We start from the raw sequence: 71,849 nt of genomic DNA, 5'->3' as shown, positions 1-71,849 counted from the left end.
CCTCCTGGCTTCTATCCATATTGTACTAAGGGTTTCAACGAGCTAAAAGCTCCTTCTAATATCCATAAAGTTTCATTATTCTGACTATAACAGCCTCTCGTTTGACCTCTTCTAACAATGAAAGATAGGTCATTGTATTTTATAATGATATTTCTGAGAAAGTAAATGCCTCACGCTTTTTCGTGGTTAACGTCGCGTAGTCTCCTTCCACTAAGATCTCGGCAAGCCTCTCGATTCGTTGTCTTTTCAATTTGAGCACCAAGTGCTCGGAGCATAGATCCAAAACCTGAAAGTTACCAGAAGTCAGCTACAAAGCTGTGATAGAGAGATCTACAGGATCAGGACCATTACAGTTTTTAAAAATAGCTATTCCCCTTCCTCCCCACACCCCAGTAATAAAGATCAAGGTAATGAGACATAATATACCAGAGAAAAAAATCTTGTTAGTCCCACCATTGGTGAAGAAAGAGATACTGAAAGTTTAGTGACTTGCTTTCTCTCAGAATAACTGAGGCCAAAGATGAGCTGTAAATATTTAACGGATACAATGTGATAAATTATATTATTGAGCTGAATGTCTCAAACATCAAGTCAAAGAGAGGCATTCCAGGTATAACTAAGTTTAAACTATCTTTTAATTTTAGCTCTCCTCAAGTCATGCCAACTGGATTCCTGAGCTACTGATATCCCTAGAATATGTATTCCTGATACTACAGGCTACTGGAGTCCTCTAGCACATTGGTTCTCAATCTTTTCCATATCACGAATACTTGAGCCTCCCCTCCCCTCTATCCAGGATCTCCCAATGGGACCATTATCATGACCCCCATATACTGAGGACACCTGCACAGGGGCTGGGAAATGATTTTTGTAGACTATTGCCTGGATTTTGCAGAGTGCCAACAAAAAATAATTGCCCAAGAGAGGTAGTCACATAAAGCAATGTGGTCTGGTGGAGACCCAGTAATGTTAGAGTTCTACTTACACCTCTGCCACTGACTTGCTCTTGTCATGTCACTTAACTTCTGTCTCAATCCCACCCCCTCACCAGTTACGGATAATACTTACCTAACTACCGTGAAGAAACACAGTGAGGATTAATGTCAGTGCAGAGCTTTAAAGTACTACGTAAGTGCCATTTATTACACTATTCTTTAACTATAAGTTGAACAAAACTGTACTAGAATCCTTGAAGATCCTTTAAAGTAGCCTTGAAAAAAATGCCATGGAAATTTACCAGGCCAGGCATCTACCCATACAATAAGAGAGTCACCTATTCACTCCCCTATTAAAACAAACTATTGCCATAGGTAAATAGAATTTTGCAAAGCTGATTCCAAGCAGACACTTGTGAGGAAGTTGCTTATTACAGGTTTCGTTGGATTTTATATTCTTAAAAAAAAAAAAAAGCTATTTTCTAAACCTAGGCCCAATTCTGCTCCTATTTGAAGTCAATGGCTCCCAAGCCCTATCATAAACTTTTCAGTTTCTCTGTGACTGTCTGATTTTGAGCCCAAAGGGACCATTAAGCAGGTCTTCAGAGGCTGAGTGCCTTGTTTTACCCCACATTTTCATTTTAAAACTCAAACAACAGAAGTACTTGACAAGGCCAACGGTATGATTTTGAAAAATACTATTTAGTTGACTAGGCCCAGCAGGGCTCCAATGGCAACTGTGACATCACAGAATGATGCATGCTGGATTGTCACAGTAGAGTAGATGCTGGCAGGCATGACAGTGGGTATTTGGAAGTTATAAACAGATACCAGCAGCCAGTCACAGAAGCACTATTTACTTTCATTCTGCCTAATTCTATAAACAAGGTGTAGCAAGCTGGACTGGAATTCTAAAGGAAGCCCCCTTGATTTCTGTGGCCTGCAGATAGGAAATGCTGGGGAACTTTACTGAACCTTTTACAATGAATGCATTTATCTATCAAATATGAAAATATAATTAGTCCAGTAACCTGCTTAACTTTGTTATTAAATTCAGTTTTATAATGCGCCTACATTTCAGTGTTTCAGAGCGGTGCATATCTTTGTAGTGATGATACAGAATATATTTAATGCAGTTATTGAGAGGGAAATGGGTTGTTCGGGCAGCTGAGTCTTTTGAAACTTAACTGGGTGGGAGGCAATTTGAGTTTGTGCGATAAACACATTATAGTTGAATCTTTCACTGATAATTACTTTAACAGAAACAGTTTATTTTGACATTTAAATGGTCAAGTTTAGGTTTCACAGGTACAATTTCAGATTGTTTGCACTGCAGACCCAGGAAACGAACACTGCATCAGTTACACTCACTTCACATTTTTATGTTCATAAAGGTTAGAATTTTTTTTTAAATGAAAGCTTGAATTCTGGAGCAGGACTGCAGGGCAAGTAGTAGATTCTGTGATGAGCTTTATGGCCATGAAATCTTAGAATGAAGGAGTTCTGGCTTTCAAGGATTTTTCTGACTCACAAGTTTATTGTAGACTAAAATAAGCTAAGAACCTCCATAGGTCAGGGTTTAGGGTGAACTTTTCAAAAACATCAAAGTGACTGAGGAGCCTAACTCCTGTTGATTTTCATTGAAATTTAGTTTCTGAAAATCCCTTAGCTTTTGAAATTTTACCCCTAGATTCCTAATACATTAAAAATTTGACAGTCCCCCATCCAGCATCAGCAACTAACCTCCTTTTCCACCACAAAGTCTTGGCTCCAGACTATAAACAACCCCATCCTGTAGCAAGTCTTCAGTATTAACCAGACGTCCATTACATTTCACATAGAAACTGTCCTCAGGAATGCCCTAGAAACAAAAACATTGTCTATAAAAACGGATTTTAATCAGTCTGAGTAATCCATTTTAAAACAATAAAAGGAGAATAGACTTTTTACCTCCTTTTTAATAAGAAATTAAAAACAAAGAAGAAGCTTTCTAAGACTCCCAATCATTCACTGAATATGTATAATCTTAAAAATTACAAATACATTTTTAAATCAAGTTATGGGTAACTCACTTGATGAACTGGAATTAAAGTACAAAGTGCAAGTTATTAGTGAAGGTTATTGTTTTGTACATATTCAATTCAAGTTATTAGTGAAGGTTAAAGGTGCTTATAGAGTAGTTTACATTCACCTACAAATGGATTCTACTGTTAAAATGCACTTTATATCACTTACTAGAGGTGCTTAAGCTTTGTATTAGCCAAAAAATAAAATAAGCACCTCCTCTTCCTCCACTCATCTAGGGCAATTAGAGGAAAGAAAGAAGATACCCACAACCCCAGGATGTCGAAGTTTGTCTAGTGCAGTGTTAACTCCTCCAGTAATAGTAGGAAGAAAAGATCAGAGATTCCTGGCTCCCTGTATGGCAAGTGGGCAGAGCATGTCTGATGCAGTTGGCCAGAAAGAGTGAAAGATTTCACTGCTGTCACCTGCAGATGTTGGGAGTGCGAGCCTGGCTGTTCTCCCTAAGGCTGTGAAGGTGGAAGAGGATACAAAACTGGATTTTTTTAAGAAGGTAGCCTTTGGCTATAGCAGACCATCATTTGTAATTGAGAGAAATAATGTTCTTATGTTTATGACACCAGATGTGAACTCAGGAAATCTGGGCTCAGTTCTTTACTCTGCCACAGATTTCCTGTGTGACTTTAAGCACATTACATAATATCTCTTGTGTCTCAGTTCCTCATCTTTCCCTCATCTCTCTTGCTATTTAGATTGCATGCTCTTAAGAGAAAGAAGATTGCTCTTATTATGCATTTGTACAATATCTGGCACAAAGGGGCATCAATCTCAGCTGGGGCCTCTAAATGCTACTGCATTTATTGTTTTGTACATATTAACAAGTTATTGTTTTGTACATATTAAGAAAAACATAATAATCAACAGGACCCTACTAGATTTTTTAAAGAATCAGGTAATTTATTTGCTAAGACCCCAAACCAGGGTCTCCTCTATTATAGTTTAAGTGTCAGTGAGATCCTGAAACAGCCCAAGAAGCTGCAAGTATGGGGACTATTGATATTTCAGTGACCGCCTCAATTACTGAAGATTTAGAGGGGGAGGGACAGGTCTTCAAGCTCACGTCTTTGCTGGTAAAGAGATTTTCTAGTTTGTCAAACAAAAGCAAACTCTCCAGTAGCAGGACACTAGAACCTAGTCCCCACAGACACACACGGGCAGGTTTTGTAGCGAAGAGAAAGATCCATGAGCAGGCCCAAGACACGGGCAGGGACAGCGCCCAGGTTCTGAGGACAACAGTCCTTAGGGACCAACTCAACATCACCTTCCTCCGCGCCCCCTCCCGCGGGGCAGCCCCTGCCTGCCCCCAAAGCGCCGGGGGGACTCCCCCAGCTGCCTCCCCACCCCCAGTGGGCGGGTGGCACCTGGCCCCCAGAGCAGGGACACCCCCAATAGGGGCAGGGCCGCCCCCAGCTCCCCTCCCGCTCCTACCTGTGCCCGGCAGCGAATGCGGAGCCAGTCCCGCACCGACCCGCCCCCGGGGGGCAGCGGCACTAGCTGCGCTCGAGAAGCGTCCGGGTCCCGCACCAGCAGCGCCATCTTCCCCCGCTCAGCAGCTCCGGCCTAGCCGAGACAGGAAGCGCCGCAGGGCAGGCAGCGGGCACAGCGCACGCTGATGACGCAGGAAGCCAACCCGGAAGCTGGGCACCCGTCACGTGGCTGGAAGGGGCGCTGCTCGTGGGTCGCAGCGGGAGGGGCAGGTCTGGAGAAGACCGATAAAGAAGGGCGGGTCCGCCGGGGCGGAGCTGTGGGGTAGCCACAAGAGGCCGCCCGCGGGTCGCGTCCTCCTGGGCCCGGGCAGCAGAGAAGGGTACAGCAGCTGCTGCTTTTGCTTTGCTCCCTCTGCAGCCTTTGCGCCCTCGGAGCTACAAGGCAGCCGCCTGTGTCGGACTGAAATCTTCCACCCAGTCGGTATTGGTGAACCGGGAGCTTTTTCTTCTTGCGGCTGATGTAGTGTTGAGGCCCCACGGGATATTTACCTACAAAGCGATCGGTACACCAGCAGAAATTCAGTGCAACCGTCACACGATCTGTAATCTCCAGTGTGTCCTTGCTTTACTATCTAGGTGCTTAGGCCAACTTTTTCAGGCTTTGAATCCTAAAATTAGGCATTGAAACTAAAAATTTGCAACATAAATACCTGCTTAAAACTCCCAGTGACTATTGTAGGCACCTAAATATGGATTTAGGAGGAGACTTTCAAAAGACTCTCCAGGGTTAAGGAGCAAAAATGCCAATGGGATTTGTGCTCCTAGGTCCCTCAAGTGTTTTTGAAAATGTCCCCTTTAATTATTTGAGTTTAGGCACACACAGTTGAAAATTTTGGCCTATTTACACCAAAACAAAGATATATGTGGGTAACAGAGAATACAGTGCATTTTCCAGGCAGTGTTCCTGGAAACTTCACTTTTTAAAACCAGTGCAAGTTTTATTAGGGCCCTGGTATTTGGGAGATAGATACTATTTTTATTTGTGTATTGCAGAAGCAACCCCCAATATGTAAGTTATTATTCAAACCTTTTTATGAGACAGTTCCTTCCCTAAAGAGCCCACAATCAAAAAAATCAACACCTAGCACGGCAGCTCTCTCTTAACTGCTTCTACATGAGGAAAATTAGGCCACATAATTCTCCACCAGTGTAAACTCCATTAGTTGTAGTCATGGTGAAGACTGGAGTGAAGAAAGGACTCTGCTGCCAACTCTCATCTTCCTCGTGAGTCTTGCAATATTGAGTATTGTACTTGAAGTCTCAGATTCTAGAATTGTGATTGTGTAAGATTCTCAGCTTTCACAAAAAAAGGAAGTTTCTACTACACCTTATGGTTGAAGAGAGTTTAAAAACACATACACTAAAGGGTCAACAATCAAAAAGCAAATAAAAAGAACCCCCCAAATCATTACTTTTTAAAATCCCATGGGTTTTTTTGCACTTGATTCACAATTTTTGAACACTTGAAATTGGCAATACCAAGGCATTTTTAACCACCATGTTGGTAGTGGCAAAAATGTCCACCTCTTGGATTGGTGAAGAATTGCAGATCCCAATATTCTTTGTGTAGTGCAGGAATTTATACTTGGTGTGAGATCATGTTAACCATGAAAACATGTTAAATGTAGCTTCCTGGGGTGGTAAGCCTAACCCCATCAGACAAGGTGCCAGAGCATAATTTGTAGAATGGTTTGGAGTATGCTGGCTAGAGAAACTACTTAAGGTGTTACCTTCTAACACCTTTCTTGCACAAACAATATTAAAAATGGTTTAACATGGTTTCTTTAAGCACCAGTTCAGTTCCTTTGGAGGTAGCAATGGTAGTAGAGCTACTGAGAGCTAGCTGCTGACATTTTTACCTCGGTCATCCAATCCTGCTCAAAGCAGGCCTAGATCATAAGGTAATTAAAATGCCACTGGCTAGTCCACGATGCAATGGTGGCCAGTCCACACTAGTAGTCCCACTGTTGTTGTGTCACTGGTGGGGGTTTGCACTGGCGGTAGGGCAGTGGTTCGAACCTCAATATTGAAAGGCACTCAGATACTGTAGTGATGGGAGCAATAAGAACCTATATGGAACAGAATAGGGGGAAATTTAGCAAGGAAGCTCACTGTAGTCAAAGATTAATGGAATACTGAAGTTCCCTTGTAAGCATAACTTGGCAAAGTATCAAACCACATTTCCAGCATTCTCGGAATGTCCCAACTGTGATGTTTAAAGGACCAGTCTCACACTTCATTCTGATTGTAACTTCAGTGGGTGCTCCAGGAATTCATGAGTGAGCCAGAAGTCAGGCTTCTATCACTGTTTTTGTGATTTAAAGTTTACACATTTGCTTTATTAATTGGACACAACACTCCAGATTAATGGCTGGCGGGCTTCAAGGAGATACTTTATTCTTTTCAGTAAGTGATCTGCATTTAAAAACAATTGTAAATGATGTCTTTATCTGAGGTGGACTGGAATGATTCTTTTAGCCAACTGGATAAGTAATATTCACATTAAATATGTATACATTAGAAGAGGCCTCAACTGACTGTGTGGCAATAACACCATTCGGATCATAACAGACTAGATGATCATAATGGTCCCTTCTGACCTTAAAGTCTATGAGTCTATAACATTTACCTGAGATATGTGCCTTGCTTTGTAATCTTCATTTAGCCCGCTCCTCCCCCCATCTAAATTATGGTAATAACAGCTGTATTTACAGTACTTGTAAAGTGAATTCAATGGTAGTAAAAGGTTCCAAATTAATATTTCTGGGGACTGGCCTCTAAGTCTAAGTAGATGTAGGATAGGAAACAGCAGTACACATTGCTCTGCCCATGGGCTTCTTTTCCACCTGAGGTATTGTTCAGAGTGCAGTTCAGTCTCCATAACCTATTCAATTCTTGGCTTTGTTGCTGCAGCAGCGCCCAAGAAGGGGACCAGTTAGTGCCAAATTAGATGGTGGCTTTTGTAATGTGTTCACCAGGAATGGTATTAAGACCCTCCAACTCATTTTATGAAGGCTACTGCATAGATTTCAGATGCAGTCACAACAGCTGATCTGAATGAACTGCCACTGTAGAAATGAAAATATCTGCAGCCCAGTGTCAGTCCCTTCAGTCATCCAGTTCCCCTCTTTTTTTAAAGGAAATCAAATAATGTTGAAATTATGACACAAACCTATAAACCAGGAAACCCAAAGGATCAAATCCATGCAAAATTGTCCTCAGTGGCTGTTGGCCCATCTGATAGTCCTGAGATCTACAGTTGCAGCCCTCTGTAGTACTGCAGCAACAGCCAAACACCAGCTTAGCCAGCCGTTTGTACAAGACTCCACCCAGCCAGAGAGCCATATATGGCATGGCAACTGGCCTTAGGAGTGACGTCAGAGTCTCACTATGCTTTACTGGGGCGGGGAAGCAGATTTTCCCCTGGCTGATTGACAGCCAGAGAGATGGTTACAGGAGCTCCTGACAGCTTCTTTCCAGAGGTCAGTCAAGGGGAGGCAACAAGGTCCCCTGCAGCCTGAAGAGATATGGTCACAGAGAGCTCAGACGCAGGCACCCAGTCTCACAATCCTTGACAAGTGGGAGGAAGGAGGCTCCTCTGCACAGGCAGTTGTTGGTGACTGGAGGTGGGAGACCCCTAATCACAGATTTCTAGTTACCAGGGAGTAAGGGAAGCCTTCATTCAGGGGTGCCTGAACAAGAGGTGCTGGGGGTGTGGCACAGCAGCCCCCCCGGCTTGAAGTGATTTCCATCATATATAGGGTTTACAGTTTTGTTCACTGGCTTTCAGCACCCCACTATAAAAATTGTTCCAATGCCACTGCCCTCATTCAGTAATTATTTTATTTTTGTTCTTAACCCACGCTTTTACTACAGCACCAGTAACTCTTGTGAGTGTATGAGACAGATGGCCCCAAATACTGGGGAGTGCAGGAGCAGAGAGCCTCTAGGGCAATGATTCTCAAACTTTTTTTTTCCACGGACCACTTGAAAATTGCTGAGGGTCTCGGCAGAGCACTTAATCTTTCCAAATGTTGTTTGTACCGTTAGCTAACTATTGTAAAGCACTTTGGATAAAAGCGCTATATAAAAAACCCCTTAATAATAAAGGTTTTTTTGTTCTACAAATAAAAGCACACAATTCATATTTTAATATCAGTAGTCTTACCTTTCTAATGTGATGGATGTGCCCTCTCTCCCCCGCCACAGAAGCCCCCGAGCTGGGTTCTGGGAAGGAGAGGGGGTCTCTCTCCTGCCGTGGCAGCCCCCGAGATGGGGCTGGGAAGGAGGGGGGGTCTCTTCCCGGCAGCCCCAGCCCTGGAGCTGGGGAAAGTCGCCTCTATCTCTGGCCGCTATAGCCCTGCATGTCTCAAATTCCCCCCACCCCCTCTTCTCACCCCACTTCTGCCTCCCACCTACCCCGTATTCCCCCCAAGGCCACCAGCTCACCTTACATGTGCATCTTCTCCAGGGTCTAGGCACCTAATAATGGAGCCATGCCTGCGCAGCATGCACCTTAGAGGGAACTATCCGCGGACAACCTGAATGGGGACCACACTTTGAGAACCTCTGCTCTAGGGCACAGCCCTGCAAAACTCTTATTCATGTGTGTCCCACTGGGAGAGGAATAACAGTCTTGTTTTTAACACACTGGTCTGAGACTCAGGACATCTGGATTCATTTCCTAGTTCTGCCACAGACGTCCTATGTAGCTTGGACAAGTCACTTAGTCTCTCTGTACTTCATTTCCCTATTTGTAAAGCAGGGCTACTACTAATACTTTTCTTCCACCTTTTGTCATTTTAGATTAAGAACATAAGAACGATCGTACTGGGTCAGACCAAAGGTCCATCTAGCCCAGTATCCTGTCTACCGACAGTGGCCAATGCCAGGTGCCCCAGAGGGAGTGGACCAACAGGCAATGATCAAGTGATCTCTCTCCTGCCATCCATCTCCACCCTCTGACAAACAGAGGCTAGGGACACCATTCCTTACCCATCCTGGCTAACAGCCATTAATGGACTTAACCACCATGAATTTATCCAGTTCTCTTTTAAACGCTGTTATAGTCCTAGCCTTCACAACCTCCTCAGGTAAGGAGTTCCACAAGTTGACTGTGCGCTGCGTGAAGAAGAACTTCCTTGTATTTGTTTTAAACCTGCTGCCTATTAATTTCATTTGATGACCCCTAGTTCTTGTATTATGGGAATAAGTAAATAACTTTTCCTTATCCACTTTCTCCACAGCACTCATGATTTTATATACCTCTATCATATCCCCCATTAGTCTCCTCTTTTCCAAGCTGAAGAGTCCTAGCCTCTTTAATCTCTCCTCATATGGGACCCATTCCAAACCCCTAATCATTTTAGTTGCCCTTTTCTGAACCTTTTCTAGTGCCAGTATATCTTTTTTTAGATGAGGAGATCACATCTGTACGCAGTATTCGAGATGTGGGTGTACCATCGATTTATATAAGGGCAATAATATATTCTCAGGCTTATTCTCTATCCCCTTTTTAATGATCCCTAACATCCTGTTTGCTTTTTTGACCGCCTCTGCACACGGCACGGACATCTTCAGATTATAAGCTCTTCAGGGCAGGGACAGTTTCTTACCACGTGTGGGTAAAACTGTCAGATGCACCTAAGTCACTTAGGAGTCTGTCTCATTTTTAAAAGTGACTTAGGGTTTGTCTAAGGGTTTGACATGGACTAGCCTACCTGAGCAAGCTCGAATCCAGCTAGCCTGGGTAGCAATAGCAGAGAAGACAGGGCAGCACAGGCTTCAGCGTGGGCTAATGAGTCACATATATACCCAGGTTCTGTGTTGGGTTTGTACCACCTGTGCTGCGCTGTCTTCACTACTATCATTATCTGCACTAGCTCAGGCAGGCTAGCCCATGCACAACTTTTGCTTTGTACACATACCCGCAGGCATATAGTCAGGGCCCGCTCCAGGGTTTTGGCCGCCCCAAGCAGCCAAAAAAAAAAAAAAAAAGCTGTGATCGCGATCTGCAGCGGCAATTCGGCAGGAGGTCCTTCGCTCCAAGTGGGAGTGAGGGACCGTCCGCCGAATTACCACCGAATAGCTGGACGTGCCGCCCCTCTCCGGAGCGGCCGCCCCAAGCACCTGCTTGCCAGGCTGGTGTCTGGAGCCGGCCTTGCATATAGTAGCCTATGTCTCATTACGAGTCAGTAAGACTTAGACTACTACATGCTTAAATTGCTTTTGAAAATGGGACTTAGTTTTACCTTGTATGTACAATGCTTGCAAATATTATTAGTATTTGTAGTAGCATCTGGAGACCCCAACCAAAACCAAGGCCCGATTGTGTTAAGCACTGTATGAATACATAGTAGAGACAGACCCTGCTCCAAAGAGTTTATCATCTAAATAGACAAAGAATGAGAGGGGAAACAGGGGCATAGAGAAGTGACATGACTTATAGTAGTGCTTAAAGCCTCTAAATGTAATACAAATTAACGATAACTGAAGGCAACAGGTTCCTTCCAGGGTTCACCTCCACCAGCTAACACATATTAAAATACAACCTTCCCTGTCTATTGTACATTAGAGGTTTAAAACATGTTAGCTAACACATTTAAAAAAAAGCATACACTTTTTATCCAAGCCTAGACAAGCCCTTAGCATCTTAGCTTCCAAAAGCAAGCTGATACATCTCAAGCATAGGCCATCCTACTACAGAGCTAACATCCAAAACCTTCTGAGGTCTTCATAACCTGGTAAGCTGTGGTTTGTTTGTACTGGATCAGGTCCAAAGTTCAGGCTAACATTTTCTCCTGAATTCAACTGGTAGTGGCCTTTTCATTCAGAACCATGTGACTCACCTTTGGAATGTCACTTTTAATTCGGAATTCCCTGTTTTTTTCTGAGTATTTTTAATCATAACCAGAATATTGTTTAAATGTAATATTACATATTTGCAATATTTAAGAGGTATACACATAACTTTAGATCTTAGGAATTTCAATTGCTCTCTGAATGTATGATTTACTTCCTACGCGGGAACCCAGGCTGCTGGCAGTGAGGGTCTGGAGTTCACCAAACAGCCCTATGACTATGTGGTTTTGTCCAGGGACGAGGAGAACCAGGAAACCCATGAGATGAACTGATTCAGTACATCTCCTAGGCAATCTTTACTGGTGGGGCTTGTATTGAGCTCTGGCTAGAGCCATAACTCCCCATCTCCCCTGAGACTGAACACCTTAGCTAATACAGTTGCTGCCCCAGCCATAGCAGGAACAAATTACATCTCCCTCTGCACCCACCATCATTTAGAACTTTTTTAGGGCCAAATACTATCCTCAACTACATTAGGTGCTTTATGGACACATACACCAGTGTAAATTAGAATTGAATGCAATGGAGTCACAGTAATGTAAAATCTACGTAAGTGAGAGGAGAGTCCGTTCCTATACCTATAATATATAATCATGTAAGGGGTATTGGTGCATTACTATCAAGTATTTTCTTATGTATAATGCTTTATTTCGGGGCATCCAAAGCTTCCAACCACATGTCCCGGGTTGCAGATGGGGACATGTTCACATGTGGACAGCTCTGAATAATGAATAAGGAGCCATGGACCTAAGGTTGTGCACAGGGCTGTTAACCCCACCACAAAGAAACAAACTTACTACAGAAAACCAGTAGCTATATCAGTGTTCAGCATACTAGAACAATGTATCAGCTTCCTGTGAAGAATATGACGGGCATTGGTCAAACTCATAAAGTCCCTTGCTCAAAGCCAGATCAATAATGAAAATCAGGTTTTGGATTGCAAGATTGCAATTAGTATGAAGCTACTAAAACTGTTACAATAATTAAAGAAATGGACAGATACCATTTTGATTTCTCTTGGAATCAGTGAGTGTAGATGCACAGGTTCGAACAAACTACACTTTAGAGAAATAAATGAGACCATCATCTATTCTGGGAATGTGGATGGTAAACATGAAACATGTAGTAATCCTAATGTCCAATGAACAAGAGCAGGCACTGAGTGTGAATTAGTCAATGAAAGAATTATTAGAACTCGCTTTCAGACTAGATTCTTCAAATTAAGAGTTATACAATGCTATACACCAACCCAAAAAAAAAAAAAAGTCAGATGAGGAAAAACATGCTTTTTAGTATTTGTTACAGGACATGTTAACGAAGATCTCAAAACATGATATCAAAGTCACCATGGGCGATTTTAATGCAAAGGTTGAAAGTAACAATGATGGATTGGATAAAATTATGGACAAAGTGTGGCAGGTGTTTGAACATGAACCAGAATGGTGAACAATTAGTAGAAATGTGCAGTGTCAACTACCTAGTGATAGGTAGGACAATATTTCCTCATAAAGAAATCCATAAAGTAACATGGAACTCCCCAGATAGAATACTTCTGCATTTCAAGAAGGTTTCACAGCTCATTGGCAGATGTACATGTGTACAGGGAAGCAGATGTAAGCAGTGACCATAACTTTTGTACTGCTAAACTGATGATGAAGTTAAAGGGGATGAAGGAGTTTAAAAGAAGACTGTGCATCAACAGCACGCAATTAAAAGACCCAAACACAAAAAGTGCTTTTCAGCTTGAACTGAAGAACAGGTTCAGTGTTCTAATAGACTTAACTGAAGAAAACCAGGACACTGATTCTCTGATGTTTTCCCACAGAGTGTGTTATCTAAAAAAATGCAAACACAGTTCTAATAACAATGAAAACTGAAAGGAAAGAATGGATTAGTGATGCTACTTGGACAGCAGTGGAAAAAAGAAGAAAGCAAAAAATCATGAATGCTGACACGTGAAGAGGCAAGCAAGTGACAGGAAAAATATAGAGATAGAGATAAAAAGAGTGCTGTAAGAGATAAAAAGGCATATATTGATAGAAAATGTCAAGAGGCCGAAAATGCTAGCCAAACAGCCTTGTATAAAACAATCAAACAGCTAAAGAGGAAACTTAAGCAGTAGTGGAAGCCCTATTAAAGATGCAATGGATAGACTCTTAGTGCAGAAAAAGAACAAAGAAAAAGATGGGCAGAAACATTTTCAGGCTGTTTAAAATAGACAAGCCCAAGCAAACTACCAGAAATATGTGATGAAGATCTACAACTAGAGCTTGATATTGATTTTGGAGATGTTACAATGAAAGAAGTTAGAAAAGCCATCAGTAAACTCAAAAATGGAGAAGCGGCTGGAAAGGATAACGTTTCTGGAGTTATGCAAAAAGCAAGTGATGAAACAACTCTCCGGACTTTTCTTGTGTTTTTTGACAGAATATAGAATGAAGAAAAGAACCCAACCTAGTCAAAGAGAGGCCTTATAGTACCTTTATTGTAAAATGTATAGTAAAATTGCCAAAGATTTGCCAATTGCAATAACTGGAGAGGAATCACACTGCTGTCAGTTCCTGGGAATATCATGTGCTACATCATTATCCTGGAACATACCAAGAAACAAATAGACCTTCAACTTAGAGAGGAACAAGCAAGTTTTTGATCACTGAGCTCGTTTGCAAGCCATATGGTTGTCCGTAGACATATTATACAACAAAATGTTGAGTGGCAAGCACCTTTAGTGATAAAATTTATAGATTTCCAGAGGCTTTTGACAGTGTACACAAAGATGTTCTTTGGAAAATTATGGCACATTACAGAATACCAGCAAAAATAATTACAATAAGAAAGGATCTCTATGATAACACAGAACGTGCAGTCAGAAATAGTGACAACATCAGGCAATGATTTGTAGTGACAACTGGAGTAAGGCAAGGATATATTATGTCTCCACAATTGTTTACACTGGTCATGGCTATGTCATAAGGAAAATAACTGCAGAAGGCAACCAATGAATTTTATGGACAAATGATAAAGCACAATTGAATGACTTTGTTTTTTCTGATGACATTGTCCTGTCCAGTTCAACACATCATTTAATGGAAGAAAAGACCCAGCTTTTTCCAGATGCAGCAAAACAAATTGGTTTGTTCATCAACAAGGGCAAGACAAAATATATAGCTATCAATGTCCCCAAAGTAACCATTAAAGAGGATGAAGAAACTCTAGGTAAAATCATTTACTTTTTCTATCTAGGGAGTGAGATGTGCAATGAGGGTGACACCATGATAGATGTCAAGCAATGAATATCAAAAGCAGCAAACAACTGTCATAAACTTGAAAAGATTTGGAAAAGTAGCATGATTGGCGTGGACACAAAAATACAAATTATTAACACCAGCATTATGTCTGTCCTCCTTTATGAAGCAGAGTCATGGAAATCTACAACAGAAATTGATAAGAAGATCAGCTTATTCCAGAGTAAATCCCTGTGGAAGATCTCCAGAGTTGATTGGAAAGAGTTTCTTGGAACATTGGAAATTCTATGTAGAGCAAACCAATCTAAGGCTTGGTCTTGTCTTCATTGTTTTCTCCCAAAGGAAAACCAAAACTTTCAGCTAGGTCTTCTTACCCCGCCCCAACTCCCTTCTTTGGGGACCACTTCCTCTGACCCTTATAGCCCAGGTGCAGCCCCGTATCCTTAATTGGCTTGGCTGGGAGCATCTGGTCTGGCATAGGGGAGCTAGACTTACTTCAGTTACAGAGGCCAACCACCCTGAGACAGCTACTTCAAGAAACATTACACAGAACAATAGAGAAAGAAGCCAGACCCATCAGCTTGACACTCGGAAGCCTGAACAGACCAACACAATACCAAAAGAAATGGCTGAAACTGATGGACTCCCTATACACCTGAGGGTGCAGGAGAATAAAGAATGGAGAATCCTGTATATCTAAATGGGGGCCCCATGCAAAAAGCTCAACTGAACAGGCTTTAAGCAAGAGACCTCTGTAATGTTTGGGGGATGTCATTGGATGGACTAGCACTCCCTGCTCCTTCTCGAGTTTTTCCTTTCTCCCCACAAGTCCTCTAGCATGTCAGTTCTTTCAGGGCTATGATGGTATGTCTAGGGTTACTACGTGCTGCACCTGGAGGGCCTACACTCATGAACTCTTTACATGGACCCACTTGTTGGAGTCTCTCCCTCCATCATCTGCCTTATTTACATACTGCAGACAGAGTCCAGTCAGTTTCTAGCATTGCTGAGCAAGGCAACAACTTTAAACTTTCTTTCCACTGACAATGGAACAACCATCATGGGATAAGTGTTCTTTTCCCCCATGTACACAATACATTGTTATCATCCCCTCTTGTCACCTCTACAGCCTAACCAAAGTGCTTAGTACAAGGGAACATGCTGCTGCTGAATCTACAATGCTCCTTGTAGTTCTCCAGCACACTTTGATGGGAATTATCTTCATCCCAGGTCCCCCTTTTATGCCTGTCTACCCATAGAACTCTGCAAACCCACAATCCATGTAGGTTCAGTCTTCCTTCTCATGACCTTTACCCCCTGCACTGGTAACAAACCATTGAGTGAGTGATTGGGGCACCTTTGTTCATGTCTTGTGACCAATTCTCAGGCTTCGATGAATGAGGTTCCTCAAGCTTCCTTCCCTTTCTGTAGGAGGGCAGAGCTCTTTTCATGGAAAGTGTGATTCCACATACTCCTCTTAATTTTACAGCAGCTTCTAACAATTCCGGTTGATGTCTCCAGACCCAGGCTCAGCATCCAGAATACTTGAGTCTATTTGGGCCTTTAAGTCCTGACTATCTGGCCTTAACCACCAGCTGGCCCAGTCTAATGATTTCTGTGCAAAAGCCCTGGGGGCATATCCTGCCATTGCATGTGGCTGCTCTAAAATTTTGGTGGTATTTCTCCTTTCACCACATGTGCTTTTAATCTTCAGGTGCAAAGCATAACAGAAGGAACCACAGATATACAGTAGGAGCAGACTTCCATGCAGTTTCCTCTCCTTTCCGAGGCTCCTCCTTTACTTCCTGTTCCTCCCAAATATATATCCTCCCTATTATTGAGCCGATTGCCTCATCAGACCAGCAATTACCACCCAAGTATCAGTAATGCCCAACAGAAATGGTTTAATTTACTTCAATTAAGCCTGCAGTTTTCCTGTGCTGCAGCAATCTCAGGGTTCGTCTGCACTACAATAAAATACCTGCCACACAGCTGCGGCTGGCCTGGGTCAACTGACTTGGGCTCCCGGGGCTCAGGCTGTGGGCTATTAAAATTGCAGTGTAGAGGTTTGGGCTGGAGCCTGGGCTCTGAGACCCGGTGAGGAGGGAGGGTCTCAGACCCAGGCTCCTGTCCCAGTCCAAACCTTTACACTGCTATGTTTAGCCCCATAGCCCAAGCCCTGCAAGCCTGAGTCAGCTGACTTGGCTCTGAGACTCAGTGCTGCTGAGGGTTTTTTATCTCAGTGTAGTTATACTCTCAGTATGCACCCTGTCACCGAGGAGAGAAACGCAATCCTCCCTCAACCTGGTCACAGGATAAGGTACATCAGTACAGCAGCTTCTATAGCCTATGTTCTTGTGAATGGCCCAAAGGCATACACCAGTGGCAAAGGTGGAATTTAGAGCTCTGGCATTCCTGTGTCTGTTGGCCTTGATTACCAGAACCTATTCTACAGCCCCTCTGCCTCCTTTCCAAAAATCTATAAATCAATGAGCTGGAAAAAAAAAACTGTCATCACAGCAGACAGGTATTTCCATAATTTTCTGTTTTGCAATTACTTTACATTGAGCTTGGGCAGCATGAGTTTTATTCTCTTGATAATTAATGAGTAATCCTTGGCTCCACAGTGGTGTTTTGAAACATCATTATTAAATAATACTTACCACTTTTCACACTGAAAATGTTTTACAGACATTGATTTATTAATCCTCACACCTCTTTTTGGGATGAGAAAATATTAGTTCAACTTTTCAGGTGGGAAACCGAGGCAGGCAGGCTACATTACTTGCCTTCGATCACATGGCAAGTCAGTGGCAGGGCCAGGATTAGAATTTAGAATGTCTTACTGCCCTGGTTTATGCTTAAACAACTAGACTACACATCTTTCTCCTATTTCACTTTGAAATTCCTAAATGAAATGTCCAGACTATTGGGTCAGGTAAAGCCTGTGTTATGCAGGAGGTTAAAATAGATGATCATAGTAGTCCCTTCTGGTCTTAAAATCGATGAATCTACTAATCTAATTATGTGTAAATTTAAAAAAAATCTCATATCTCTATACAAAGTCAGTGTAATCCTCACGTACAGTCATTTGATTCAAAATATCTGTTCATCGTTTTTCATCATCATCGTGATCATCATCCCACAGTGCATAGAGGCCCAAACCAAGATTATGGTCCTATTATGGTAGGCATTGTGCAGACAGAGTGTGAGGCAGTTTCTGCCCCAAAGAACTTGCAATCTAAACGGACATGGGGTGAAAGGATATAAGATACAAGCAGGGAGAACAGAGTAAACTTCTTTAAAAATATCAGTATAAAACATTCCCCTGAACGCACAAGGTACCCCATATTAACAAAAAACGTGTGTGTGAGTGGTGTTGAAAAAATACATTCTGATAAAGAAACAGGATTGAGCATTATTAAACATAACAGAGAAAGAGATGTTATTTAAAAACATGAAAAATACTTCTCTATTTTAAAAGGACAGTGTCCCTTTAAAGTATTATTGTTGTAGGATGAATCATGAAGGTAAAATATATCATATTTAAGCAATTATTACAGGTGTTTGAAGAAATATCTTTTACGAATGTTTTCTAATCTGCAGAACAGTATTTTGAGTAATACAGTGTACACAGAGATTGGCTAATGTGAATAAGTAGAGACATTTTCTATTAAGTTTTAATGTGCTAAGCTACAAATTGCAGGTGGTCTATTTTCAATCTATAAATGTTTGTAAGCAATTTCATTTTTTTTAAGGAGGCTTCATGAAAACATATAGAAAAGCCTTAGTGTGTGTTCTCAGGATAATAAATTTAAATGCTGTATTAAATTAGGGAACATTTTTCATTTCAGATGCTATGACATCATGCCATTTGACAAAAATGTAATTAAGTGGAATTAATCTAAGTTGATATCTGCAAGTGCAGCTTCCTGCCAAATGTCAATAGTCATCTGTTCCACTTGCTGTGTCATCAGCATAATGGGTAAAAGCAATGTGTTATGATACCTGATACTGGACTGGGCGCACTATACTACACTGGGAGAATACAATCTTATATTACGTTAGCATCAATATTATAGCTACTGTCAAATTTACCGAATGCCTTATAGTCAGTTTCTTGATATTAATGGCCTGAAACGAAGCTGAGGCTGATTAATTCTCTTAACAAATCATGTGTAAATGTGATAAATAACTCCAAGAGTTTTATTATTGTTATAAACTCCTATCAGTGATTTACCACCGCTAGTAATATGGATATATATTTTTAAACTCTGGCAACAATAGCTCAAGTTGAGCAGGTTTATTGAAAAGCCAAGTAATTTTCAAGAAGTTAATATTGCTCCACCAATCAGACTTTTTAGAGCCTTGACCTCTCACTCTGTATCTCCTCTAATTTGCTAGTCTATTTTTTGTTTCGATTTGGTCTGATTTGATTGACTTTAGCTGACTAGGACTGGTAAGAAATGAGTGGGTAAACTGCAATGTACAGTGGATTTTATAGAAGAAAAACAATTCCAAAAATAGGTTTCTGCCTCTCTTTATTTTTGCTCTGCCTGTAATGAAGTTCTCTGCCTTTAATTACAGCTTGCAGAGACACAGTGCTGAATTACTTAATCTCTGTCTAAGCATTGGATTCTAGTTTCCTAATTGGCATGTGAGTGTTTGGCAATGGTGCCAAAATCCAAACCTAAGAATGAACATGCAGTATGAGATGTGTACTATCTACAGTACTTTCTATTATCTGTCAGCCAGGCCCCTGAGCATCAAAATGTTTAGGAAATAGGAGAGGGCAAACGTCACATGGCTTTGTAATATGGCTTCTTCATCTGAACACAACACTGAAATAATTTGAAGTTCACAAATCAAAGCAAACTATGTAGATACTAAGATGATCAGCTGAAGTAAAAAACCAGATGTGTCCTTGTTTTTCAACAGAGCTGAGTGTTGATTTGGAAACTCCTGGCTAAGAGTCTCCTTGCATTTCCAGTTGCTGGGAGTAACTCCAAAATTATAGTGCCCCACCCACATCTGCTTGGTATTGGCTCACTTGGGACACTGACTGAAACTAACACAGAAAGAAAGGGCATCAATAAAAGGGAGGGAGCACAGAAGAAAGGTCTACACAAGAGGGTGGTTTAGGGCATGATACCCGGATCCAAGCCCTCTCATTCAGAGTTAAGTGTAGCCCCTTCACACCAGCTCCCTCACCATACAATGGTCATAAACAGCAGAAGCAGCTACTAGATAATCCCCAGGCAGGCGATTTCTTGAACAACATAGAGACAGTGGAATGGCTACATGGCCCCACATTGTAGCCACTGGTGTCAGGAGCATGCTTTGGGGGCAGAAGAGGTGTGGCCAGAACACACAGGGGCATGGCGATAACACCATTGCACTTCAGCTACTCCGTGCTGCTGGACAGCATCTATAAAAGTGGGGAGTGTAATAGTGAGCATTTGGGGCTGTTCAGAGAACAAGGAGGGAGTATCTCTATACCTTAGACCTTTTACACTAAAAGTAAAACAGTGTTTTTAACTTGTGACACTGTCACCTAACCTGGATACAACCAACACAGTTGGGTTGTGTCTACACAGCAGCTTTTTTTTGTCAACTGTGGTTGTGCATTCACATCTACCACACTGATTTTTTTTCCTTTGCAGGTCACCTCCGGTTATACCTTCATAACAGTGACAGCAGGGGTAAGTTCCAGTCCAGTTTTATGACTTTTGGGGGGCCGGAAACTATATTAGTCACAGTCATGAATAGCCTCCTGTTGGCTTTGGACTCAGTCAGTTTGCCTTTTTGGTTATACTAGATCTGTGATCACCTATGTAATTAACCATAGTTTGTTGCTTTGGTGTTTAAAAGGTGTTGGTCCTATACAGCTATGGTTCTCAGCCAGGGGTATGCATACTTCTGGGGGTATGCAGAGGTCTTCCGGGGTACATCAACTCGTCTAGATATTTGCCTAGTTTTACAACAGGCTACATAAAAAGCACTAGTGAAGTCAGTACAAACTAAAATTTCATACAGACAATGACTTCTTTATACTGCTCTATATACTGAACACTGAAATGTAAGTACAATATTTATATTTCAACTGATTTATTTCATAATTTTATGGTAAAAGTGAGAAAGTAAGCAATTTTTCAGTAATAGTATGCTTTGATACTTTTGTATTTTTATGTCTGATTTTGTAAGCAAGTAGTTTTTAAGTGAGGTGAAACTTGGGGGTACGCAGGACAAATCAGACTCATAATTTGTGTGGACGGTTCCTTTATTTAATCTGTGAAGATTCTACAACTGAACCTCATCCCCTCATGACCAAGAACTAGGGCTGTCAAGTGATTAAAAAATTAATCACAATTAATTGCACTGTTAAACAATAATAGAATACCATTTATTTAAATATTTTTGAATGTTTTCTACATTTTCAAATATATTGATTTTAATTTCAACACCGCATATAAAGTGTACAGTGCTCACTTTATATTTATTTTTATTACAAACATTTGCTCTGTAAAAAACAAAAGAAATAGTATTTTTCAATTCACCTCATACAAGTACTGTAATGCAATCTCTTTATCATGAAAGTTGAACTTACAAATGTAGAATTATGTACAAAAAATAACTGCATTCAAAAATAAAACAATGTAAAACTTTAGACCCTACAAGTACACTCAGTCCTATTTCTTGTTCAGTCAATTGCTCAGACAAACAAGTTTGTTTACATTTGCAGGAAATAATACTGCCCGCTTTTGTTTACAATATCATCTGAAAGTGAGAACAGACATTCACATGGGATTGTTGTAGCTGAAGCTGCAAGATATTTACGTGCCAGATGCGCTAAAGATTCATATGTCCCTTCATCTTCAACCACCATTCCAGGGGACATGCGTCCATGCTGATAATGGGTTCTGCTCGATAACAATCCAAAGTAGTGCAGACTGACGCATGTTCATTTTCATCATGAGTCAGATACCACCAACAGAAAGGTTGATTTTCTTTTTTGATGGTTCGGGTTCTATAGTTTCTGCATTGGAGTGTTGCTCTTTTAAGACTTCTGAAAGCATGCTCCACACCTCATCCCTTTCAGATTTTGGAAGGCACTTCAGATTCTTAAACCTTGGATTAAGTGCTGTAGCTATCTTTAGAAATCTCACATTGGTACCTTCTTTGCGTTTTGTCAAATCTGCATAAAAAGTGTTCTTAAAATGAACAACATGTGCTGGGTCATCATCCGAGACTGCTATAATATGAAATACATGGCAGAATGCGGGTAAAACAGAGCAGGAGACATACTATTCTCCCCCCAAAGAGTTCAGTCAAAATGTAATTAACACATTATATTTTTAACAAGCGTCATCAGCATGGAAGCATGTCCTCTGGAATGGTAGGTGAAGTATGAAGGGGCATATGAATGTTTAGCATATCTGGCACGTAAATACCTTGCAATGCCAGCTACAAAAATGCCATGCGAATTCCTGTTCTCACTTTCAGGTGACGTTGTAAATAAGAAGACAGCAGAATTATCTCCTGTAAATGTAAACAAACTTGTTTGTCTTAGCGATTGCCTGAATAAGAAATAGGACTGAGTGGACTTGTGGGCTCTAAAGTTTTACATTGTTTTGTTTCTGAGTGCAGTTATGTAACCAAAAAAAAAATCTACATTTGTAAATTGCACTTTCACAATAGAGAGATTGCACTACAGTACTTGTATGAGGTGAATTGAAAAATACTATTTCTTTTATTTATAATTTTACATTGCAAATATTTGTAATAAAAATAATAATATAAAGTGAGCATTGTACACTTTATATTCTGTGTTGTAATTTAAATCAATATATTTGAAAATGTAGAAAAACATCAAAAAATAATAAATAAATTCAAAAAGTTAATAAATTCAATTGGTATTCTATTTTTTGACAGTGCGATTAAAACTGTGTTTAATCGTGATTAATTGTCTTGAGTTAATCATGTGAGTTAACTGCGATTAATCGACAGCACTACGAAGAACCTCTAGTACTGTAGTTTGTTAGAAAGGTTTCCATTAGTGGTTCCTCACTGTTTGTGGCTTGAGGCCTGCTTTTGCTATTCAGTAGCCACAATCATGTTAAACTCAACCTGTGTTCTCTACCTTAATGGCCCAGATTGTGGTGGTTTAATTTTAAGACATTGTTTTTGGATGTTAAAGCCACTAAGGGTGAAGGACCCTGCTATATTTGACACTTCCTCTTTAAGCCCCATCAAAGAATCATAGAAGTTTAGGACTGGAAGGGACCTCAATAGGTCATCTAGTCCAGTCCCCTGCCCTCAAGGCAGGACTAAATAATAACTAGACCATTCCTGGGAGGTATTTGTCTAATCTGTTTTTAAAAGCCTCCAATGATGGAGATTTCACAACCTCTTTAGGCCAATGGTTCTCAAACTTTTTTTTTCCATGGACCACTTGAAAATTGCTGAGGGTCTTGGGCAGACCACTTAATGATCTTTCCAAATGTTGTTTCTATTGTTAGCTAACTATTATAAAGCGCTTTGGATAAAAGCACTATATAAAAATAACCTTAATAATAATCATCTTTTTTTGTTCTACAAATAAAAGCACACAACTCATATTTTAATATCAGTAGACTTACCTTTCTAATGTGATGGATGTGCCCTCTCACCCCGCCACAACAGCCCCTGAGCTGGGGCTGGGAAGGAGGGGGTCTCTCCCTCTCTTCGCCACTGCAGCAGCCCCCGAGCTGGGGCTGGGAAGGAGGGGGGTCTCTCCTTCGCCACAGCACCCACAGAGCTGAGGCTGGGAAGGAGGGCCGTCTCTCCCCGGCAGCCGCAGTCCTGGGGCTGGGGAAAATTGCTTCTTTCTCTGGCCACCACAGCCCTGCATGTCCCAAATTCCCACCACCACCTCGTCTCACCCCACTCCCCCTCCGACCTACCCTCTATTCCCCCCAAGGCCACCACCTCACCTTATGTGTGCGTCTTCTCCAGGATCCAGGCACCTAATTAGCGGAGCCAGGCCTGCGCAGCTCCACTAATTAGGTGGGTGGCCCTTCATTCTCTCGTGTGCGGCCACCCAGGCACGCACCTTAGAGGGAACTATCTGCGGACCACCTCATAATCAGGATGTTTTTCCTAATGTCCTCCAATCTAAACCTCCCTTGCTGCAATTTAATCTTATTGCTTCTTGTCTTATCCTCAGACGTGAACAAGAAGAATTTTTCACCCTCCTTCTTGTAACAGCCAATTTGCTCCTGAGAAGCTATGCATTACCATTTCAATCCTTTGGACCCAGTACTGCCAACTCATATTCCTCTCAGAAGAGAGGTGTGGTCCAAACACAGGTCTGGGAGCCAGGCACTCCTGAATTCTAATTCTAGTTACAACACTGACTTCTCCTGTGGCCTTCAGCAAGTTACTTGGGGCAACACTTCCAAAGGTACCCTCCAGTTTTGAGGTTACTCATTTTGTATGTGCCCAGCTTGAGACACCTTGGCCTGATTTTCAGACGTGTCTGGTGCCTACAGATCCCTTTGTCCTCAGCTGTAATTGGGGTAGCCCGCACTTCTGAAAGTTATACTCAAGGTATCTCAAGTTGGGTACTGTCAGAGTTAGATTCAGGACTCACAATTTGTTAGACCACTCTGCTTATTAGCACAGTGCTCTGCTAATACACCCAGATAATGTGAGCACCATGCAAGACCCACACTACCTTATTTTATACAGATAAAAAGGGCGCGAACTTAACCAGAGGACAAAGAAAGCAGAACTGACAAGTTTACCTGAGGCTAGACATACATATTCAATTTCCTTACTAACTTTTACAGATCTCCGGTTAATGTTCCACCATTAGCTTAAGTGGACTCATTGTTTATGCCTTAATGTTTCTTTTCCTGACACCTGTATTTCAACATTCCTTATTTCTGCTTAAAGGTACATACAGCATTTCTTTAATCCATTCTATTTTTACAATATAATTCATTCTACTTTCACAGTACCTAAAATCAGAGGCCAGTTCTGGAAAACTTTGGCCCCAACCTCTGCCTTAATTTCTTTGTCCATAAAAATTAAGCATAATATTAATATCTAACTTGCAGGATGTAGTGGCAGCTAGTTAGTTAATTTTTGTAAATCTCTTTGAAAGTGAAGAGTACTGCGTAAGTGCTAAGCATTGTTAAATTGTCATTGTAGTGAATTTCCAGATCTCAGTTATGCTGGCTGTGGGGATCACTCCGGTGATGAGAGCAGTTGACTTGGAATGGGTAGACAGAAGAAGAACAGAGAACTGGATATTGTGTCATTCTGGCCCCACTGTCCATATGCATACACTGGGGTGAGCACTGTGTAAGCAGAGTTTTAAGGGGAGCCAACCTATCTAATCTGTGGTATTTATATGACAATAATCTAGGCACCTATTCTTCACAGTGATTGCTGCATTTGCCTTGAGATGCCTCATGAAAAATGAGTGTGAGGTGAAGGGGAGGGGGGGAAATTATTGCTAAGGAGAAAATGGCAGGTTGGAACTGTGGCACAGTGATCTGTGTGATTGACAAAGAATTTGGAAAAACGTGCTTTCCTAGGAAGCTCTCTTCTGTTTGAAAAACAAAACCTTCTAGGCTCATAAGACTGAGAAGCATGTAAAGTTACCTGCTGTCATTTTAAAATATGCTGCCTGCCATTCCGGCTCCTCATTCCCTCTTCAATTGTCCCTCAAGAGTCCAGTTTTCCTGAAAGTGGGTTTTGAGACTTGGGAGTACTCATTAAAAAAGATGGGATGCTGCAGAGTGTGACATTCCCCTCTGGTGTTATCTGGACCGGTGATCTGCTAGGTCACTCCAGTCCTTGACTCTGGGAGCCAGCCTTACCCTGCTCTGCTGTGAGAACCCCCACTCCTGGGCTGTTCACGCACAGCCTCTAGCATGTAAGCTGCTCCTTGGATTGTGCAACCGAATGACACTAGTCAATATCTCCGGTCCCAGACACAACCCTAGGACCTCCATCTTGCAGTATCCAGTTATGCCGGCTGGACGCTGCAAGCTGATATGAGTTTGTCAATTTAACAAAGAAATTGATATGTACCAGGCTTGTTATCCTAAGGGGAGTCTCTGACACCCTTCAAATCAAACGCACTGCTTCAGGTAGAATAAACAAACAGATTTATTAACAACAAAGATACATTTTAAGTGATTATAAGTCAAAGCACAAGAAGTCAGATTTGGTCAAATGAAATAAAAGCAAAACACATTCTAAGAGGAGCGTAACACTTTCAATGCCCTTACAAATTTAGATGCTTCTCACCACAGACTGGCTGGTTGCCTTTCAGCCAGACTCTCCCCTTTAATCAGCACTTCAGTCACTTGGTGTAGTGTCTGTAGATGTAGGTGGAAGAGAGAAGAAGAGTATGGCAAACGTCTCTCCCTTTTATCATGTTCTTTCTTCCCTCTTGGCTTTGCCTGCCCCCCTTTCAGAGTCAGATGAGCATTACCTCATTGCAATCCCAAACTGACCAAAGGAAGGGGGGTGACTCCCTGGAGAGTCCAACAGATCCTTTTGTTGCTGCGTAGGCCAGTGTCCTTTGTTCCTGTGAGGCTGGGTTGGGTTTGTCCCATACATGCCCTGATGAGGTGTGAACTGCCTCTCTGCTCTTGGAGAGTTTTTGCCTGGGCTTATTTTAAGCCATGAGGATACATTTTCAGCCTCATAACTATATACATGAAATTATAACCTATAACATTACTGTAACAACAATTACTATAACATCACTATAACAACAATGCTCAGTGCATCATGAGCCTTCGAAAGACACCCAACATGACAAACTTTGCATTGGATACCACACAATTATTTTACAAGGATGAATATGGGGGTGCTGGGTGTTCCCCCGAGCTACAGAGCGGCATACAGAGTATCTCAAAATTGTATTAGGATCAGATCACAAAATAATGATACCATTACTGAGAACGTATCTCAGCAGATGTTCAAAATTAGACCCATAATGCTTTAATGCTGTTTCAAGAGGACCTTACTCCTGTACTTTCACAATGAGGTGAACATACATATTTTGAAAGTACTGGGTCAAAAGAGCCTTGGTTTTTCAAATAAACTAATGATATTGAGGATCACACCTGATACTGAGGACTGCTGTTTGCTGGGGTATCCTGCATTGTGTTGTTTGCCTTGCACTGCAGTATGCTTGAGTACCGCTGTATGACTGCTGCCCCCCTGGGCACTCCTGAAACTGAGATGCATATCTCCTGAGTCTATTCCACTGAGAAAAAATATTAATTAAATAATACATCTCTTTTAGTTCTCCAAAATACGGTGCCTCCGAGAAAGTCAGAGCCTTTCAAGGCAACTTCAGCCTGGGTTGGATACCGCATCAGTGCAGAAGTGAGCGTATTTTATAAGAAAATGGCACTATGAAATCAGGCCAATGTGAGACTAAATGGATGGAAAATAGTAAGCCTGTGTTTTTTGTAATGCAAACCTACAGGGGCTTGTTTGCCAGAGTCCTGGGGCAACCCAACTCACTGAGGTTCTGCTAAATAGGAGATCAAAATAAATCATTGGAGTTGTAGGAATCTCATTTGAGAACTAATTAGACTTTATCCTGGTTGTTTCTCCTCAGCAGCTTAAACTCAGTCTATCAACACAGAAGTAAAGTACTAGGAAATAAAAGATTTGTCAGTAGCCTCCTTTGGGATGAGGCTCATGGGATAATCAGTTTCTTGCACAGGAAAGCATGAGCATTAAAAAAAGACCAAAAAAGTTATAACTTGGTCATGTATGAAGGACCTGGACAGCTAGAATGAGGTTAATTATATTTTGATACTGTAACTTTAGGAAGCTATGTTTCCTCACATGTTTATGCTACCATCCTCTATATTAGGGGTTCTCAACCTTTTTCTTTCTGAGGTTCCCCCAACATGCTATAAAAACGCCATGGCCCACCTGTGTCACAATATAGGGTTTTCTGCATATAAAAGCCAGGGCCGGCGTTAGGGGGTAACAAGCAGGGCAATTGCCTGGGGCCTCATGCCACAGGAGCCTCTGCAAAACTACATTGCTCAGACTTCGGCTTAAGCCCGAACTTCAATCCCATGTGGCAGGGCTTTGGCTTTCTGCCTGGGGCCCCAGTGAGTCTAATGCTGGCCCTGCTTTGAGAACCACTGCTCTGTATGCAGAAGACCTTTTACTCTCCCTCAAAATATCTTTATCTGTGCAAAATAACTTTTGCTTGTTGGGCTTAGTTTCAAATCTGTTTCTCTTTATCCACCAGTTTTCCTTATAATGAATACAAATTTGCATTAGTACAGCAACTTTCGTCCAAGAACCTAAAAGCATTTTATAAATATCAATCAAGCCACACAATACCTCTCACATACGTATTATCACAGATACATTACGATGGGTAAACTAAGGCAGAGGTTAAATGGTATGCCCCACGTCAAACAGAATAAGTGGAAGTGTTGAGATAGAGCCTTGACTCCCAGCTCCCTTCTCTAAAGATTAGACCACATTTCCCCTAAAAATCACTTTCTGAGATATCATAGAATTTTCAGTCTTTGGTCCTGTTGTAAATTAACCCTGTAAGCATCTGTCTTACCCATAAGCCATACTAAATCTTTTTTGAGGTTGATTAGAGCCCTGGTATACATTCCTTTATTTTGTGTCTGATTCATTTAACTCTTTTGTACCTTAGGAGGTCACAGTGCACTGTTTAATAAAAGTGTGTGGGTTTTTTTAAACTATGTATTTTGAAAGTTTTAACAAGTTTATAAATCCTTGCCATGTAAATATCAGAAACAAAACAATATTAGCTTTTGTTTAGAGAAACATTATCCAAGAATATAATCATCAGATCTTTCTGTTTAACAGGATGTTACCATATTACAGAGCATCATTACAACATCTAGCTTGGAAAAGAGGAGACTAAGGGGGGGATATGATAGAGGTATATAAAATCATGAGTGGTGTGGAGAAAGTGAATAAGGAAAAGTTATTTACTTTTTCCCATAATAAAAGAACTAGCGGCCACCAAATGAAATTAATGGGCAGCAGGTTTAAAACAAATAAAAGGAAGTTCTTATTCACACAGCGCATAGTCAACCTGTGGAACTCCTTGCCTGAGGAGGTTGTGAAGGCTAGGACTATAACAGCGTTTAAAAGAGAACTGGATAAATTCATGGAGGTTAAGTCCATTAATAGCTATTAGCCAGGATGGGTAAGGAATGGTGTCTCTAGCCTCTGTTTGTCAGAGGGTGGTGATGGATGGCAGGAGAGAGAGCACTTGATCATTACCTGTTAGGTTCACTCCCTCTGGGGCACCTGGCATTGGCCACTGTCGGCAGACAGGATATTGGGCTGGATGGACCTTTGGTCTGACCCAGTATGGCCATTCTAATGTTCTTATAATATGTCAAAAATGTGTTTTTAGTAGTATAATGCTATGCAGAGGAAACAAAAACAAAATGCACAAGTTTAGAGAGTCAATTGAACTCTTCAGCAAGAGGCTGCAGCTTCCATGATGAGGGCAGGCCTCATTTAATACAGCTGTATTAAAAATATAGTAGTGGTATTTATTCATGTCAGTTATCCATTCACTGAAACAATTTAACATATAATAAAAAGCAGCATAAACATGTGGATTATAAGGACAATCAGAGGAAATGGAAACATAGTGTAAAATCAAGCACAACTATTTAAAAGTTCCTCAGTATTATGTTTGGGACTTTTGTAATGTGTATTAGGAATATTGATTCTTTTGTATTGTTACATTTTAAGTGTTCGCCCCCCCCATACAGTGGATATTGGTATACAAGACTTTCATAGCTGATATATATATAAAGATTTAAAAACAACTATTGCAATACATATGCCAAACAGTGGATGATCCCACACCTCATGAACTCTGTGGTCCCTCTGCAATGTGCTGTGTGGCGGGCAGCAAAGATGTTATAAAAACCTGGTGCTGGTGTGGAGGGGATGTGGTTATATGGGATGTTCTCTTCTCTGTGTAGCCATCACTTTCTCCTCCACAGGAAATTCTGTAAAAAGTAGGGATTAGTTAATGCTGCTTCAAGGTGTCTCTTTGCTCACACAAGGTAGCTCAAAAAAGGTCTTTCTGTGACCTAAATACAAAATGTGTTCAGCTGTAGACTCTGCCTAGTTTCTTGGGTTTTGGTAGAGGGAAGACCGTCCATCCCCCGGCTTTACTTGAGGCCGGGTCTTTTAGTGCTACTAGAACACCTGCTGTGCTGTGCCTGGTCTGAAACCTGATTGTGAGGCATCCAACATTTGTTAGTTTGCTTCTGTGTTAACCTTTTAACTCAATGTCTGAAAAACACTTAAGAGACCAGATCTCTCAGTAGTACCCTCAGCTCTATTAACTGTTCTCTGGTTCTCAAAAGTGTCCTCTCTCATAGGTGCTGCAACTAAGGGTGTGGGGGGTGCTGCATCATCCCCTGGCTTGAAGTGTTTTCCATTGTATACAGGGTTTATAGTTTGGTTCAATGGCTGTCGGCACCCCCACTATAAAAATTGTTCCAGCACGCCATCCTCCAGGAAAACATTGTGAAGGTAAAACTTGATATTCTCTGGTACTTTTAAGGTACAAACAAGAAAAAAAAATTGAATATTGTTTCAAATATTTTTTATATATTCATAAATAAATCCATTTTTCTTTCTTTTGCAAGTTGCCTTTAAGGATATTAGAAACATCAGTAAGAAAAGAGGAATTGAGATGAAGACAATGTAAAGAATTTAAATTTAAAGAAAGTTGAAAGATTTTGGGACTAGATTCTCCCCTCAAATACGTGATTAATTTTGGCTTCAATGTGCATGGTTAACTGAGGGTACAGCTTGGTCCTAAAGATATTATTGTTGTAAGGTTTCAGTTCAACAGCAGGACAACAGCACAGCTGTAAGACCTGATGGGTAGATGCACATGTGATTTCCTCTTATTCCTTGCTCATGGGTTGCTTATAGGGGTTTCTTTCATTCACTATCTCCTGAATGGTTTGGTTTGGACCTGTGAGAAGGGAAAGGAACTGTGTTTTGCCTCTTGGGAACCAGAAGAAGTGACTAGGTAAAGAGCAGGAGACAGACTGAGCCAGAATATTCATGCTTTGTCCCACCCCCTATGACATCATGGAATTCAAGGGAATTTCCACCAAAGGCAGTGCTCCTGGCTGGGACAGCAGAATAGGGCAGTTGTTTTCAAACTTTTTTTCCGGGGACCCAGTTGAAGAAAATGGTTGATGCCCACTGTCTGGGGATGAGGGGTTTGGGGTGTGGAGGGGCTCAGAGCTGGGGCAGGTGGTTGAGGTGTGGGAAGGGGTCAGGGCTCTGGGCTCGGGGTGCAGGCTCTGGGGTGGGGCTGGGGATGAGGGGTTTGGGGTGCAGGAGGGGCTCCAGGTTTCGGGGGGCTCAGGGCTGTGTCAGGGGGTTGGGGCACAGAGTTGGGGTGCGGACTTACGTCCAGCGGCTCCCGGTCAGCGGCGCAGCCGGGGTGCAGAGGCAGGCTTCCCTAGAAGCCAGACCTGCTGCTGGCCACTTCCAGGGTGCAGCGCAGTGTCGAAACAGGTAGGCTCTAGCCTGCCTTCGCTGGGCAGCACCGCTGATGGGACTTTTAACATCCTGGTTGGCAGTGCTGACCAGAGCAACCCAGTGCCTGACATGCTGCAACCCAGTACTGGGTCGCGACCCGAAGTTTGAAAAACGCTGGAATAGGGCATCATTCAAAGCAATGTTGAACTTGAGTTAAGCATAGTTTAATGTTATTAATACAAATTATATTAAACCTAATGGTATGTTGAGAATGGAATGCAGCTGCCCCCTGCTCACTAGACTGTAAGCTAATGGCTCAATCCTCCAGTCCTTATTTACATGAAGATTCCCACTGAAATCAATAGGACTACTCGTGCTAATCAAGACTGCAGAGTCAGATCCTAACTGCTAAGAAAAGACCTATATTGTAAATGGAATCCCATATCCAATGCAACATTTCAATACATGAAAGCATAGTTACTTTATTTTTACATTTTAATATTTTTACAGTTAATACCAACAATAATGGCCTTTAGGCTGGGCACTTTCTCGCATTTAATAATTGTCTGTGCTAATGGCCGTTAACTCTTCCAACTAGTCATTGAAGTCTGTTTGCACTGTATCAGTAATAATGTAAATTTTGAGTGCCTGGCCTTTATTATGTTATGTTGTATTTTATAATATCCAATTTTAATATCCTATTCTATACTATTATAATGATTTACTCTGGGCCTTCTTTCTTGCTAACTCTTAAAGTGCAGTTCTACTTTAAAAAATGATTGTAAAAGTAGTATCAGAGGATAACAGGTTTGTTTTCTCTATTGATTTTTCCAAAGTTTACAAGTAAAATGATATTTTTTTCTAACTGCTAGCTTCACAAACTCATCTTAAGATCAGAGAGTCAAACTATTTTTTCTGGCTCTTGCATCATCACCTGTGGTAAAGGTTCAGCTTAGTTATATACCTGTACAACTCAAGACAATTGGGTTGCACAGGTCTAACTGACTACAGAAGTTGACCCTGCAGCTGCAAATTAGCAATCTGTTCATGATGGGTAAGTCAGAATAGAATTCAGTTCACTCTCCCATAGATATTTGAGCTTCTCAGGTTTAACAAAAATATAAAGGAAAATGCATGTTCTCATTAAATAATAAGGCAACAAATATAACTCTGAATGAACACAGGGATCAGATCAGTTGGATGAGCGGGCGGCATTTTTACATAGTCACTTTTCTGACCATAACTGCACTTTCACCTTGGAATAACCTCCTACTACTGATCCTCCAAGTACCTTCTCTCGTTCCCACTCTTTTCAAATCCCTCCTTATAACCCATTTCTCCCACGAATATTTTCCAAGCTGAGCTTCTCAGCAGTGATCCCTTCCCAATCTCATGCACCCTAAAGTCTGATTTTGCAGGGAGGGGGAAGAGAATTATTTTATTGTAGATTAATTTTAAGGTGGTTCTAAAAGTCTCACCTGGTTGCACTACAGGGTTTTGTTTTTATGTGTTTGAACTAGATACCTGCAGTTTCCCTAAAATACTTTTCCAGACCTAGGACTGATACAGCTCTTCAGATCTGAGCATCCTCAAACTTTGGAGGTGTCAAGAACCAGCTCTAGATCTGAGTTTTTTCAGCCATGTCTAATTTCATTTTTTAACCTCCCAACATTCACTGTTCCAGCCTGTCAGTCCCTCAGACATTTTGCTTATGTTCTTTGGGGGCAGGGACTGCGTCTGGCTCCCTAAAGCACCTTTGACATGTATGAATTACATTGGTGCCAAGCGTGCAGTGTTTGTTTGCACTGTTGTACATTGCAGTGTCCCAGCAAGAGGAGCCTGTGGGACCCATCCGGGCAGTGCCCCACAGGTGAGCCAGGAGCACGACTAATATTTTTATTTGTTCAGCAATTAGGGGCCCCTTGACATGGATGGGATCAGGAGCTTACCCCGCACAACAGGGTGGGGTTGCCTGACCCTAGCCATCTCGGAGGGGGAAGGGACATGTGGCGGGGTGGAGACAGGGCAGCGGTCGGGTCTGGTTGCGAGGTGCGGGGCTGGATACAGTTGGGGTAGGGGAGGGGCGGACTGGGACTGGGGGCCGGTTGCCGTTGGTCTGATTTCGCGCTGGCTGTTGGGCTCACGCCCGCGGTCGTTAGCCGCGGCAGAGTCCCCGGAGTGGCCTCGCGCTCCCTCCTGGCCGCTCGCCTCCCCCTCTGCTCGCGGGAAAAGGGAGGAGGGGAGGGAATCCCTCTCGCGCGCGCGGCGTGTCTTTTGTGTTTGTACACACAGAGCCCGGCTCAGAGGTTGAGCGGGGGCAGAGATGAGGGAGGGAGGAAGGGGAGTGGGCGTGGCCAAGCCTTCCCTCCATTGTGCACCATTGGCCGCTTGGCGGGCGATGGGGCGTGTCCGGGGCGGGATGGGGCGGGGCCAGGCGGCGGGGACGGCCCTCGCGAGTCAGCCATCTTTCAATTGTGCTCTCAGCCGCCGCCGCCAGCAGCAGTAGCTGTAGCTCCTCCTCGCTTCCTCCCTCCCTGCTCGGCAGCCGCTCTCAGCCCAAGCGGACGGGGGTAAGTCCCTAGCTCTCCCCCCAAGACTCCCCGCGCCCCGCAACCCGGCGGGGGCCCCTATGGCCGCCCCCCAACCCGCCGCACAAACTTTTGGGGGCCAGAAATCGCTGCTGGGAAGCGGCAGCATCCGGAGTCCCCCTTCTCGCCACCTTCCCCTGCTCAGCCAAGGAGCCTGAGCTGCTCCCTTCCCCAGCACCCCCAGCCCCTCTTCGCTCGATCATTGCCCCCCTGTGCCCCCCTTACCCCCACTCCAAACCCCCCCCAACACCCTCCCCAGCCCCTTAGCTACCTCCTGAGCCCAACATCTCCCCGGATCAGGGCTGGGAAGCAGCTGCAAAGAGGAGCCACTTGCCAGCCCAGGGTAACTCTCCTGCCTTCCTTCCCCTGCTCCCCACAGTTGTTGCTCAGCTTCACCATCTTGTCTCTTTTCTCTGGTCACCGACCATATTTTTTTCCTATTGCATAAAAAACAATAAAAAAGGAAAGAAAATTGCAAAAGAAACAACCGCAACCCAGTGCATTTTTTTGCATTTTGATTGCAAACTTTTCCCCCATTCCCACTTGATCTGCACCCACATGGTTTGGAGTTCCTTGTATTTTTTGCATTATTTTTTGCAATTTTATTTTTTCCCTCTTTGCAAAAGGACTAGGGCTGCATTTCGTGATTGTTTCCATTTTGTTCGGGTCTGGGAGATGAGTTTGCCAGTGAGAGGCGCTTGGGAGCGAGGCAGCCTTGGAAAAGCAATTGCACAGAAAGAGACAGAGAGGCAGCACCAAAAACAACCCCCCCAAAAAGTTTGTTGCTTTCTTGAACTTAAGTCAGACTCTTTTTGTTTGAAACATAAATACCGATTTGCGTGTATTTGCTTTTTAATTTGCGGGCATAGCCGAGCGATTGCAATGGGCAGGTTGCTTTGCAGAAAGCTTTGAGGGGCTGCTTGTCTACTTTCCCCCTTTCTACTGTTTTGAAAGAGGTATATTTGCTCAATGCAGACTAAAATTGGATGCAAGCCCCCCAATGTTTTTCAGGTAATATTTGTAGCACTTTTCAGCTGACGGGGGGAGAGCTACAGGGGGCAGTAATAATCTCTTATCTGTTGTTTGAATCGACCTATTTAGGTTTTGCTGCTGCATCGTTCATGTTTAACTCTTGGGTGAAACTGCATTTTAATAATAATCTGAGGTCTTCAGACACTTAATTTCTTTTGCAATTAGATAAATTAGGCCGATGGTCCTTTTTGGCTAGTGTGTTTTCTCCTAATTCAGCGGTTGAAAGGGAAGGATTCCTTTATGTGGCAAGCAGTTACCTAGGGTCGCAGTTTCTGTTGTGAGAAGTGTGGTGTTTGCATGGTACAGAGGTATAATCGGGATCGTTTTAATTGTTCAATGTTGTACGTCTTTTGATTCTTGTTAGACAATATTTTTAAGGTGTAAAAGGTAAATCTGCATTTCCGGAACATCTGAGCTAGTGGTTAGGTTGTTGCAGTGTGTGATCGCATGGTAATTTTTTACCGATAGGTGTAAGGAAGAGAAGTTTTCAGGAACATGGCTCGTACCAAGCAAACTGCCCGTAAATCCACTGGTGGTAAGGCACCTAGGAAGCAACTCGCTACGAAAGCAGCTCGCAAGAGTGCGCCCTCTACTGGAGGGGTCAAGAAACCTCATCGCTACAGGTACAGAAATTACCAGGGACAAAGCTTGTGATGCAACATCCCCTTAACCAAACGGAAACGTTTATCGGAGCAGAACTTTTTGCATTGGGGGAACTTTGGTGGTTTTCATTTTAATTCTTGATCAGGGTGATTTTTACAATGCTTTCATTATTTCACCACTTGATTATGAACAATTTTTAAATAATCCATAATATGTTTTATGTTGAACATTTGCACAGTGGCTTAAATTTATGTGTAGTAATAATAGGCTTATTTTATTTAATAGATTATGCATTTTAAATTATTTATGCAATTAAGACCTCGTTTAAGCTTAAACAAATAAATGTCATCCAAACATATGCACTTTGGTGATTTGGCTTACAATACAGAAATTAATTAGAACAGAATTAGACTGGAACAAACTTTAATGCACAGAACTGATCTTCATTTACTTAAACTGGTACAATACTGTCTTCACAGCTATTTCGCTATTTAATGAACTGACAGTGTAGTTAAGATATTCTACCATTAGAGGGCAGAACATGTCTACATATAAGCAGAACCTCTGCAAATAATTTTATGTTCAGTTAACCTAAAATGAATACTTAAATAGAGGAGGAAATAGGCTAGAATTACAGGTAAATCTCTTGCTGACAATTATGTTGTAATAAACTCTTTCATCCGGAAGGATCCTTGCGCAATCAAGAGTTTTAACATACGATTGTTCATCTTGAGGGATGGTCATTGTTGTTAAAGCGTGTGTGTGTGTTTCCTTTTGAGAAGAGGAACAGAAAGGCATTTGGGAAAGTGAATGTAATCTTGAAACATTGCAAATGCATATTTTAAGAATGTTTTAGTCTGCATTCATGGTCCATAAGTAGTAGTAGAGAATACTGATGAGAAGAGGGAGATGGAAATTAATACTACAAATTAGTAAGTAACTTAAGGCAAAAAATGCAAAATTTTCATAATAAATGAAATATGCACAATAATCATGCCAGAAATGAACTGTGTTTTTGCAGAACGATGGTATTAACATGAATTTTTAGTTAAAACACTAATGTAAGGAAATTTCATGAGAATAGATTTTAAGTTCTTAGTATAAAATATAACCAAGGATATGTTTGTTTTTTCAATGCCATTTTTATGGTCATAGCTACAGAGTAGGGAGGGAGTGACCTGTTTTTGACATGAATTAGCTCAGGGGTGGGCAAACTACGGCCTGCGGACCGGGTCCGGCCCCTCAGGGCTTTGGATCCGGCCCGCAGGATTGCCCCCTGTGGCACCGTGGGCCCCGTGCAGCTCTCAGAAGCGGCCAGCACCACTTCCCTGCAGCCCCCTGGCAGGGGGCAGAATGCTCCGTGCTTTGCCCCTGTCTCCAGGCACCATCCCCTGCAGCTCCCATTGGCCGGGAATGGGGAACCGCGGCCAATGGGAGGTGCCTGGAGGTGCGGCAAGGGCAGAGCACGCGGAGCCCTCTGCGCCGCCCCCCCTCCCCCCCACCTGCAGGGGCTGCAGCGCTTCCTGGAGCGACGCGGGGCCGGGGACAGGGCAGGCTCCACTGCCACCCCGGAGCCACTTTAGGTAAGCCAGGCCGGAGCCTGAACCCTGCCTGCACCCTGCTCCAAGCCCCCTGCCTGGACCTTGCACCCCAACTCCCTGCCCTGAGCCCCCTTGTATACCCCGAACCCCTCCTGCACCCCAACTCCTTGTCCGTAACCCCTTCCCTCAGTCCGCACCCCTCCTGCGCCCCTGCCCTGAGCCCCCTCCTGCACTCTTCACCCCTCCTACACCCAACCCCCTTCCCTGTGCCCCCTCATACACCCTGCACCTCTCCTCTGCCCCAATTCCTTGCCCTAAGCCTCTTCCTGCACACTGCACCCCAACCCCCTGCCCCGGCCCTGCATACAATTTCCCCACCCAGATGTGGCCCTCGGTCCAAAAAGTTTGCCCACCCCTGAATTAGCTGGTTGAGGTAAATCCTTGGGGAGAGTCTGGCTTAACTTGACCAGAAAACTCATGTTAACACTACAACTTGCGTTGTCTGCACTTAGTTTAACACATGTTGATTAGTGTACATTAGCTAATGTGTTGTACACCTTTTTTCATGCTGAAGACAAGGCTTAGGAGGGCCTACTCTTGTCGCTTATCCATAGGTGGAATGCCTGTTGAAGCTAATATACAAATGAATGATGAGATCAGGCCCTCTCTGTAAGTCAAGGTGTTTTTGTGTTGTAAATACTGAGATGCTTCTAGTAAAAACAGAGCATATACAAAACGTTCCTAGTTCAGATTAGAAGAACATGGGTTATTTGATATTCTAAAACAATATAAATTATTTGTAAATGTTAATTATTTTTTTATTAATTAAAAGGCCGGGTACTGTGGCTCTCCGTGAAATCAGACGTTATCAGAAGTCTACTGAACTTCTGATCCGCAAACTTCCCTTCCAGCGTCTGGTGCGTGAAATTGCTCAGGACTTCAAAACAGATCTGCGCTTCCAGAGCGCTGCTATTGGTGCTTTGCAGGTAAAACTTAAAGGAAGACCGTGATTTTATTTTTAGGCCTAATTTAAATGAATTATTTTTGTGCGTGGATATCTATAGACGAGCTTGTGAAACTCAAGGCCGTTATTCTGCTTAGGTTTGTATGCATCTGTATTCATATTCAGAAGGTGGTTAAATGATGTCCCTGTCTGCTAGTGTGGATTCCTAATAGTTTGAGTACTGTCTAACAAAATAAGTTACCTGGTGTTTCCTCATGCGAATATCTAAAAACATCACAAAGAACTAAAGAAGCATCCCTAACTGAAAGCTCTAATATTTAAAAAAAAATAATTTAAGCAGATTAACTCTTAGAGTACCCTGAATACCTGAAAAAAGGTTTATCAAGGAAATAATTCATCATGGCTAGAGTGGAACTGCTGGGATATTGCTGTAAATATGTACACAAATTAATCTGCAGTAACTTTTATAGAAGTATCCTTATGCTGGTAAAACATGGACATGACTTAAAAGAATATTTTCTTTAGAGCAGTAGCTGATAGGGCCATGCTGTTGCCTTTGTTACTATGGGAGAGAGGATGTGATAGGTCAGTTCCATAAAGTCATGTAATTGGCTAGGCTGTTTCTATGGTTAGTCAAAATTTCACTTGATTGGTGAACTTCAGAAGTAGGCATCTACCGATTCAATTCTAGGTGAATTGATGCTACAGCATTCAATTTGCCCAAAGTAATTAACTTTTTGTTGTTGAATCATTTATAATTTGATAAAATCTAGTCAATAAAACAATTTTATAAAAATGCCATAAATATATTATTAAAATTGGAAATAGCTCTCATAAAAAATCTCCTAACGTATTAAATGCAGAAATAATACTTTTCTCATATTAAACTGAGATAAATCTTGTATTCCTTCCCTCTCACTTAAATTTTGTAATAATTTAACATCTTTGAAAGCCAAGCACTTTGAGAGTAGATAATCTGTGTGTTTTTAATTTAAGATTTCAGGACACTCAAAAACAAACTTCACTGAGCACACATTTAGGTAACCAGTTCTTGCCTAAAATACAGTTAGTATGACCAGGATTAATAATTGCAGATTTGCCAGCATTTCAGTTATGTAACACAAAGTATATTGGGGAATTGGTGGCTTTTTATTGATCCTGCTCTTGCAACTTAAATCCTGAATAGTTAAATTTTTGTTATTGCTGCATATAAAAATGATTTGGCAATTTTCAGTATTAAATTTTAATACAACTGTAACTTAATAATATAACTGGATAAAGCTATATTATATTATATTATAGCAGGGGTGGCCAACTGTGGCTTGCCAGCCGCATGCGGTTCTTTTACAGTTAGTGTGTTCCCCTCCGCGTCTCCCCCCCCCCCCCATTCTCTATCTACCAGACTGGGGGTGGGAGGGGAGCTCAGGGCTTCTGCCCTGCGGCAGCATAGTGAGGCTAGGGGCTTCTGCCAGAGACAATTGGTGCCTGTTGAGAGTGGGGGGGGGTGCACAAACATTTAAATTGTGCCCCCCAACAGCTTGAGGCATGCCTCTCCCCCCCACTCCCTCCCCCAGCAGCCCTTCTCTGCAGCTCCCAGGTGTTAGCTCTGTTGTGTGGAGAGGCAGCAGCATAAGGAGAGGCGCTCCAGCAGCTGCTGTGCAGGGAGGGGGGCTGGCGGCACCATGTGACCGAGTGGGGCCAGCAAACCCTGGCAAAAATTGGGGGGGATCTGGGGGGCAGGGCATGTGACCCCACATGCTCCCCCCATGTGTTGCCTCTGGCTTCTGCCCAATGGAGAGGGGAGTCTTGGGGTTTCAGCCCCACGGAGCATGCCTGCCGAGGCTTGGGACTTCAGCAGGAGTGGGGATGAAGCCCTGAGCCTGGGCGGGGTCCTCGTGCAGGGCTGTAGCCCTGAGGCCCTCCCCACAGGGCTGAAACCTCAAGCCCTGACAGGCACACCCCAAATCTTGAGCTTCTGAAGATTGTTGTATGCGACTCGGGGGGTCAGTAAGTTTGGCCACCCCTGCATTATAGCATCCTTTCTTCTCTTCTCATTGTGAAAAATAGTAGTGCCTACTTGTCTTGATAAAGTTCTATTAAAGTTCTGTGTTCAGGTAATTAGAAGGACCAAATATTTCAAGTGGGTGGCTTGTCTCTAAATGATTTTTCTTTATTATTTCTAAAGCAAACGTCTGTGGTTAGTGACCCATACATGCTTAACTTCAACAGCTGATTTCAGTGGGGCTCACATGCTTAAAGTTAAGCATGTGTGTAAGTGAGGGATTGTGGCATGAGGCTTTTAAATCCTTAAATGGTGTTTTAAAATCGAGTGGGAGATTCTCAAGATTTTTGGGTTTGTCTACACTAGTTTTTTTTTTTTACCTGGAATTAACTGATTGCAGATTAACTCAAATGCTAAAACATTTCAAAGTCTAATCTGGATACATCCCACTTATCCCTTTTGTTTCAGGATAGAAACCTTTGGTTTACTCTAGTGCTCAGCCTAGTGGTAAATCTTGCCAGGCAAAAAGGGTACATGTCTTTATTTTTCCAATCCTGTTGGCTCATCCTAGTTACCTGAACATGATTGAAAAGCCCTGTTAAGATGCAGGCTGATTTGTATTGAGTCTATGTTGTAGACTGCACTCCCTTCCCCCACAGGCTTTAACTTGACCACTTCACTATATGTTAATGGCAGAGTATCTGGTCTACGCTAGGCTTCTAATGTATGTTCGGTCTTGTTGTCAGTAGGAAAAGCTGTGTGCTGAACTCAAAATAACGAATTCCAGGAAAAATCCTAGTGTAGAAAGGTAGTTACTAGTTTTCACATGAATTAGCAGGTCAAGTTAAAGAACATGTGGGAGCCTAGATACACCTTTGGCTCATCGAGACACACCTTTTAATGCTACAGTTGTCCTATTATTCCATTCACAAGTACAGGTCAAAAGAAAGTTCAGCATCAATCTATATACTGTGTAAAAATTTAAGCAGTCTTCCAAATTTGCTTTACAGGCATAGAAGCTGCAGAACATCTGTATGGGCTTCGTACCTGTTTCTGTATTGTGTATTTTAGAAGCTAACTTGAACGTTACTTGATGTTAGAATTCAGACTCTTGCTCACTTCAAACAGTGTAAGCTGTTCTACTGAGTTTAGTGTCACTCTTAATCATGATAATGGGCTTCAAGTTCCTCGTCAAAGTATTTTAAAATGATTAAATATTTCTTTATTTAATTGTAGGAGTACTGTTGTAGCTATATTTTCCCAATATCTTACGTTTTGGTCAAAGTATTTCTGTAATCATCTTCCAGAGAATAACCGCTAAATAGCAGTGGTATACCAAACTTTATTTGACCGAAGATACAGAAAATCTTTATCTGTGGAAGTAAAAGTAATACAGGTTGGCTGTTTGTAGGAAAGCAGTGAGAGAGACTGTCACACTATTGAAAATACTAAACTGTTGGTATCTTTAATAGATACGTTCATAGACTTGTAATTATTATGATTACTTGAGATTCTGTCATGGACTCCTATATTCTTTTAGGTGCTACGTGTGTAAAAAGTCTCTAACTCTTTGTTTCTTCTATAATAGGAGGCAAGTGAAGCCTACCTGGTTGGCCTGTTTGAAGATACCAACCTCTGTGCTATCCATGCCAAACGTGTCACAATCATGCCAAAAGATATCCAGCTAGCACGCCGCATACGTGGAGAGCGTGCTTAAACTCCACTATGGTGGGTTTGTCCTTCTCAATACAAATCTCTTCTTCCTGTTATTGGTAGTAATGAACGTTAGATATTTTTTTTCCATGGGGTTAAAAGGTACCTAAGTATATGGTTGCAAATGGAAACATAGGGGACAGAATCGGGTATTGGCAAGTTTTTTTCCATTTTCATTTGTGTGTGGATTTTTAATATAAATGCGGAGACATAAAGCATTAATGCAGTCAAAAATGTTTCAGTGAACAAGTTTCAACAATTCAACTTTATATCAATTATAAATAAACCTGTCAAATTTTTCTGGACAATGCCAGCATTTGGATTTTTTTAAAACAAGTAAATTTCTTATCGATGGCAATTAAATGGTGTTTGTAGCATTTTTATCATACAGTAGATTCCATCCATTCGCTATACTTTTCTAACTGAGTTGTCCTACATGCAAGTACATGTTTTTAATGTTGTCTGTCTTCTGTGCTGTTCCTGTAAGTTTGCTATTAAAATACATTAAATGACACCTGCCTTTATTCTTGTTTTTTAAACCTTCTACTTGGATCGTCCTAGATACAAGTGTTCAGTGTATAGGTTTTTGGACAACTTTTCTACCGATTCCTCTTCCTGCTCCAGTTTTAATACTGAAAAGTAACATTTCCAGCATTGTTTTAACATTAGCTTAGTTCCATAAGAGTGTGTCCTCACACTAACTGTGAAGTAGCTGCTTTTTTAAAAGAAGATAAAGTTACTTCATTGTTGGAGGAAAGTGAGTTTTGAGCCTCTAATCACTTCAGGGTTAAGCAACACTTTTTGATAAGTGTATTAAATAGGTAAAGAGACTAGGATGTGGAAGCAGTATGGAACCACAAAGAAAGTCACCGGGTAAGAGTTCTACACTTCATTATATATTTAAAAAAAAATTGTTGGTAATTTGACTTTTTTTTTACTTCAAGTAAAAACTGTTCATTCATGCAGAGTCTGGAAGTAAACCTTCAGTCCATGCAGAACATAATCAAAAGAACCCAGGGCAAACCAAGGCAAAATGTAATTTTTTTTTTTTTATTCATCTCTTCCTCTGTGCACACCGCCCATCTCATTCTGAACTAGGTAATGTTTGCTTTGTTTTGATGAGTGCCTTTTTTAAACAAAGTTCTTTGCCCTGGTTGAGAACTCAGCATATGCACCATTGCTTGTAATTCCTACTCCCTGTTCAAAATAATAATATAGTACCTGCATGATAAGTCGTCTTTTAGTTTTGAGCTCTCATGCAAGTAGTGAATCAAGCTGAGTAGGTACTGCAAAGGCTCGTATTAGAATATCAGTTTTATTTTTATAAACTCTCCTTGATTGTGCCTCTGTGTTCATTTTAAATGGATGTTCCAAACTTCTGTCTGTAAAACTTGATTAATTTGTTAATTTTGAATTCATAATAGTGGTTAACTTCATTGGAAACTTGACTTTAAGGTTTCTTATCATCCAGCTGAGGAAGAACATACCACATTACTCTTTTTTAGTCAACAGCTCTAATATCTAACTAATTTCTGCTCTGTAACTCATTTACAGGTAATAATCTGAGTGAAATTCTCCCCGTGCAGAGTCCCTACAAAACCTGTGTGCCCCTGAGTCCCTCAAAAAAGGACTTCATGGCACAGAGGTTTTATGCAAGGGTGAGTTTCATCCTCTGCAGATACCTTGAAACAATAGATTCATGATCTGTTTTGGCAGTTCCTGAAGAGAGAGAGCCAAAACTTACTCAATAAATCATGTTCATAACTTGCCCAGCTCTAGTAGTAATGAATACTATCTGCCAGCATTGTTCAGAGTGAAGTCTCTCTTAATGGAGTAGCTTGTCAAGGAAAAGTAATGCCATACAGTGTAGTTAGAGCAGATCGTTTGATGCTAAACCTGTCCAAATCTGTGAACCAAATATCGATGAATATTTGATTGACTGTCTTGCAAGAACCAACCCAATAGAACTGTTAAAGGTGAGCAGCAAAGATTAAGTAAATTGAGATTTCAAGCCTGCCCTCTCTGCACATACGTCTGGTAAACTCACTTTAACACAAACAGCCTATATTCAGACATTAACTGCCTACAATGTCATATAGTTAGGGCCCTACCAAATTCTCGGCCATGAAAAACGCACTACGGTCCATGAAATACGGTCTATGAAATACGGTCTTTTCTGTGCTTTTACCCTATACTATACAGATTTCATGGGGGAGACCCCCAATTTGAGAAATGCTGGTCATGATCCAAAAGGGAGTTGCAGGGGGGTCACAAGGTTATTTTAAAAGTGTCATGGTATTGCCACCCTTACTTCTGCGCTGACTTCAGAGCTGGCTGGCCAGAGAGCAGCGGCTGTTGGCCGGGTGCCCAGCTCTGAAGGCTGTGCCCTGCCAGTAGCAGTGCAGAAGTAAGGGTGGCAGTACCATACCATGCCACTCTTATTTCTGCGTTGCTACCTTCAGAGCTGGGTGGCTGGAGAGCAACGGCTGCTGACTTGAGGGCCCAGTTCTGCAGGCAGCAGCAAAGAAGTAAGGGTGGCAATACCATACTATGCCATCCTTACTTCTGTGCTGCTGTTGGTGGTGGCTCTGCCTTCAGAGCTAGGCTCCTGGCTAGCAGCTGGAGAGTGGCAGCTCTGTCACTAGCAGCAGCACAGAAGTAAGGGTAGCAGTACTGCAACCACCCTTAGAAAAACCTTGTGACCCCCCCGCCCAACTTCTTTTTAGGTCAGGAGGGACCCCTACAATTACAACAGTGAAATTTCAGATTTATATAGCTGAAATAATGAATTAATAATTTTAAAAATCCGATGACCATGAAATTGACCAAAATGGACTGTGAATTTGGTAGTAGGGCCCTCCTATATTTGGATTTCCAATTTATATACATCAGTTGATAACACCTAAACTAGTTAAATTTATCCAATTTTCTGTAGCTGGCAATGATGTTGGCTATTTTTCCTATAACTTGAACTCAAGTATTCGTAGGTAAAGGAGTGGAGGGACTTAATTTCTCCCCCCACACATCAGAAAAATAAGTCTAAATGTGTTGGTATGAGATATTAGTACTTTTTTTTTCTTTTAATTGGGTTGGGGAGAACGGAACGATAAGGCACCAACTGACTATAGACTGCAAAACGTTTTCTCAAAGAATTTAAAACTTTTATTTAAAGCTAATAAATTAAAACAAAAGCTTTAAATCGACCAAAGCAAGGGAATTCAGAATGGAAGGAAGGCTGATAACCAGACCTAAACTTGCCATGTTTTTCTTGCAGTCAGTATTGAAGCATGTAATGTTAGACTGTTCTTAGATTGTTGCATCTTTCCCAAGTGCTAGTTACAACTGTTACACCCCTAAAGAAGTGGTGTGCAGTGAATCCTGGTATGATTTGTTAGGAGCATATTTCCCCCCAAATCTTTTATTAAGAGCTTGTAATTTGTATATTAAGTACCCTTCCCCTGTAAGTTATTCCTGTGGAATTTTGGGCCTTTAGCTTTCTGCCCCCATTGTAAAGAAAGCAATAGATTTGTGAATATAATCTACACCAGAGTATTGCTTTACATTCAGTTGTTTCTATAATGTCCCCCTCCCACCTTGCCCTTTCAATATTTACCATGAGAAGCAGCAGAAGAGCTCCTGAATTGATCTGATTTTTTAAAAATAAAATGATCTTACTATAAGACAGGTGTCACTTACTTTTTTTTTAAAACTTGCACTCAATAGGCTACTTCATCTCCTAGCTCAGTGAATATGCAAATGCTAAATAAATAAATCTAGGTGGCTATTCTCATGGGAATGGACAGGAAATGTGAAGTCTCCATTTTTTTTTGGTCAGATCTTGGAATGAGATCTACATGGATTTAACAGGTTTTTGTTTTTGTTTTTGTTTTTTTTTAAGTGGGGAGAGAATCAGGCTGTAGACCAGGGAGTTCTTAAACTAGCATATGAGCTTCATGTTCCGTCCATTCACTTAAGAACAATTTTTTTTAATAGGATGGCATGCGAACCAATAAAGCTTAAGAGCCACTGTTCTAGATCCTTCTCAGAGTAATGTCTCTAAGAGCTGTGATGACAATGACTTCCTTGCTGGATTGGGAATTTGCCTTAAAGGCAACTTCCACAGTGCAGGAGGGCTGGGAGGACAAACATTCTGGTGTTAATTTAAGTACAGAAATTGCCCAGGGAGAGAGGACTAAGCTTCTGCTGCTGCTAGCTTTAACCCACTGCTGTAGCTCCCCTGCTTTTGGTGTCAGGGAAGGAAAACGGTATTAAGGCACTGCTTCAGCCTAGCCAAAACTGTGGGGTGTGCCTCCTTCCCCTCCTTCCCCCCCACCCGGGAGGGCATGGAGGAACGTTTGGGGTGGCATGCAGCAGGACCTGGGGCAGTCCTCATGGGGTGTGGGAAGGGAATGCCACCCAGCCCTGCCCTGTCTTCAGCTGCAGCCCCATCCCCAACTCTGTCCTCATTCCCTCTCTGCCCCCAGGTCAGCTCTGCCTCTAGCCCCAGCTCCTTCCCCATCCCCAGTTCTGCCCCCAGCTCTGCCTTCAGCACAAACTCCTCTGCTGAGCTAAGAGTGCAGTAATGGAGGGGTGGGGCGTGACAGGAAAAGTTTGAGCCCACTGGTCTGGGCTGAGAGCTGCTAGATGTGTGTACGCTTTACTCATGGAAGGGATGTGGATGATATAGCCCTGCTAAGTTTTAAGATGCTGACCTTGATTGTGTGTCCTTTTCTATGGTGACTAGGAATGGATTACCATGAAACACTAAAGTGGTTTAGTAGAGTGCAGCTCCAGTCACTCCTTCAGATGGGAGACAGAATAGTACTGCTGCTCAATATACTTGTAATGTGTTAAAATTAACTCAAGAAATTATATTTTAACCAGTGCGGTGTCGTTCCCCCCCCCCCAATTTGCACATTAGCATACAGCCATTGTATTGTTTGACTGGTGTGAGCAGCAGCTATCAATTGGTCTGGTTGCTGTCTGTATATGCAAAGTGGGCATCAACTGCAAAGAAATTCAGCCTATAATTGAAAAGACTCTTAAAGCTCAGTTGTATTTACTGAATATACTTTAACCAGTCTCTTTACATTAAGAAAATACTGCTGTTAAAAAGCAAAACCAGGAAGTTGGCTGGAGTTCTCCCTCCTCTTGCTGACAGGTGAAGAAATGGAAGTTATATGGGGGGAAAGAACTATCAGCTGATAACTATTAAAACGTTTTATTGCTGTCAACGTTTTTAATTTTCTTCTGATAAAATCAATGAGCCATCCTTCTGAGAATCAGGAAATCTGTGCTCCTTGGGTGAGATCAGCCATGAGGAAGCTATTTGCAAAATAATCTAAATTCACCCACTTGGTTGTGCAAAAGTGTCCCTCTAAAATAGCTCACCTGAACAATGGCAGGCGTGTGATGTGAGTCCTGTGGCTTTATACTTTTACTAGACATACAAACTAACATGATTTTAAGGGGTGTTTCTTCCTATACCAATTTTAAAAACAATATTTTTCTATAATGAAAGGTTGCTTGTGGGAGGGAGATAGTCTGACGGTACAAATCACTGGTGCAGGGGTGTGAATGTTCAGTAGGAACTGGTCTGTGACCACCATATGATCAGAATACACCAATGGCTTTTGTTTACTAGTAGCATGGTCTTATTTGTCTAACATTTAACTTTGTAGAACTGGTTTTAATTAAACTAACAAGGAATTAGATAAGTCTCTGTATTTGCTTACCGGTCTTGTATGATACCACATCTGGCACCCTGGGTAATAGAGAGGCCATGATTGAGTGTGCATAAAAACTGACCTGTTTGTGCACCCTCAGAAGGGATGGTCTCTCCATGTTAGGATTCAGGTACACCGGGCACTATTAGGCAAAATTGTCCTGCAGCTGCTGCTTGTGAAGCATCTGTTTGTGTGGATAAATATAGAGTTGCCATTCTAGCATGTTTCTCAAGCACTATGCGTTTTTTTTGTTTTGTTTTGTTTTTTATAAAGTCTATTGTAAAATCCCCACCAATGTCTGGTGCTAACAAAGAGCATCTCCATGTTCTTTGGAGTCTAGAAAAGCCAACAATTAAAAAGAAATAAATATTATTTTGAAGTAGCAGAGTTAAACATGACCCATCTTTGGCATTTTCTATGTGAAAATTCACTGTGAACTGTCCATGGATGCATGCAAATTTATTATTTATAAAGAGACTTTAGAGTATAAATTATGGATTATCCTTTGAATTCTCAAGGAATGGTTAGCATTTAGGGTTGGGGAAAGGTATGATATTTCTTATACACAAATATTGCCTTGTTTGACACTGAAATAAAAACAGAAATATTGCATTGTCTGCAAAACATGCAAACGGGGCATATCTGCAACAGAAAGGCACAAGGAGAGTAATGGAAATTAGAAGACAGTGGTGTCATTTGCCTAAAAAAGGTTTTGATGAAAGCTTAGTGTCCATCTGAAATTTCATATTTAAAACAATCTGGTTAGAATGTAGGTTTCTGAAATAAAGTTCCCCGTTGTAGATAACAAAAATTAAATAGGTAATTTATTTAATCATAGCTGCAACTTTGCTGCACGCAGGGGTAAAATGTATTATCATGTGAACATATACTAGGGAATGAGTTTAACCTAGTAACTATATTGACTTCAGTACCGTGGGGATGAAAATGAACTGGCCCATTGCCTGTTAATTGTCACAGATATGTTAGATTCCTTTCAACGTTTTAAATACCTGTGAGCAAAGCATTTATGAGCATATATACATTCCTGAACAATTTTACTTGGTCACACTTCCCCTATACATTTTATGAAGACTCAGACATTCCAGAAAATATGCTGCCGGAAGAGCTGAATTAAAAGCAAGGTGTCCATATTTACTAAATTAATATGCCAAATTCAAACATAAAATATCCAAGATTTTATACATCTATTAGAAACAAATTGCATGTAATATGAAAGAAACGGAAATATAAAATTGTTAGTGTCTTTATGATGCTGCTGTATCAAATCCTTCAGATGGTATAGACCTTGACAGCAGGACTACTTAGTTACCAAGAAACTTTAGGCCCAAAATTTTATCATGTTTTAAATATATAAGAAATGCAACACATTTAAAACATTTATTTTAGTAAAAATAATTGTTGGATTTGATCACCTCGTGTGCAGGATTTACAGCCCCAACATTATGGCACTGGGCTAGTACATTAGAACCTGAAAATAACTTGGTTCTAACTTCAAACTCATTAGTCTGTTTTCACTGTCTAAGCAAAGTGACTTATGAAACGTTAGCCAGCAATAGAAAGTGAAAAATGAACTCAATTTTTAGCAGTATTGTATTTTACCATATAACTATGTAGTATTAACTATATAACATGGTTAGTAGCAAGTATTTGTAATAAGTTTTTTTTTTTTTTTAAAGTATAATCTTGCATCTGAAGAAGTGAGGTTCTTACCCACGAAAGCTTATGCTCCCAGTACTTCTGTTAGTCTCTAAGGTGCCACAGGACCCTCTGTTGCTTTTTGCAAGTATAATCAGGTTACTGTCCCAATTCAGCGCTCTTCAAAGTTTTATAAAGCTGGGTCTATGGTTTGCTATTTTCCCAGAACGTCTTTATATTTTTGAAGAGCGAACTTTTGTGTTCTGTATAGTCAATGCAAAAATGGAACAATGGAGCTAATAATTATGGTATTAAAATATTAGTAAAAATTATCTGTAATCCACCCACCAATTTATTCAATATAAATTAAGTACTACAGGCACAACATAAATTGACTGCAAATGTTTTGCCATGTGGTAATCTCCTATATTGTTTGATTTATGATTTAATTATTCATTGTTTTATAAATGTTAATTGCATGGATGCAAACTGTGCTCCATTGACAAGTGAACACATGAGGCAGCAGTGAGGCAGGATTCCAGGAGGGCATAGAAGCCTTGTCATGTAGGACCAAAAAGGCGGCTGACCTGGAAATAACGAGGAAAAAAAATCAATCTGTGCCTGACTGTGATATTAGTGACTTCCTGATAATTTCCCCAGATAGTAGCTATCTGCTGAGATGGGCATTAAAGAGAGAATGTCAGAGTGGAGAGCAAGCTATCAGTGTGGGTTAAATTCTCCTCTGCAGAAATGCAATATCCACTGGTATCTGGTAATCGGCAGATGGTATCTGAGCATCTGCAGGGGATAGTGATTAGTATATAGCAGGAGGAGAATCGAGAGGGGAAACTAGGGCAAAAGGACAAGAATGAAAAGGAATTTGTAAGGGTTCTTCAGGATGATTAAAGACTCTCATAGGACACCATGCTGAAGTCAAAGGCAAATTCTCACTATATCTGCTTTGATAGTATCCTACATTTATATAGTGCTTTACATGCCAAAACCTTTTACAATCATCCATTTACAGTGGCAGCACCTGGCCTGCAGTCAGTCAATGCAGTCCCAAAAGTAGGCAGAGTCAGCCTCTAGTAAGCGTGAGGTGAGGCCAGCCAGAAGGGTGATGTACTGTTTCCATACTTTCCCTTAACAGTCTCTGCTGGAATATAAAGTGGCCTCCCTTGGCTTGAACTTCCCCTCCAACATAGCTGCTTCAGGGGTGCCAGTGGGGCTTGCAGCCCTTATATCAGCAAGGAATGAATCTGTCCCTTTGTATAATCGAATCTCACATCACTGAAATGTCATCACCTCTGGGGTGGAACACGGCATCCATTCTGCACCAGCAACAGTACACATTTTTTAGGAAGGAAAGTGAAGAGTAATTCATGCAGCTGAAACACAGACTCAGTTTCAGATAATATATAAAGTAATGTGAATTATGTCAACAAGTGGGTGAAAGGGAAACTACACTGGTAAGGGGGCGGAAGAAGGTGCAAGCTATGGTTTGGGAGGGCACTAGTTCAGCTTATGCTTTCTGCCACCCTCTTAATAGTTGATTTTCCTGCTACACCCATTTCTCTGAGTCCCACAGTGTGTGTTACCCCAGGTTAGATTTTGGATCTGGATCTGAATGTCCCCAAGGTTTGGTAACTTCAGATTCAGAATTTTGATTTCACCTTGTCTCTATGCACGTCTATCACTTCCTATAACGAGCAAATGTGTGTAACTCTTCTCAAGTCATTATGAGTAAAGGATTAAAACCCTTAACATCACATACATTGCGGATTTAAGTCTAGAAATTAGAGTTCTCCCTTTCAGTTCAAAATACTCTCAGTAGATGATTAGAAGTTTCTGCTCAGCATTTACCTGCACTTCATGACAATCAGCACTGCACAGGCTTGATTAGTGCAGGTTTCCTGTCAGAGATGAGCAACAAGGGGTTGTGTTCAGCAAAAAGTCACTGCTATGTGGTTAAGGAGACTTCATGGTCTGCTACAGTTTGGCTGCAGAGGTGTCCATGTCAATTTCAGGAGCTGAAAATTGCTGCATCCCACCTATAGGTTCATAGATTTCAAGGCCTGAAGGGACTATTATGATTATCTAGTCTGATGTGCATAATACATCTGTCTGAGTTAGAGCAAATATTTTAAAAAGCTCTTGATTTAAAAACATCAAGAAACAGACTCCACCACATCCCTAGGCAAGTTGTTCCAATGGTTAGTCACCCTCAATGCAAATAATTGTGCCTTATTTTTAGTATGTAGCACTCATGTCCTGTCACACACATGATTAGACAACAGCCAGAAATCACACTTTCTCCTTCCCTCAAAAGTCCATGAAAAGAAATGGCCATAATGATACATTATTTATCACAGATGTGAAGTGCTTCAGTGTGGTATCTGGGTGCACTTTACATAATTAATTACAAGCAATATTTCCCTACTAGAAGGAGCAAAACCTCTATAACCACTGTCCACAATACTTGCAAAGTTCCAGGAGAAAGGGCGCAAAATCTCGCTAATGGTTTGGATGCTAGGTGTACTGCAGTGATTGTTGTGCACTCTTAATGAATGAACCACATGTTGGGAGATGGTAATGTTGACATAGGGAGCATGAACCATGCCTGAAAAAGCCTGAGTTCTTCATCTTGACTGCTTCCCAGACACCATCTCCAAGGATTCTCTTTGCTACAGGACCAAAAACCAATTGACATAAAAGAAATATATTTATTTAAAACCAGGAGCAAAATGTATTCACAGTTTTAAGTTACTGCACAACAGTGGGTCTCAGAAACTGTCTTCACTGCAGCTGATCTAGACAGAATCCATCTCTATTCCTCCTGTACTCTACTCAATGTCACTTTCACAATTGCAGCACTGAAAGTCCTGAGATTCTGGAGGCTGGTGAGTGAACTCCAAAAACCAGAATCTTGGACCAAATGCCTCAGGTTTGGCGGGTATGGCATGTGCTCTCTCCAAGGCTGGGTGACACAACACTCGAGATGAATAATTTCTGAGTGGAAAATACAAGTCTCATGCTTATTTCCACCAAGGTTTTGATAACAGGCATTTCAAGGCCTGGGTGAAGCTAGTGATCTGAAATTTATACACACACAATCTTATCTGTTGCCTCACTGCTGGCAGAATCTCCCTGATTTTCCAGTGTAGGCAGAGAAAATGTGGTCACTAACACAATAGGTGTACTTAGAGAGCCATGACTTGCTAAAAGGCATAATGAAGATCAAAAATAAAAAAATATGCCAGCATAATATGAAAAATTTGTCCTCAAAGAAATTTAAATTGTGCGTGATGTCTGCTGCCTATACTCATGGCTCCAGGTTCTCTCCTCTTGTGTATCTTCACTTCTTCCCATCAGATGATCTCTCCTTTGTGATTGTGTCTTTGCCAGTGTGCCATGTAATAAAAGTCTCTCCCATGCAGAACCAATGTGGGCAAAGTTTATTTTTTACATCTACCCCACCACTAGTCACCTGTTATGGGCAAGGTGGCATTATACACCTACTGCTTTGGCAAATGTAAACCTTGTGACTTGTTAAATTTGTCCACAAGTTTGGTTGTCAGTTATAGGGCTTGATATAGATTTTGAAAACTTGAGGAGTTTCCTTGGGACCTTGATGGTGGGCACAAGAGTCTACAAACATGGCATCATCTATAGCTCTACTGTGCAGGTGACTCAAGGAGGGAGGGGATAGAATGGGAAGATACAGCTGCTGTCATCAGGTAAAGAGATGTGGTTACAATGTAGCAGGGAAGGGAAGCCCTGCAAGAGAGATGGCATTTACAGACCTGTCGAAATGCAGGGTTCCTGTCTAAACGCATCATTGCCTGGCAGCTGAGACCTTGTCAAACAGCTAGTGAATGGGGACATTGCCAGACGAACACATGGGCATGAATGCAGGCAACTAAGAGGCTATCACATGGCCGATGTGATCACAAATTCTGGATGGCTAGGATACAAGTCCCAGCTGGGAGCATCCTCGGGACAAATTATGGCTAAGAAACTGTGTCAATCCATCTAATGGCTGGAGTGACTTCAAACAATTTCGGTGTGTCTGTTAATTTAGAGCTTGGGAAAAGTGCCAGGCTGAGGATCACACAGTCCTGAAGACTGCAGGCCTCTGCTTAGCCACAAAGCAGATACAGAGCTGGCAGCAGCAGCATTGCAAGCTTCCTCACACTAGCCTGCCAATGTGCCTGACCTGGAGAGGCCACCTCTAGTGGAATGGGGATGGCTTCTTCTTCATGCCCCATGCTGACCAGCCTCTCTGCTGAGAATGCTAACCCAGGGCCAGATTGGGAGCCGAAGGAGAGAAGAGGATGCTACAAGGCTTCTGACCTTTGCCCAGAGGACAGGCACAATGGCAGTCCTTGTGTTCAGCAACTGCTCTTTCCTAATACTCCTTGGGGCTCTGGCCATGCGAAACAGGCAGGGCAGAGCCTGGAGCATGACCAACCATGGAAGGGAGACAGACAAATGCACAGGGAAGCACATGCTATGCTGTCCTAAGGGATGGTGCAGTGGGCATGTTCCCCTGGTTCCTGGGGATGCTGTTGTGTTGGGGCATAATGTCTCCCCAACTTCCCCTGGCATCGTACAGCTTTGTACCATTCTCAACATGGGCCTGGCCTGGAGTTTGCCAGTTACTACTTGCTGATAATCTTTTGAGTTGGACGTTTGTCCCCTAGGAACAGAATTGACACCAGCAAACTTACTTTGTAGAGGCTGACAATAAGTCATCAACTTTAGATTACTACTGACCTGAACTGGATTTGAACCAGAGACTTGTAGTTTCAGTTTTTGCATGACGCGTGATAAACGGACAAGGTGAAGCTTTTCATTTTATTATATAAAATATTATTGGTGGTAGTGGCAGTCAGTCATTGATCTATATACAAGATGCCACGATTTCAGCCACCTACTCACCCACACAAACAAGTTCACTTTCAAAGCTGCTGTGAGAAGACCAAGATTGGCTGGAAGTATTTCTCTCTTTTACAGCAATCCCAGCAACATTTGTTTCCATTAAACCAGATTAAAAAACAAACAAACAAACCTAAAACAATTTTTTTTTGTAATTAAAAGAGGAAAAGAATCAGTTCATGGCTTATATTCCTAGGTGCACAAAGCGGTTTAAATTGACAGGTGTTTTCCAAGAGATATTTTTGTGTTCCTAGAACAATAATTTGATAGACAGCAGCTATCCGTGGCTTGAGTCTGAGTAAAGTTCTCCATTTACAGTGATTCCCCTCCGCCCCCGCCCCTTTTTGGTGTCAGCTTGAGGCCTAGAAAGCAAGAATTTCCCAAGAGATGGGCACATCTGGTTAGGAATCTGATCTCATTTCTGCCTTAAAGATCCTCCGACTAAATGGACCATTTGCTTTCACAAGAGGAGTTGCTTTGAATGCCGTGAAAAAAAGGAGCCGGAGCCACGGATAACATCCAACTTCTTTGGTGTTTATCCAATAAATTTATGTAATAAAATAAATAATAATCATTAAAGTAGCATTCAATTTTTAAAAAAATACGTTCACTATTTCTAAGCCTGCCTTGGCTATATCTGGCACAGGGCATCACAAAGCAAACACAATCTCTGTGCTGTAAGGAATCTGTGTCTAGTCATACAGACATCACCGGCATCAGTTATACTGCACACATGGCATTTTGGCCCCATAGATAGGGACTTACCAGATTCATGGCCGTGAAAAACATGTCACTGAATGTGAAATCTGGTCTCCCTCATGAAATCTGTATAGTATAGGGTAAAATTACACAAAAGTCCAGATTTCATGGGGAGACAAGCGTTTCTCAAACTGGGGGTCCCGACCCAAACAGAGGGTTGCGGGGGGGGGGGGGGAAGTTGCAAGGTTATTGTAGGGGGGTTGTGGTATTGCCACTCTTACTTCTGTGCTGCCTTCAGAGCTGGGTGGCCACAGAACGGTGGCTACTGGCCGTGCAGCACCCCACCAGCAGCAGCACCAAAGTAAAGGTGGCAATACTATACCATGCCACCCTTACTCATGCGCTGCTGTCTTCAGAGCTGGGTGGCCAAAGAGTGGCAACTGCTGGCTGAGGACCCATCTCTGAAGGCAGCAGCACAGAAGTAAGGGTGGCAATACCATGCCATGCCATCCTTACTTCTGTGCTGCTGCTGGCAGTGGTACTGCCTTTCATGCTGGGCAGCTGGAGAGCGGTGGCTGCTGGCCGGGAGCCCAGCTCTGAAGGCAACACTGCCGCCAGTTGCAGTGCAGAAGTAAGGGTGGCAATACTGCAACCTCCTTACATTAACCTGACCCTTCCCACAAACCCATATTGGGTCAGGACCCCTACAGTTACAGCACTGTGAAATTTCAGATTCAAATATCTTGAAATCATGAAATTTATGATTTTTAAAATCCCATGACTGTGAAATTAACCAAAATGGGCCGTGAATTTGGTAGGGCCCTACCCATAGAACACAGAGCTGCTCTCAGTCACACTGGTGTGAATCCAGAATAATTCCACTGACTTCTGGGATACCTGAGACTGAGTTTGTCCACAAGCCTTAACTACCTGAACTATAGGAGGCTCTATAATACATGACATTAGTATTAAAATACTGTTGGTCTCACCACCTTTTCCCTGAAAAAACCCATGCTTCCAGGGGTGCTGGAACAATTTTTATAGCGGGGGTGCTGAGAGCCATTGAACTAAACTGTAAACCCTAAATATAATGGAAACCACTTCAAGCCACGGGGTGCAGCAGCAACCCCTGCACTCCTAGTTCCATGATGTGGACGTGACAACTCCGGATCAGGAAGTGGCAAGCTTGGAAGCTCTAAATGTAGATGCCTTCATCACCTAAGTGACATCTATTTGCCTTCTCTTATTTCCCCATGTGTTAACCCCCGCCCATCTCCAAATAAGTGGAAAAGGCACTGCTGCACTCCCTACTTTAAGCAGCAACAGAAATGAACTTTTGCTGAAAGTTTGCTTCCCTCCCCGGCAGGGCTGGCTCCAGGCACCAGCTAAGGAAGCAGGTGCTTGGGGTGGCCAATACAAAGGGGCAACACTCCGTCCCCTATTGGGGCGGCCCGTCTAGGTTTTCAGTGGGAATTTGGCGGCGGGTCCCTCAGTTCCTCTCTTCCTCTTTATGCTGCCACCGAAGTGGGAGTGAAGGACCCGCCACCGAACTGCCGCCGAAGAATGGAGTGGCGCGATTGAGCTGCCGCCGAACCGCCGCCAATCGGCTTTTTTTCTTTTTGCTGCTTGGGGCGGCAGAAAACCTGGAGCTGGCCCTGCTTCCCTGCTCTCAGTCCCCACATGTGTACCATCACCCTCTTCCTGCTCCATGCAGGAACCATCCCTCAATCTCCCTGTCTTATATCCACAGAAGAAGGGACATGCTGCACTCTCTACCTCAAGGAGCAGAAATGAACTGGTGTTGTATCTTTCCCCATGCACAAACTTCCTCTCCCCTATCCTACCCACCATGCACTCCAGTCCCCAGCCTCCCAAACTTCAAACAAGCAGATGCACTGATAAACTCCTTCTCCCAGCAGGTATATTTGCTGCAGTAGCCCGGGGGCTTCTTGCCTGCTCTTAGCACTTTCTCTGAAGCAGGCAGCTGCACTCCATGATAGCATTTTGATCACTCATTGTGTGTTTATATATATATATATATAAATAAACACACAATGGGTGATCAAATGGGGATATATATTGCTTTCTATTTTTACAAGTACCAAATGGTCAGTGGATTCTTCACTGTAAGTGGGTTAGTGTGTGGAATGTGTTTTTTTTTTAAATAAAAATAGAGCAGAAAAAATGGTATAAACAAAACGTTAAGGCTTGTAACTGCTGTGTAGGCTGCAGTCATTAGCGGGCAATGCAATCATCACCACCCACCCCCAGCAGATGTACCCACCCCTTTAGTGGCTGCCTTTTTCTCAGGCAGCTGATCTCCTGGTACATACACGGGAAGAGCTCATTGAGATTCCCCCAATATCCTACCATTATATAGGTTCCAAAGTGTACTAGGTACTTTACAAAACAATTAGACGTTGAAGTCCCTGCCCCAAGAACATACAATCTAGATAGACAATGTGCAGAAGTGAGGATGCAATGAAGCCAGTGACTCTGCGAGTGCTTAGCTTTAGCAGGAGTCCTACAGGTTGACTCTTAAGTTGTACAAAGAAGCAGTTCCTTCTACTGGGGTCAAAGGTTTTTTTGAATGGTCACAATTCACGCTACAGATAAATAAAGATGGGTCCACTGACAGGGGCGGCAGGTTTGTATAATTTTTGGTGGTGCCCAGAACGGGTCCAAGTCCCGCTCCTCCCCACACACCTGCCTAAGGTTCTGGGAGGGAGTTTGGGTGTGGGTGAGAGGTGCAGGCTCTGGGAGGGAGTTTGAGTGCGAGGTGCAGGCTCTGGGCTGGGGCAGGGGGTTTGGGTGCAGGAAGGGATGAGGGGTGTGGGCTCTGGGAGGGAGTTTGGGTGCGGGAGGGGGTGTGGGATGTGGGCTCTGGGAGGGAGTTTGGGTGTGGGGTGCGGGCTTTGGACTGGGGCAGGGGATTAGGGTGCACGAGAGGTTGAGGGGTATGGTACTTACCTCGTGCAACTCCCAAAAGTGACCTGCACACCCCTCTGGCAGCGGCACCTAGTGGGAGGGCCGGGGGGGTCTCCGCATGCTGCTGCCTGCAGGCAGCGCCCCCGCAGCTCCCATTGGCCGCAGTTTCCAGCCAATGGGGGCTGCAGAGTGGGCGCTCGGGGCGGGGGCAGCACGTGGAGACATCCCCCCCCCTTGGGGCACAGGGCCACTTCCAGGAGTGGCATGGAGGGAGAGTGGGCAGGAAGCCGCCTTAGCTCCGCTGCACTGCTGGTGGTGGCGGCGGTGGCCAGGGGCCCCCGTGCCCTTTTAAATCGCTCTGGGGTGGCAGGTGGGTCTGGGAGACACTCCGGGGGAGGCGCGTGGTGGTGGCAGGCGGGTCTGGGGGACATTCCGGGGGAGATGCACGGGGGCGGCAGGCGGGGCTGGGGGAGAGACCCAGCCCCAAACATTGGTGGAGCTGGGCCCCCAGGCCCTGAATATTCCTGGAGCATGGGCACCACGGGCCCATATAACTCACCGCCTCTGTCCACTGGAGACCAAGATCAGAACCAGCTCCCTTCTCCTCAACCCGTCGGGACATCTGTAACCAGACCCAAATTAGCAGTTTGGTCCAGGAGATGTCATTTATCCCTCTGAATCAACTCTGAATGGCTATCCCAACAGAAAAAAGAGAAGCAGAGAAAATGAGCCATGTTAATTTCAGTCCTGTTAGACACAAACAAATAAATCAGAATTTGTCAAATAGAAAAAGAATTAAATTGGTAGTGAAAGCTATTTTGCTTTTCAAGCTTCCAAGAGGGTGTTACAAGCCATGGAGAATCAAAAATCTATTACACCACGTAACACTGGTGTCTTTCTCAGTACTGGATCATCAAAAGACTTCTAGTTGAAATGCTCTATGGAAGAATATTAGGCTATCAAGCTTCAGAAGACATTCTTAATGATAAGATATAGGAGGGCAGTTAATTGAAGTTCCCTACAGAACCTCATCCCATAAGAGAATCCCTATAAAAAAGCATGTGATATTTACCAGCAACATAAGCAATGAAGCTTTATACAGGGCCAACCTTCTCCTCCTCTTCATAGTTATTTTTACAGTGTTTAGGTGTGCTAGGTACTTTGCAGAACAAATAAAACAAATGAGGCGCTTGCAGGCTTTTTCTTTTTTAAGAGCCTCAGACAACAAGGTCCATCACCTGACAGGGAGCGGTCCAAGTTCATTGGCAAATGTTCAACAAATCACATCATCCTTCCAGATGGAAAAATTACCGGACACTAGCACCCGAATAACTCTCATAAAGAAGGGAAGGTTCTTCAAGCATTGGCAGCACTCAGCCCAATCAATCACCCCTAAAACTAGATATATTTAGTTGCTGGGAACAGGATTAGTGTTCCTTATATAGGGCAGATGCTTGCAAATATTCAGCTGTGCTCCACAACATGCCATAACCAAGGGGTCATGGTGAGTGATATGGACAGGACTGCCTACCCACATATACTTGTCCAGCACTGCTACAATGAACTGCTAGAAGCACTGTACACCTGTAATCCCCAGCAAGCCCATCAAGAAAAGATGTGACAGGACATCACTAAACAAGTTAAGATGGCCCATGGGTAGCAGATGATCTAGGCCACAGCCTCACCACATAGCTCAGGATGGGTAGTGAATGAGAAAGGCACCCTGAACCAGGACCAGCCTGCCCCTGGCCTGAAACAGGCCTGACTGCCTGGTTTCTTCTAGGTAAACCCAGGGAGCAGGGAAGTAGAGTGGTAGCAAGTTAGGTCAGACTAGCAAGGTATAGGGGCTTGGGAAGGGGAAAATAGTTATGGGAAATGCTCTAATTTGAGCTACCAATAAAAGGACCTACCAAAGGCAACCATAGAATTAGCCAGCAGCCAGAGGGACTAGAGGAGTAATGCACGGTAATTAGCCTTGCAGGTAGGACTGGACAATGACATGCAAAACATTTCTGTGCCTAAAACCAGTCCCCCAAAGCAACTGTATAACTGTCCTTCCTGCAGGCCTGGCTGAGAGAATGTCCTGTAGAGAACCTGCATTTGCACATACTGAAAATGGAGATAAGCAGCAATTATTATAGTGGTGACCCAGGCCAGTCCCCCCCCCCCGAGCTCACTCTGCATCAAAGCATCCTCCATGAGAAGGAAGGTGGGGACAGGGGGAGATACTGCCAGTGTGGAGCTAAGGGATCAAGGTGGGGGAAGTGGCTTGGACTCCATCACTTCCCATGTACTGAGTTCTATACCATTGTTTTATTGTGTGGGACACCTCCTAGTGATTATTAAAGAACTCTCTGTTCCTAACCACTAGGTGGCTTATGGAGATGTTAGGTCAGATTGGAGAGTGTTGGCCATTACTCCTGAATTCATTCACCCCGAATCATTGATTACACACAAAGAAAGATTTCATAAAAACAGTAAGGTTGCAAAGTCAAGCACTCAAAAATTAGGAAATGCCAGAATGAAGGTTGCCTGTGCGACTATCGTTTGGCCCATGAGTGGTAGGTATAATAGGGCAGGGGAGGCTAAGCCTCCCTTGGTGCAGATGCTGCTGCCTCACCTCCAGATGCCTGAACCGTGGTGGCCCCACCTGCGCTTTGCCCCTTCCTCTCCCTGCTCCACCCATTCCCCGAGACCCCCACCACCCGCTGCTGCCTGGCGAGTCCTTCCTCTCCTCCACTCTACCCCCGACTCCAGAGATCCCTGCTGCTCACCGCATCCCTCCTCTCCTCCAGCCCCATGTCCCGCAAGACTCCCACCGCATCCCTCCTCACCCCCATGAGACCCCCTGCACCCACCACATCCCTCCTCACTCCTCCTCCCCGTGAGACCCCCCCCACTGCTGCTTGCCATGTCCCTCCTCACCTCCATCCTCCTCCCCCATGAGACCCCACAGCTCACCACTTGCTGTGTCCCTCCTCACCCACCCACAAAACTCCCTGCCTGTCACTTACTGCGTCCCTCCTCACACCCCCTCCCCCATGAGACTCCCCTGCCTGCCACTCACTGTGGCCCCCCTCTCCTCCACTCCCCTCCCCTGCAATACCCCCCATTTGTCATGTCTCTCCTCACCCCTCACCCCTGTGGGAGAGGGGGTGGAGGAGAGGAGGGACACAGAAAGTGTGAGCAGGGGGGTGGAGGAGAGGAGGATGCAGGGAGCAGTGGTGGGGGGGCTGAGTAGGGAAGGGGGTGGGACCTGAGGGGGCTGGGGCATAGCAGGGGTAGAGTGTGGGTCGGGCCACAGGCAGAAGAGGCGGGACAGGGAGCTAGCCTCCCCCAGGGGAAGATACATCTGCTGCCCCTGGTTTGGCCCCCATGTGCCTGGGCATTATGAGAGAGTCTTTAATTACATGACCATATACTATTTTTTTCCACAGGACCCACGCCTCATTCAGTGCACAGGACGGATTGTGCTCACTTAGTGCAGCTCTTTCTCTTCTTGTTTGTTCAGTGTGAGGCCCCAGGCCTTATTTACTGCACACTATTCAAACCGTGCTCTGAAGACACAATTATTAATCTCCTCATGAGATTTTTCTATGGTGCTCATCACTACACAATTGAGTGCTTCACAAACAGTAATGAATTTATTTGCACAACATCCGTGGGAGATAAATGAGTGTTATCCCCATTTTACAGATGGGGAACTGAGACACTGAGGGATTAAGGTCAGAAGTAGCCACTAATTTTGAGTGCCTAAAGTCCTAGAACCTGATTTTTCAGAATTCTTAGCCTTATAAAGCACTTTATAGGTTCAAAGCACAGCTCCCATTGATTTCACCTACAGCTGTGAGTGCTCAGCACCCTTCAAATCAGATCTCAGACTGTGCACACAGAAAATGAGAAACCCAGGATTAGTGACCCTGTGAAAAGTTTGGCTTAAGTGACAAGATTAATGTGCTGGAAGTTAGTCTTTCCCCTTAAGAGTAATAGAGCCTGGCCTTTTACTGTTTCTTTAGGGGCTTGGGACTAGAAGCCTTGCAGGGTAAGTGGAGCAAAGCCCTCCTCTCTCCCAGCTCAGTCGGATGAGCTTTTGGAAGGGGACCATATATATGCTGCCTCTTCCCTTATGGAGGGGAAGGTGTGTCTGTGGAACTTTCACAGCCTAAAGGGCTGCGTGGGCTCAGCTGGAGAGAAAGCTGGCTGAGGGCCTGCAGCTAGCCTGAACTGGAGCCCAGCTTTAGGAGGAGAGCTGGGGGGATGCCTGATCTAAGGCAAGTGCTAATAAGAATTTAAAATACAGCCAAGTTCCAGGAGCGGAGGCTGCCTTAAGGAGGGACAATGTAACTACCTGAAGCATGAACTGGGCTGCCAGAAAGGCCATGGGTGGACTTGAGGAATCTCCTCAGTAGCCAGCTGGGATGAAGCCAGGTGAGGAGACCAAACTACAGAACAGGAATAGTGTAATCTCCAGCCCAGGGAAATGGAAGGAGCAGTGTGCTGCCTAACGCAGGGTCCCTGGGCTGAAACTCAGACTAGAGGGTGGGCCTGGGTTCCCTTACCTCTCTGCCAGCAAGAGGGGGGGACTACAAGCCTCTAGACCAGACGTGGGTAAACTACGGCCCGCGGGCCGTCCTGCCCGGCCCCTGAGCTCCCAGCCAGGGAGCCTAGTCCCTGGCCCCTCCCCTGCCTTCCCCTCTCCCCCCGCAGCCATGCCACCGCACGGGTCACGCTCTGGCCTGCTGCTCCCACTGGGCAATGTGGGGAGTGCAGCTGGCTCTGGTCAGGTGTCATGGCTGTGAGCTCATGCTGCTGGTAAGGGGGTGGGGAGTGGGGGGTTCTGGGGGGCAGTTAGGGAGGAGGGGTTGGTTGGATGGGGTGGAGGTTCTGGGGGGTGGTGGTCAAGGGATGGGGGAACAAGAAGGGTTGGGAGTGGGAGTCCTGGGGGGCCTGTCAGTGGGTGGGGATGTGGATAGGGGTCAGGGCAGTCAGGGGACAGGGAGCAGGGGGGTTGGTTGGGAGTCCTGAGGGGGGCAGTCAGGGGGCAGGAAGTGGGAGGGGGTGGATAGGGGGCAGGGGCCAGGCTGTTTGAGGAGGAACAGCCTTCCCTACCCGGCCCTCCATATAGTTGCACATCCCCAATTTGGCCCTCGGGCCAAAAAGTTTGCCCACCCCGCTCTAGACTAAGGGTATGTCTACACAATGAGAGTAGTTCGATTTTACTTAAAGCGAATTTGTGGAGCCGATATTACAAAGTCGAATGTGTGTATCCACACTAAGGACAGTAATTCGACTTTGTGAGTCCACAGTAACGGGGCAAGCGTCGACATTGGAAGCGGTGCACTGTGGGTAGCTATCCCACAGTTCCTGCAGTCCCCACTGCCCACTGGAATTCTGGGTCGAGCCCCCAATGCCTGCTGAGGCAAAAAATGTGTCGAGGGTGGTTTTGGGTAATTGTCGTCATTCAACCCTCACTCCTGCCCTCCCTTCGTGAAAGCGCTGGCGGGCAATCAGTTTGCGCACTTTTCTGGTGATTGACAGCGCGGACGCCACAGCACCACGAGCATGGAGCCCGCTGCGATCATCGCTGCAGTTATGGCCGTTGTCAACACCTTGTGCCTTATCATCCACCTTTTTCAGAGGCAGATGCTGAGAAATCGGGCGAGGAGGCTACGGCAGCACGGTGAGGACATTAAGTCTGAGAAGGGCACAGACCTCTCACAAAGCACGGGACCCCGCGCCGTGGACATCATGGTGGCAATGGGTCATGTTGATGCTGTGGAACGGCGATTCTGGCCCGGGAAACAAGCATGGACTGGTGGGATTGCATAGTGCTGCAGGGGGGGAGGGATAGCTCAGTGGTTTGAGCATTGGCCTGCTAAACCCAGGGTTGTAAGTTCAATCCTTGAGGGGGCCACTTAGGGATCTGGGGCAAAATCAGTACTTGGTCCTGCTAGTGAAGGCAGGGGGCTGGACATGATGACCTTTCAAGGTCCCTTCCAGTTCTAGGAGATGGGATATCTCCATTAAAAAATTTATTTAGGTCTGGGATGAATCACAGTGGCTGTGAAACTTTCGGATGTGTAAAGGAACTTTCCTGGAACTTTGTGAGTTGCTGTCCCCTGCCCTGAAGCGCAAGGACACCTGGATGCGAGCAGCCCTGACTGTCCAGAAATGAGTGGCCATAGCCCTCTGGAAGCTTGCAACACCAGACAGCTACCGGTCAGTCACGAATCAATTTGGAATGGGCAAATCTACCATAGGGTTGCTGTGATGCAAGTAGCCAACGCAATCATTGAGCTACTGCTCTCAAAGGTAGTGACCCTGGGAAATGTGCAGGTGATCATAGATGGCTTTGCTGCGATGGGATTCCCAAACTGCGGTGGGGCTATAGATGGAACTCACATCCCTATCCTGGGACCGGACCACCAGGCCAGCCAGTACATTAACCTAAAGGGCTACTTTTCAATGGTGCTGCAAGCACTGGTGGACCATAGGGGACGTTTTACCAACACAAACGTCGGATGGCCGGGCAAGGTTCATGACGCTCACGTTTTCAGGAACTCTGGTCTGTTTAGGACGGCTGCAGGAAGGTATTTACTTCCCGGACCACAAAATAACTGTTGGGGATGTGGAGATGCCTATAGTGATCCTTGGGGACCCAGCCTACCCGCTAATACCCTGGCTCATGAAGCCCTATACAGGCGCCCTGGACAGTGAAAGACAACTCTTCAACTACCGGCTGAGCAAGTGCAGAATGGTGGTGGAGTGTGCTTTTGGACGTCTGAAGGGGAGATGGAGAAGCTTACTGACTCGCTCTGATCTCAGCGAAACCAATATCCCCATTGTTATTGCAGCTTGCTGTGTGCTCCACAATCTCTGTGAGAGCAAGGGGAAGACGTTTATGGCGGGGTGGGAGGTTGAGGCAAATCGTCTGGCTGCTGATTACGCCCAACCAGACACCCGGGCGATTAGAAGAGCCCAGTGGGACGCGCTGAGCATCCGGGAAGCTTTGAAAGCTAGGTTCCAGAGTGACCAGGGTAACCTGTGACTATTACGTTTTTTTAAACAAAAGCTGAACCTGCCCCTGTTTCTTTACCCAGTTAATGTTGACTATCCTCTCCAGTTACCAACCCCCTTCCCCCCCCTTCCTACACACCTTTAAAAATAAAATATATGAAACTTTGTTCATTACACCGTTTTCTTTATTGAGGATTTCGCGGTAAAGGGTTGAAACTGGGACGCAGACTGTGGTGGGGAGCGGGTGTAGTGATGGAAAGAACGCTTCTAAACTCGAGGAATGACAGGCTCCTGCTCCTAGAGCGGTCTGCAGTGGTGGACTGGTTGTTTCAATGGAGCCTGCCACCCCTCCTTTTCGGGATTCTGTGTGTGGGGGCTATGTGAGTTTGTGGCGGGGGAGGGCGGTTACAGATCCCCTGTTGCGTGGCTCTGTCATCCAGGCTAAGGACCACTGCATAAGATCTGTAACCGCCCTCCCCCGCCACAAACTCACATAGCCCCCCCCCCCCCCCCCCCCCAGAACATGAAAACCACCTCCCAGACTGACCAGGGTGCCTAGTGACTGCAATGTGTGTGTGACCTTCTGCTGAACCTGCCCCCGTATCTGTACCCTGGTAAAGGTGACTGTCCTCTCCAATTACCAACCCCCTCCCCCCCTTCAAACACACTGTCCTCTAAAAGAACATGACGGAAACAGTAATTAACAAAAGCGTATTTTTTATAAGAACTACACAGTTAGGGGATGAAACTGGGACGGGGGCTTGGGTGAGGTGCATTTGGAGGGAAGGAAAGGACGTATCAGATTTTTGGGAATGAGAGCCTTCTGTTACTTGAGCAGTCTGCAGGGGTGGAGTGACTATTTTCACGGCCCCTGCTGCCCCTCCTTCTTGGGACATTGGGTGAGGGGGGGATGGGACTTGTGGCGGGGGAGGGCGGTTAGCGATAGAATGCAGGGGGGCTCTGTCCTCCTGCCTCCAGTCTTGCAGAACATCTACAAGGCGCCGGAGCGTGTCCGTTTGCTCCCTCATTAGTCCAAGCAGCTCTTGAGTCACCTGCTGGTCTTCCTGCTGCCACCTGTCCTCCTGTTCGCTGTGTGATCACTGGTATTGCAACATGTTCTCCCTCCACTGGGTCTGCTGTGCCACCTTGGCTCGGGAACAGACCATAAGTTCTGAGAACATCTCGTCCCGTGTCCTTTTCTTTCGCCGCCTGATCTGTGCCGGGATCTGGGAGGGGGATGCCGGGGTAGCTCGGGAGACACTCGCAGCTGTGGGATAGGAAAAAGAGAGTGAATTCCTCAAAAAGATACATTTTTGCAAACAATGAATATAGTCTTTCTCTGTGAACAAGACCATGCACAGTACCTATCACATGTGCACTCAATACAAGGTCGAATTTTCTGTCTTCACATTGAGTGCCTGGGGTCTTGCTGTACAGATCACACAAGCGGGACTGGACAACAGAATTCTGCTAGCAGGCAGCCATGGTAAGCCGTAGACTTTTGGCTGCTTAAAGCTTAATTTACAGCAGTGCCCTCCTTTCACGTTCCAAGCAATGCTCCTAGCATTGGCCAGTTCCTGCTGCCAGCAATCCGGCCAGCATGAACTCTGCCCCTGTCCCACCCCCGTCGCGGCTGTCCCCGGGAAAGATCCCTGCATGCTGCCGGTGAACCGCTCAGCAGGAACAGTTCGCCTCCCCGCCCCCACCGTGTGGCTGTAAACCGCCGGTTACAGTTATTTAAAGGAACAGGCAATCAGTCCCCATACTAAAATTCCCCTAATTCAAAGCAGGTCACCATGAGTGATATCACTCTGATGAGGATTACGGAGACAGAGAAAGACCACATGCTGCGTGAATGCCAGCAAACACCAGGGCCGTATGCCGCCATGCTTTGCCAGGCAATGATACCGGAGTACCTGCTGCTAGCCTGGCGCGGAAAAGTTTCCTACCATGGAGGAGGCAATAAGGCCACTCTCCCCAGGAACCTGATGCAAAGGCTTTCACATTACCTCCAGGAGAGCTTCGTGGAGATGTCCCAGGAGGATTTCTACTCTATCCCCAGACATATTAACAGACTTTTCCAGTAGCTGCACTGGCAAGGACTAAAAAGTTAAGCGCCTAGGGCAAACTAATCATTAAAAACCCATTGCTAACATACCATGCCTATTCTATTCAAAATAAATGTTTAAAACACTTACCTACTGATCCTTCCCCTGATTCACGGTCCGGGTTACCACCTTGGGAGGGTTGGTAGGGGATCTCCGTGAGGGTGATGAAGAGATCCTGGCTGTCGGGGAAATCAGCGTTGAAAGCACTGTTGACTGCCTCGTCCTCCTCATCTCCTTCCTCATCTTCCCCGTCCGTGAACAGCTCCAAGGAAGCAGCCGTCGACAATACCCCATTGTCAGAGTCCACAGACAGTGGTGGGATAGTGGTGGCGGCCACACCTAGAATGGAATGCAGTGCCTCGTAGAAACGGCATGTCTGGGGCTGGGATCCGGAGCGTCCGTTTGACTCTTTGGTCTTCTGGTACGCTTGTCTCCGCTCCTTGATTTTCACGCGGCACTGCGTTGCATCCCAGCTGTATCCTCTCTCCGTCATGGCTTTTGAGATCTTCTCGTAGATCTTCGCATTCCATCTTTTCCATCGCAGCTCCGAAAGCACGGACTCATCGCCCCAGACAGCGATCAGATCCAAGACTTCCCGATCAGTCCATGCTGGGGCCCTCTTTCTATTCTGCGATTGCATGGCCATCTCTGCTGGAGAGCTCTGCATCGTTGCCAGTGCTGCTGAGCTTGCCACGATGTCCAAACAGGAAATGAGATTCAAACTGGCCAGACAGGAAAAGGAATTCAAATTTTCCCGGGGCTTTTCCTGTGTAGCTGTTCAGAGCATCCGAGCTCGGATTGCTGTCCAGAGCGTCAACAGAGTGGTGCACTGTGGGATAGCTCCCGGAGCTATTAGCGTCGAATTCCATCCACACTAACCCTAATTCGACATGGCCATGTCGAATTTAGTGCTACTCCCCTTGTCGGGGAGGAGTACAGAAATCGATTTAAAGAGACCTCTATGTCGAAATAAATAGCTTCGTTGTGGATGGGTGCAGGGTTAATTCGAATTAACGCTGTAAATTCGACATAACCTCCTAGTGTAGACCAGACCTAAAAGAAGCAGAGATTGATGGGGCCACAGATGAGGGCCAAAGGCATAAAAGCCAGTAGACTTGGGTTTGGTTCTGTCTGGGCTTTTCTGCAAACCCCTACCCCTTGGAAGAGGATTGAACTCTAAAGGCCCAGGCAACGGAAGCTGCAGACCACTATAAAACCAGAACAGTGGATGACAGGCAGTGCTAGAGTAGAAGAGCCCCTGCAATGCTGGTGTTTAGCCCATGAAGGGTGCTCTGATGGTGAGTGTGCCCCATGACCACTAACATCACATAGGAGCTCTGGGGTGGAGATAGGGGATAGAATCCAATTCCCTAGGGTTGTATTGAACTGCCTTAACCATGCTATTGTCCTTTCTCTTCCTGCAGTTCTCTGCCTTGTTTTCTAGGCACGTTCCAATGTCTGCAACAAACAGAGCAGAAGCCTTAGAGAACAACATTTTTTCTCTACACAACCCTGACTCATCCCAAGAGCCAGTCCATCCTGTGCACTGAATGAGGTAAGGGTCCTGGGGAAAAACAATATGGAATCATAATGGATATGCACAAGGGGGCTGAATTAATCTTGCACAACCTTAATTCTGGTGTTTCTTAACTTTTCAGTGCTTGAGTTTGTGACATTAATGTTCTCTTAACATTGCATTTTTGTGTGTAATTGCTTTAAAAAACAAAACAAAACAGCAAAACCACAATTTTGAACCCGTGGTGGCATATTGACACCTATCTGGGTCATCAGCAGGGTTTTAGCCCTTAGATCCACTACATGAACCTCTGCCACTTGCAGTAATTAAACGCTGGCCTATACTGTATAGTTACGTTGGCTTAACTACATCACTCAGGACTGTGAAAAAGTTAATGCCCTGTCTGAGGTAATTAAGCAGACTTAAACCCCAGTGTGGACACCCCTAAATCCACAGAAGAATTTTTTCCATTGACTTAGCTCCTGCCTCTTGGAGAGGTGGATTTCCTACAGCGATGAAGAACCCCTTCTGTTGCTGTGGTGCAGCTGTGGCTGCCACAGTAGCATTTCTAGTGTAGACATACCCTGTGTAACTGATAGCAGTAGTAGACCATTATCCTCTGTGGACAGTATTAGAAGGGGATGGGACACTTTGCCAGTGGGTTTCACAGATATAAGCTGATAGCTGAAGAAGGTGAGGCTTGGGAATCTTGGTTTCCATTCCAGGTTCTGAAGGGGAGTCTTCTCCAGTGGGCACAGACTCTTCTGCTCTCTTCCCTCAATCCTGACCCCTTCTGTCCCACTCCTGTCTCTTCCCCACCCCTTGTTCCCGTCTCCTTACCCAGCAAGTCCTGGTCTCACCTTTCGAGATGCTCTGTCCCAGTCTCCTTGTCCAGATAGCCCCAATCTTTTCCCACCCCAAATCTTTATCTCAGTTTCCTTCTCTTCTCCCCCCAGGCTCCTTGTTCCAACCTACTTTCCCCAGGCTTTTGTTCCTTCTGCATTGGACTCAGACTTCCTCCTGTAAGGGCCCAGTGGGGGAGGGGGACAGAGAGGCTCCTCTTAGTTCTGGTGCCCAGCTCCAGCCTGGCTCACAGCAGGCCTGAGCTGTAACTGTAAGGAAATTCCTTCTCAGCCTTGGGCTGGAGCATACTAAATGCAGACAAAACTTGGGGGCATTTAGCTGTGAAGCTCTAGTAAGTCCCTAATGAGCATGTGCAAAATACATCATTTTTTTCAAATGCTTAAAATTTGGCCAAATCTGGGCAGCTTTTCATGGGGATGGCTAAAGGTGCTACCCTGACACACAGGCCACTCCTTGCCAAATTCCTAGTCCCTGCTCCAAACTCTGGGGGCATTAGAACTTTTCAAAGAGAAGGATGCCAAAATCTTTCATGTGGGCAAAACGAAACATTATTCCCTAACCTCATTCTCAGAAACAGCTGAACCATTCTGGCTGATATTTCCCCCCCAAAAATTGAGCATGAGGTAGGTGTGGAAAATTTTAGCCAAAGCAGTTAGTTTGGCAAAGTTATAAACAACCAAAAACAGAATCTCATAAATGGGATGTGCTGGGCAACATTACTAGCTGGGGCTGGTAGCACCACCTACAATACCGTGGTAACAGCAACAAAATGCAGCTTCACCATTTGAAAAGAGTGGCCTGACAATTACTGATATTAAATAAATGTCACAGGTATGCATGGTGCTTCACAGATATAGAAGAAGACAAAGAGCTGTCCAGGGGGATTTTTTGTAGTCTGTTATAGACGGATAACAGAACCTGTGTGTGTATTAAATCAAACCATGGGGTGGGGAGGAATGAGGAGACAAATGAAGAGTGTGGGAGGGAAAACTCTTGGAAGGCTTGTCCTAGCTGTGTAATGATCAGAGAGGGGCATGATCGAGTGGTCTGAGCCCAGGCCTGGGTACTAGAAACTCCCCTGCTTCGACTCTTGGCTCTGACGCTGACTTTCTCTGTGACCTTGGGCAAGTTGCTTCATCTTTGCTCCTCAGTTTTCTCATCTTTAAAATGAGGCTGATGATGCATCTTGCCCTCCCAGGGGTGTTGTGAAGATTACAATGAATGTGCGTAGAGCATTCTGAAGAACTAACTGGTTTACAGGATTTTTCCTGCTTTGTTGGCAGTCTAGTCCCAAGTATGCTATCTCAGCTTGTTATGCATCTTGTGAAAACTGGATGGATACAAAATCCTGGGCAGAAATGGAGAAGACATTGGAGAGAAAGGTGTGTGTTGGCAGGGCTGGCTCCAAGTTTTTTGTTGCCCCAAGCAAAAAAAATTTTCCCACATCCCCAGGTCCTGCCCCAACTCCACCCCATTCCAACCCCTTCCCCAAATCCCTGGCTCCACCTCTCCCCCAGGCGTGCCACATTTACCCTCCTACCCCTCCCTCCCAGGCAAGCTTCTGTAGAGAAGGGGAAGGAGGCAGAGGTGAGCAGGGGGGGAACAGTTCCTCTGCCCCCCAGATTACTTCCTGCGGCCCTCCCCGTGCCCCCCACCGCCGCAGCTCACCTCCGCTCCACCTGCTCCCCTAAGCGCGTCTCCACCGCTGCTCCGCTTCTCCCCTCTCCCTCCCAGGCTTGCCGCAGAACAGCTGATTCACGTGGCAAGCCTGGGAGGGAGGGGGAGAAGCGGAGCAGCGGTAGCACACTCAGGGGAGCAGGTGGAGCGGCGGTGGGGGGCAGTTCCTCTGCCCCCCCAGGGTTACTTCCTGCAGCCCTCCCCATGCCCCCCCCACTGCCGCAGCTCACCTCCACTCATGGCTGGCTCCTGGCTTTCTGCGCTCCAAGGGGAGGAGGGGGAGATTGGAGCCGGAGTGCTGCCCCTTGGAAAGTGCTGCCCCAAGCACATGCTTGGAGCGCTGGTGCCTAGAGCTGGCCCTGTGTGTTGGTTTGTAGACTCTTCTGGAAGCTAGCGTTTGATGTCAGCACTGCTCCATGCTGGACTGCTCCTAGCTAATTATACTTCCCCCAGTTATCCATCTTTGCTACAAAGATCATGGGACAAAGGAGATAGAATAGCTTATGCTTCATAAGAAAGCATTAGTGTGATGCTAAATACAATCTGCTGATAAAAATCCACTTTTAATAACATCACTGAGTTTCCTGCTGCTTTGCATTTTAGCATAGATATTAATAATTGTTTATGAAATTCTTGAACAGATACTAACAGCAGGAAATGCACCTGCATTATTTAAAGGCTATTAAATAAGCAGATTTTATTTACCAAAATACCACAGTACTCCTTAAGCTATTAAACCTGTCCTTGGTTTTGGCAGGATGGGTGCTTATTTCTGTGTTGAGCAATTGGCTATATGTTGCTGATGTCAACAGACAAAACGGACTTTTAAATGAGAAACAGTGGCATCGTTGGCTGTGAATTTTGGCTCCTGTTTAGGACTCTGCAATCAACCAGTGATATTCACATATTGAATAACTGGGGGGGGGGTTTGTACAATACTGTGGCTAATCCATTTTAATGGGAAATCAGTATGTATTGAACTGGCTTGTGTGTGTACCCCCCTGATGGATGGAATCAGATTTGATCAACTGTGTGTCATCAGCCCAATGCTGCTAGTGGTGATTCTCCTTTAGCTTAAATGGCAGGAGGCTATGGTTTTGGAGCATAAGGATCTGA

At 44.0% G+C, this 71,849-nt stretch overlaps 2 protein-coding genes across 5 annotated transcripts in view; one reads left to right on the top strand and one right to left on the bottom strand.

The window, feature by feature from the left end:
• SDE2 (SDE2 telomere maintenance homolog) overlaps positions 1–4,585 on the bottom strand; it is a 15,069-nt gene extending 10,484 nt beyond the window's left edge. For both annotated transcript variants that reach the window (XM_042848555.2, XM_005289574.5), the window contains exons 1-3: positions 4,446–4,585; positions 2,679–2,796; positions 175–286 (exon numbers count right to left, since the gene is read on the bottom strand). In XM_042848555.2, coding sequence (XP_042704489.2) covers positions 175–286; positions 2,679–2,796; positions 4,446–4,553 — 338 coding nt within the window. In that variant the 5' untranslated portion in view covers positions 4,554–4,585. The remainder of the gene's footprint in view (positions 1–174; positions 287–2,678; positions 2,797–4,445) is intronic.
• A 29,002-nt stretch (positions 4,586–33,587) lies between these two features.
• Positions 33,588–42,116, top strand: LOC101934764 (histone H3.3A). Of its 3 annotated transcripts, XM_042848554.2 has the most exons (5): positions 33,595–33,731; positions 34,376–34,526; positions 35,250–35,404; positions 37,758–37,911; positions 41,480–42,116. In XM_042848554.2, the coding sequence occupies exons 3-5, from the start codon at positions 35,277–35,279 to the stop codon at positions 41,606–41,608; spliced, it is 411 nt and encodes a 136-aa protein (XP_042704488.1). In that variant the 5' UTR covers positions 33,595–33,731; positions 34,376–34,526; positions 35,250–35,276; the 3' UTR covers positions 41,609–42,116. The 3 variants fall into 3 exon arrangements, with proteins under 3 accessions (XP_005289629.1, XP_042704488.1, XP_065445444.1); XM_005289572.4 differs by lacking the exon at positions 34,376–34,526 and having other exon boundaries at positions 33,588–33,731; XM_065589372.1 differs by lacking the exon at positions 34,376–34,526 and having other exon boundaries at positions 33,651–34,092.
• The last annotated feature ends 29,733 nt before the right edge of the window (positions 42,117–71,849 follow it).

The sequence above is a fragment of the Chrysemys picta genome, chromosome 3 (assembly GCF_011386835.1).
Source record: "Chrysemys picta bellii isolate R12L10 chromosome 3, ASM1138683v2, whole genome shotgun sequence".
Classification (NCBI taxonomy): Eukaryota; Metazoa; Chordata; order Testudines; family Emydidae; genus Chrysemys; species Chrysemys picta.
This window is presented reverse-complemented; position numbering and strand designations above follow the sequence as displayed.

Excerpts from the sequence above, each read along its gene's own strand:
- LOC101934764 (XM_005289572.4), top strand. The coding sequence starts at position 35,277 with ATGGCTCGTACCAAGCAAACTGCCCGTAAATCCACTGGTGGTAAGGCA. Across the intron at positions 35,405-37,757 it reads AAGAAACCTCATCGCTACAG|GCCGGGTACTGTGGCTCTCC; the intron begins GTACAGAAATTA and ends ATTAATTAAAAG. Across the intron at positions 37,912-41,479 it reads CTGCTATTGGTGCTTTGCAG|GAGGCAAGTGAAGCCTACCT; the intron begins GTAAAACTTAAA and ends CTTCTATAATAG.